This window comes from Diplotaxodon limnothrissa, linkage group LG14 (assembly GCF_057381915.1).
Source record: "Diplotaxodon limnothrissa isolate DT_005_m linkage group LG14, D_limnothrissa_male_GT1.1, whole genome shotgun sequence".
NCBI lineage: Eukaryota > Metazoa > Chordata > Actinopteri > Cichliformes > Cichlidae > Diplotaxodon > Diplotaxodon limnothrissa.
The window spans coordinates 40,443,802-40,501,747 of record NC_140609.1 but is presented as its reverse complement, the minus strand read 5'-3'; the positions used below and the strand labels follow the sequence as shown (position 1 = coordinate 40,501,747).

The following is a 57,946-nucleotide window of genomic DNA, read 5'->3' as shown; positions in this document are numbered from 1 at the left end:
TTCAACTGTGTCCCTCTGAGTGTTCTGTGGGAGGTTCTTCGAGAGTATTCGGGTGTCTGGCACACTGATGGGGGCCATTTGATCCTTATACAACTTTTGCAAGAGCTTGTAATAGGTCATACTCATTTCCAGTGGGGTTTGGACTCTGCCAAATCTGTTCTTTGTCACTGATTCAGATTATTTGTACAGAATTTCAAGGAATAGCCAGGTGGTGGGAGGTTTCCACTGGGACTGCCTGAGAATTTCATCTCTGCTTTTCGCAGATAATATGGTTCTGTTGGCTTTATCAGGTGGTGGCCTCCAGTTCACACTGGAGCAATTCTCACGCCAGTGTAAAGCAGCGGGAATGACAATCAGCACCTCCAAATCTGAGGCCATGGTCTTCAGCAGAAAAAAGGGTGAAGTGCCCACTCCAGGTCAGGGACCTGGAATCTCCTCCCCAAGTGGAGGAGTTTAAGTATCTCTGGGTTTTCTTCACAAGTAAGGGAAGAAGATGGATTGGTGCAGCGTCTGCAGTGATACGGACGCTGTACAGGTCTGTCTATAAACTGTTGTCGAACAGATCCTGACTCAAGAGTCTGGATCACTGTATCACAGGACAGAATCTTGTTTTGATTTCTTTTGAAGGAATAGCTGGACTATAAGAAATTTCAGAGTCATTATTTTGAATATGAATCTGTCATGATGGAGCAGGATAGACTCACGCACAGACTGCGAATCACAATAAACAGTTCCTTATTAACACAACTCCAAGTGCACCATATACAAGTGGGGAAAAGGGGGTCCAGGGATCCCAGGGGTCCACTGCCGGTCCGCTCACTCCACATGGAAATCCTCCTCCTTCTACATGCCACACTTAAACTGCCACACTCACGTACAGGTTCTGAAACAGGGTCTCAAGACGGGGGCAAGGAGAATCTATATACAGGGTCAAGGTATTTAATACTAAGAAAACATGAATAGAACTCGAAATGTTGGAAAGCCCAGAATTACACTAAGGAGTGTTACACAATAGTCCAGCGACGAAGGTCTCATAGCAAAATAACAGAAACAAAAGAGTTGTGTTGTCATGGTCCTCCTGGATGTCCCCTGTCCCCTCTCCCTCTGGTTTTTCTTTCTTTTTCTATCTGTCTGTGCTGTGTGGGTGCACTAACCACACCCTGTGTTTTAGAGGTGGATCTTCTGCCTACTTCAGCCAGACTGGGCACACCTGTTTCTGAACTTGTGATCTGCCGCTCCCTACTGAGGCTTGAGGAAGACGTCCATTTGATGCCAGACTGTTAATGAGATTGGTGTCTCAGTATGGAAATGTCTTGATACACGCTCAATCATCCAGGTAAGGAAATCCCAAAAAGTTGATTCTGTTCATCTGGAGTATGGAAATGTTTGTCTGCTTACCTTCTGCTTCTTTCTGTGCCGATATCTAGACCTGGGGTGTGAGTAAAAAGGAGGATTAAGGATCTGTTGAACTGGCGGAGTGTCGTAACTGAGGAGTTATGGATCAGACGGCTTGAAGGTTCCGCTATCGCTGGCAACTTGATGTTCTAATTGTAAAAAGACAAAAACGCACTGAACTTGGATTCTGAGTCTGTGTTTTCAGTCAGAAAACCTCAAACATGACAGGTATAGTACATGTACATGTTAAAACAGGAGTTTGCAGTGTAACTAATCAACTAAGTGTTTTATAAAACATGTTAGTGAACTTGTAGTCAAGTTCCTAAACTTAAAAAAAAAAGGTTTTGTTTTTTTTAATTGTGATAAACTTCTTCAAATTTAAAATTGTATTCAATTTTGGTTATTGTTATTGTGTCCACTTGTAAATAACATTTACGTTGTGCAAGTCTTACTTATTTTTCACTTTTTCTTTGTTATGCCACCTTTGTGTTGAACTGAATTTGGGTTTTAGCCCTTGTTGTTTATTTTTCTTGTCCTGGAGCTTCTAAATTATTCATTTTTGTCTTGAGACTTCTTTAAAGCTCTTATAATTATGCACCCTGCAAGCTTCTCCTTTTACTACATTTCCGTTAACATTTGACACTACTCAACAATTCTGTTTCTACTTGCTCTTGCTGGACTGGTTTGACAAGGTGTTAGAACTCGAGGGGCATAAGTAGCGTTTCTAATGCTGTTTGAATCTAACGTACTACTTTTGCAACTATCCCACTCAGATAAGTTTCCTTAGAAGTGCAGTATGCAGATGATCTGATGGATCCAAAAATGAATAACTCCAGTAAGTCCTATTATTTTCTTTTTCATATTTATTGTTTGTTTTTTTGTTTTGTTTTTTGAGGGCTTTTAATAATAAAATGAATAATTAAAATAATCTTCAACCTGAGTGCTAATTTAGTTTTTTCTTTTCACTCTTAGGTGCATCCTCTAGCAAGAAAAGGTAATCCCATGTTTACATCGTGCTTTCATTCCCTTAAACACATTTCTCATGTACTGATGAAGCTCATGATCTGAGTTGTTATGAAATTGAACACATTAAACTCCAGAAAAAAAAAAAGAGAATTTATGGTTTTAATTTAAGTGGTGTACAAAGAGTCATCCTAAGGATGGTCAAAAGTAGATGAAAATTAAGGACTTGGATTAAAGAATTGAAAGTGGTTCTTTTGAGGCTACATTAGTCAAGTCTGGTTTTACTGGTTTCCCATATGCTAGCTCAATCCAAACAAGTGATGACTTGTTAAACTGAACCTACATGTTCCTAAAAAATATATATCTATAATGCTTTGTATGTATATTTATCATATAAGGGTTTCAGTCTTCATGCTCCAAGCTTGTGTCCTCTACCAGAGGCCTGGGAGCTTGAGGGTCCTGTTCCTTCTTCCTGATGTTGCTGTCATTCGGTATCACTACAGCTATCATTACAGCCGTCTGCTTCTGGTTGTCTACCACCACTATGTCCATTTGGTTAGCCGCCACCGTTTTGCCCATCTGTATCTTGAAGTCCCAAAAGATCTTTGGTCAGTTATTCTGCACCACCCTAGTAGGAGTCTCCCATGTTGATCTCAGGACTTCCAGTCCATACTCGGCCCAGATGTTCCTGTATTCTACGCCAGCCACTGGTTTGTTGGGGGTTTTGTTTGTTTTTTTATATATATGTAAATATTCATCATGAACTCATGGGGATGTGGTGAACAACACTAAAGGTCAACTTCAAGCCAATAGCGTCAGTCAGCATCAAGTGCGGGATCTACCAAGGAGATGCTCTGTCCCCCCTGATGTTCTGCAGGGGCCTGAAGAACAATATGGGCCTCGACAAAGGCATCATTTGGACACACCCCATTTGCTTGATACAGGCCTGGGGGTTTCAATGTCAGGTGTAACATCACTAGCAATCAATAAACCTTTTCAAATTACATCTGCCTGCCTCTGAATGTGTACATGTGGGTCGTGCTCACGACTACAATGTGTTTCTCTGGCAGACATTAGCATTCTGATGCTTTTTTGTCTCTCGGCAGTCAGTCTTTCTGTTAGCATGATTAACCTACATTGAAGTGAGACATGTCATTGTGTTCTCTTCCTTTGATTTATTTACGCTGTAAATTTGTCCATTTTTAGATGTGAATGTGTTGTGCTCAGTCTGTTTTGTGACAGCTGCTCACAACTGCAGGTGGTCATGAGATCACAACTGTGTTAGTTAAACTACTGTACAAATCTTTCTGCTATAGATAAGCATTATTTACTGTTAACTACCTGTAGGTACTGCATGTAAACTATGACACATTACGCATAGTTTTATTTCTCTGCAGAGATCATCGGGACGGAACCGAGTCTGCCAGTTTTCCATCTATCCATAACAATCCTCAAGACTTGGACTCCATATTTGCAGTATGTGATTGTAGAACATTTTTCACCATCGTTAAAATCATTGAAAATTTATCTGTTTTGATGATCCTTGCAGTGCTATTAAGACTAGTGTTGTCAACTCCTACAACATTGCCTGATTGTGGTTCTGTCTGTTCTGTTACAGTTACTTCAGGAGGACATTATAGCATTTGTGAAGAATGAACTGCAGATGATTCAGAGTGTTTTGAGTCAAGGAAACTCTGACTATTTAGAGACTCAGAAGAAGCACGAGGTGGGAGATGTTGGTGAAGAAAAGCAGATCCGGATCAGGAGAACAGCTTTTCTTAAGATCACACTGCAGTTCCTGAGGAGAATGAATCACAACGAACTAGCTAAGTCCATCCAGAGCAGTAAGACATATTAACAATACTGAGAAACAAATGATGATAATTACAATGACAAAAGCTATGACATCTAATGATGCCACAGTGATCCCTAATACTGTCATGAATTGCTGTGTGGTGGGCAGGAAGTGAACCTCAATGCAGGACTCATGAAAAAAGGAAATAAACTCAAAACAGGTTTAATACTGAAGTCTTTCGAAATATACATGCAAAAAACAGAAGATGGGCCTGGACCACTAAATTAGACTCTAAGGAAACACCGAACTAGGGACCACAGAACACTGAGGACAATGGGCAAATACACATGGTAATGTGACTAGTGGGGAGAATTCACTGGGAAAAAAATCAGGAATAAGACAAGGGAGAGAAAACACAATACAAAGCACACAACATGAGAGGTTATCAAAGTAAAACAGGAAGTAACTGACAGAGTAAAAGCTAATGCCAAGATGTAGACTTGAACCTATGAACTGGACACAATCGGGGAAAAACTCAAAATGAACAGGAGAATAAACCTGAAGTGAGATGCTACCAGCATCAACATAACAAAACAAAAACTAAGGCTCAGCATATCCGTGTGATTATAAGTATACTGAATTTATTTGCTCACTTAAAACTTCTGTAAAAATCATGGAGAGAAAGAATGTAATACACAATCAAAAATCCAGAAAAAACAAACAAAGTTATACATACTAACTTTGTGGACTGCGCTGACTTTGCATTTTAACAGAGAGCCAGAATGTCAACCAAAAATCCAGAAAAAAAAAAGCAAACAACTACTGAGACTGTTTGTGGCAGGGTGTGGTCTATGGCGCCACTGCAGGGAGGAGTATTGGCTTGCTGAATTAAGCAATGAAAAAGACATGGGTTAGATAGTGGCATTCATATAAATCTTTATGGTGCATCCCCAGATGTAAAGGTTTTACATGCCATGTGCACAAATCATGGAACAAATATAAATAATGGATGTAATACAGGTCTAAAAACTGAAGCCATTACAACTCCATTACACATGTGTACCGTATTTTTCAGACCATATAAGGCGCATTAAGCGAAACAAAACAGTCAGATAAGTCAAACTTTACTCAACTCATTCTTCTTGCTTCCTCCACTTCTGTACCATTGATTCATTAATGTTGAATTCTCAGGCAGCTGCTCTATTCCCATGTTGTTGCAGTATATTAATGACTAACCTCGTATTGTGGATGGATTATTTTCAGTTGTTCTCCTGACTGAAGTTTGGTCCGTTTAAAGCATCCTGTCTCTAACCATCGGGAACCCTCACATTAACTTTTATTGAGTGGAAAAAAGTTAGCGTTCATCCTGCAGCTTCACCGTTTATGTTATGCTAACATAGCTGTGTCGCTAGCGATCACGTAGCGCATCATTATATACCAGCTAATCACACTTGAGCAACCCTACAAACGTCACTGCTGTTTAGTTTTCTGTCTTCATTTATGTTGGAAGTGATAGCAGAGCTGTACGTTTGAATTTTTCAGAAATCTCTCAGTCAGAACATGCTATATCATGCTTAGGTGGAAGCTAGCGAGCTAACTCGGTTAAATTTAATTAATTCTGTTTTCATGGACGCCTGGATGTTAAACTTAATTGTTACACCTGGTAAAGCCCCAACACTGATCATTTTATTAAAGATGAAAGAATTTAGACAGTTTTTAACTCTCAGTGATGCTGCTGTTTTCGTTTAACTTTGGGACCTGAAGCAGAAGGAATTTAGGAGCCAGATTACTCCGCGAGGTTCCTGACTACAGCAGTCGTAATGCTCTGACAATCCATCAAGCGGTGCGGCTTTGTAGCTTAGCAAAGTCATACTAAAACATTTTTGACAGATTTTTGAGCGCCGTGTACCACATTAAATTGGTTCGAGGTCAGTAAGTACAACCAGAATTCATCATAAGTCGCACCAGATTATAAGGCGTACTGTCGATTTTTGAGAAAATTAAAGCATATTAAGTGCGCCTGAAAAATACAGTACTCCAATATGTATTTAAAATCACTGGATTCTGTTTTTATTTGGATTTTACACACTGTCTAAACTCTTTTGAAAATGAGGTTGTATCACTTTTGCCATTGTTACTGCAAACTCCACTTGGTGTTATTACTGGTTTGTTTTATGTTTTGTTTTTGTTTGTTTGTTTTTTAATTCAGAAACTAACACAATGAACTGCCAGCGGAAAGTCAAATGTAATCTGAAGAAGAAATTCCAGGTTTTGTTTGAGGGAGTTGCTAAAGCTGGAAATCCAACGCTCCTCAATGAGATCTACACAGAGCTCTACATCACAGAGGGGGGAACTGGAAAAGTCAATGATGAACATGAAATCAGACAAATTGAAGCAGTATTTAAGAAAACAGACACAACAGAAACGACAATCAAATGTGAAGATATCTTTAAAACTTCATCTGAAAGAGATGGGCCAATCAGAACAGTGCTGACAAACGGAGTGGCTGGCATTGGGAAAACAGTCTTAACACAGAAATACACTCTTGACTGGGCTGAAGACAAAGCCAATCAGGACATTCAGTTTATATTTCCATTTACTTTCAGAGAGCTGAATGTGCTGAAAGAGAAAAAGTTCAGCTTGAAGAAACTTCTTCGTCACTTCTTTTCTGAAACAAAAGGAGAAACCTACAACTATGACAAGCCCCAAGTTGTGTTCATCTTTGACGGTCTGGATGAGTGCCGCCTTCCTCTGGACTTCAAAAAAAATAAAACCTTGACTAATGTCAGAAAGTCGACTTCACTGGATGTGCTGCTGACAAACCTCATCAGTGGTAAACTCCTTCCCTCCGCTCGCCTCTGGATAACCACACGACCTGCAGCAGCCAATCAGATCCCTCCTGAGTATGTGCACATGGTGACGGAGGTCAGGGGGTTTTCTGATCCACAGAAGGAGGAGTATTTCAGGAAGAGATTCAGAGATGAGCGACAGGCTAGCATTGTCCTCAGCAATATCCAGACATCGCGAAGCCTCCACATCATGTGCCACATCCCAGTCTTCTGTTGGATCACTGCTACGGTTCTGGAAGATGTGCTGAAAACCAGAGGGGGAGGACAGCTGCCCAAGACCCTGACTGAGATGTACATCCACTTCCTGGTGGTTCAGGCCAAAGTGAAGAAGGTCAAGTGTGATGGAGGAGCTGAGACATATCAATACTGGAGGAAGATGACAGAGTCTCTGGGAAAACTGGCGTTTGATCAGCTGCAGAAAGGAAACCTGATCTTCTATGAATCAGACCTGACAGAGAGTGGCATCGATATCAGAGCAGCCTCAGTGTACTCAGGAGTGTTCACACAGATCTTTAAAGAGGAGAGAGGACTGTATCAGGAAAAGTTGTTCTGCTTCGTCCATCTGAGCGTTCAGGAGTTTCTGGCTGCTCTTCATGTCCATCTGACCTTCATCAACTCTGGAGTCAATCTGCTTTCTGATGCACAATCTAAATCCAAGTTGTCCGAACTGTTATTTAAGGACAACGCAGCTACAAAGTTTTACCAGACTGCTGTGGACAAAGCCTTGCAGAGCCCAAATGGACACCTAGATCTCTTCCTCCGTTTCCTCTTGGGTCTTTCACTGGAAACCAACCAGAGTCTCCTGCAAGGTTTGCCAAGGCAGCAAGACAGTTGCTCAAAACCTAAACAGAAAACAATCCAATACATCAAAAAGATGATAACAAAAGTCTCTTCACGGAGAAGCATCAATCTGTTTTACTGTCTGAGTGAACTGAATGACAGTTCTCTAGTGGAGGAAATTCAAAAATCACTGAGATCAGGAAGACTCTCCACAAATGAACTATCACCTGCTCACTGGTCAGCACTGGTCTTCATCCTACTGTCATCTGAAGAAAATTTGGATGTGTTTGACCTAAAGAAATACTCTGCTTCAGAGGAGGCTCTTCTGAGGCTGCTGCCAGTGGTCAAAACCTCCAGCACAGCTCTGTAGGTTGATTTTTATAAATAACAATATATAGAAGCATGAAAGAAAAAAACACCATAAATTACTTCCATTTGTAATATTTGTAACTTTCTGTTTTTTCTCCCCAGACTAAGTGACTGTAAACTGACAGACAGAAGCTGCTTATTTCTGGCAAACGTTTTTAACTCCCCATTGTGTAATTTGGTTGAACTAGACCTTAGTAACAACAACCTCCAAGATTCAGGAGTGATCTCACTCTGTGCTGGACTGCAGAATCCAAACTGTCAACTGAAAACTCTCAGGTGTTTATTTTATTGTAAGGAAGACTTTTATTTCAATTTCAGTTTCTTAAATAAAACCAAATTTGTTTCTTTTAACATCTAGGTTGGACAAAAACAGCCTCACAAGCGCATGCTGTCAGGATCTCTCATCAGTCCTCAGCACCCAGTCCAGTCTGAGAACTCTGTCCCTGAATTATAACAAGCTGCAGAATTCAGCAGTGAAGCTGCTTTCTGATGGCTTGTCCAGTCCACAGTGTAAACTCCAAGTTCTCGGGTTAGATAAATTTTACATTGCTCAGTGTGTGTGTGTGTGTGTGTGTGTGTGTGTGTGTGTGTGTGTGTGTGTGTGTGTGTGTGTGTGTGTACACATATATAGCTCTGTACGCCGTCTCGTCTTCCCCAAAGATGAGCCCCACCATGGTGGTATCATCTGCAAACTTAATCACTGCGTTGTTGCGTTGTCTGAGTGGGTACTGACACAGTCATGTGTGTACAGAGTGTACAGTAGGGGACTTAGTACACAGTCTTGTGGAGAGTTGCTGTTAAGGCTGGGGAAAGATGAGGCCCCACTCTAACTCTCTGTACACGGTCTGACAGGAAGTCTCTGATCCAGCAGCAGGTAGTTGAAGGAAGTTCAATATCCAGCAGTTTTATTATTGGTCTGTCCGGGAGTATTAATATTAATAATAATAATGGATTGGATTTATATAGCGCTTTTCAAGGCACCCAAAGCGCTTTACAATACCACTATTCATTCACTCTCACATTCATACACTGGTGGAGGCAGCTACAGTTGTAGCCACAGCTGCCCTGGGGCAGACTGACAGAAGCCAGGCTGCCATATCGCGCCATCGGCCCCTCTGGCCAACACCAGTAGGCAAGTAGGGTAAAGTGTCTTGCCCACAGACACAACGACCAGGACAGAGAGCCCAGGGATCGAACCAGCGACCTTCCGGTTACAGAATTGTATTGTATTGAAAGCACAGCTAAAGTCAACAAGGAGCAGCCTGTTGAGAGATGGTGGTGTGGAGCGTTGTAACAATGGCATCTTCAGTTGATCTGTTAGCTCTGTATGGAAACTGGAGCGGGTCAAGTGTGGGTGGCAGGCACAGGGTGGATCACACTGATGCAGTTTCTCCTGTACCGTGCCATTGGTGGCGGGAGTCTTTTAAATCACTGGCTAACGCAGGGGAGCATCAGTAGTGAGTCACGGATGGGAGTGGGCTTTCAAAGCTAGCAGGGACACCACTATGAATACAATACATAAACATTTTAGAACCGAGAAACAGCATGCCATGAAACCCAGCGCCATCTTTCCTGTGTTTCCTGAGTTCTTATTATGTCCTCCGGAAAGCCGTAGAAGTGGTGATAGTCCAACGTAATGTTCCTTGCACAGCGTAATCCCAAACTCAGAATATCACTTGTTGTTCCTAGAGTATTTAAAAGTAGAATGGGAGGCAGAGCCTTCAGTTTTCAGGCCCCTCTTCTGTGGAACCAGCTTCCAGTTTGGATTCAGGAGACAGACACTATCTCTACTTTCAAGATTAGGCTTCAAACTTTCCTTTTTGCTAAAGCATATAGTTAGGGCTGGACCAGGTGACCCTGAATCCTCCCTTAGTTATGCTGCAATAGACGTAGGCTGCCGGGGATTCCCATGATGCATTGAGTGTTTCTTCTTCACTCACTATGTGTTTATACACCTCTACATTTAATCATTAGTTATTTTCAGTCTCCGGCTCTCTTCCACAGCATGTCTTTGTCCTATCTTCCTACCCACACCTCAGCCAATCACAGCAGATGGCCCCGCCCCTCCCTGAACCTTGTTGTACTGGAAGTTTCTTCCTGTTAAAAGGGAGTTTTTTCCTTTTCACAGATGCCAAAACGTTTGCACAGTGGGGGTCATATATAATTGGGTGGATGGGTTTTCTTGTTTGTTTGGGTTTTTTTTTAGTATTATTGTAGGATCTTTGCCTTACAATATAAAGTGGCTTAAGGCAACTGTTGTTGTGATTTGATGCTATATAAATCAAACTAAATTGAGAATTGATGGTAAGTGTTGTAACTCGTCCACACAGGGATAAGAAGTTTATGAACTGTACAGCCTATGCTTTGGATGTGTAATGGATGTACTGTTGATGCAGTTTATGGAATACTAGGAGATTTTATAAGTTTTTTTTGACAAGCTTGAATGTTTTATGAAGTGATGAATATGAACAGCAAAATGCCGTCTGGATATAAACAGGTTTTGTGATCAGTGGTTGTTATGCCCTTGAGTCAAAAGTCAGCGGTTGGTGTGTGTGCTGATTGAGCCACATAAGCAGAGTGATAAATAAGCTCAGAGTGAGACATCATTGCCACAAGAGATCTTTGTATCCTATGTGCGGAAATGGAGCGAGGGAGCGCTCTGTTCACTAACCTATCTTTGATGTACCCTTTCGCTTATGATGTCGTGAAAAAGTGCTCCGGCAGTTATTAAATAGGGACTAGTTCATGTTCACGCTAAGAGTGCTCTACACGTTCGCACCTCGGAAAACGTTCGTCTTTGTGAGTATTGACATGTGTAGAGACAGTCGTTATGTGTGTTTACATGGAGCGAACTGTATGCTGATGTAATGTACATGTTAAGCTAGGCTAATCGGCAAGTTGTTATTAAGATGTGTGTTAACCAGCGATTCATTTTCATTTTTTCTCATGTTCTAGTTACATAAAAACAAGAAAGTCAAGCCTTGTGTGGAAGACCTCTTCTATTTGTTCGCTAGCTGTCTAACCTCACAGGGTCACGTGTCGTGAGGGCAGCATAGTAAAAAGACGAAGGAAAAGACGCCTACTCAGCGGGTTCAAACATACAGAGCTACTTTAAGCAACATGAGTCTACGCTCAGGAAGAAATTACCTAAAAGACTACGCTGCTGAAGAGCTAGACGAAGCAGCCGGTGGTGAACAGCAACCAGACGTCGCCACTCAACCAGCTACAACGCAGCAACGGTCTCAGCCATTCGACACCAAGTCGCAGCAATCCAGAACATCGACAAGGCGTTCTCAACGGACATCCTCATCAACAGCTTCTGCAGCTGCAAGGGCCTACGCCAAAGCTCAAGCAGCACGAGCTCAACTGGCCTTCGCTGAAAAGGAAGCTAATGCAATGAAACAGAGAGCTGAACTGGATGCTCATCTACATGTCCTCCAGTGCCAAAAAGCAATAGCCGCAGCTGAAGCAGAGGCCTCAGCCTATGAAGAAGCAGAGATTCAGAGCGGGGAGCTCTACGGAGAACTTTGTGAGGAAGCTGAGCCCATCAGTACAGTGCACCGCACTAACGAATATGTTCAACAACAATGTGAGTTACTCTACCCAGACACTCAGCACGACCCAGCACAGCCTCCTAAAGGAAATTGCAATGAAGTAGATGCACAAGACAGTACACAAATAACTAATCCTTTTATAACCAACACTCAGACGAAAACACCACCTGTAAATAGAGAAAGGAAACAGGAGCAAACAGTGAACACTGGTGTAGTCGACACGTACTGGTCCAACTCCACAAAGCACACCCCCAACCTTAACAACTGCGTACCTGAATCAAGTGAAATGCAACAGTTTGCAAAATACCTAATTCGCAAAGAACTAGTTAGCACAGGTCTTTTGCAATTTGATGACAAACCTGAAAACTATTGGGCATGGAAAACCTCATTCATCAGCGCAACCAAAGACCTAAATTTGTCTCCAAGAGAGGAATTAGACTTGCTAACAAAATGGTTGGGTCCAACATCATCCGAACAGGCTAAGCGCATTCGTGCTGTACACACCCTCAATCCTGCTGCAGGTGCGAAGATGGTCTGGCAACGCCTTGAAGAGTGCTACGGCTCACCTGAGGCTATTGAGGACGCACTCTTAAAAAAGGTAGAGGACTTTCCCAAACTCACAAACAAAGACAATGTTAAGCTGCAGGAACTTAGTGACATCTTATTGGAGCTTCAGTGTGCTAAACAAGATGGCGCGCTCCCAGGACTTGCTTACCTGGACACAGCTAGAGGAGTCAGGCAAATAGTGGAAAAACTTCCCTTCAACCTACAGGAAAAGTGGACAACTGTAGGAACACAGTACAAGGAGACTCATAGTGTGTCATTTCCTCCTTTCTCAGTTTTCACACAATTTGTCCAGCGGCAAGCGAAAATGAGGAATGACCCAAGCTTTGCTATGTCCAAGGCCAACACCCATGTCCCTTCTCCCACAGAAAAACTGAGGTCATATAGTCGCAAACCTACTGTGTCAGCACACAAAATGGACATTACGGCAGAGCCGGACCAGAATAATCTCAGTCCAAAGAAAATGGAGGAACCGGATCGCCAGTGCCCAATCCACAAAAAACCACATCCACTCAAAAAGTGTAAGCTCTTTAGAGACAAAACTATTGAAGAAAGACAAGCCTATCTCAAAGAGCACCACATATGCTACAGATGCTGTGGGTCTGTCCAACACATTGCAAAAAACTGTAAAGCAATGGTTAAGTGTATTGAATGTGACAGCCTCAAACACTTATCTGCAATGCATCCTGGTCCTACTCTTGCCCCTAAGAGTACTACACCAGGAAACAACGACAATGAAGAGCAAATCGAGAGCTCACCTTCAGTCGAGTCGAAGTGCACAGAGGTATGTGGCCAAGGTGATAGCCCACGTTCATGTTCTAAGATCAGTTTGGTCAAAGTGTATCCCGCAGGCCAAAAAGAGAGAGCTATAAAAATGTATGCAGTAATAGATGATCAGTCCAACAGGTCACTGGTTAAGTCAGAGTTTTTCAGCCTTTTCAAAATCAATGCCAAACCCACTCCATACACCTTAAAGACTTGCTCTGGCAGAGAACAAACCTCAGGTAGGAGAGCTGTAAACTTCTTCCTCGAGTCTTTGGATGGAGAAGTCAACATCCAGCTACCCCCTTTAATTGAATGTGACTCTGTGCCGGACAATAGATCTGAAATACCCTCTCCAGAGATTGCCCAGCATCACCCACATCTTCTTCCAGTGACAGATAACATCCCACCTGTCGACCACCACGCCCCAATCCTTTTACTCCTTGGAAGGGACGTCATCAGGGTCCATAAGGTACGTGAGCAAATCAACGGACCCAATGATGCACCATACGCCCAAAGGCTAGACCTGGGTTGGGTTATTGTGGGGGAGGTGTGTCTAGGAAAAGTGCACAGTCAGTCAGAGGTCAATGTCTATAAAACACACACCTTAGATAATGGACGTGCATCCTATTTTGAGCCTTGCCCAAACACAATTCACGTTAAAGAGAATTATGGGGTCACTATGAATGCAACCTGCATCACAGACGATTTGGGACACTCTGTGTTTGTTAGATCTGAGGGTGATAACAAACAAGCCATGTCTATCGACGACAGAGCATTCCTGACAATAATGGACAGTGAAGTTTATCAAAACCAAGAGAACAGCTGGGTTGCACCTTTACCCTTTCGCTCACAGAGAAGGAGGCTCCCTGACAACAGAGAACAAGCCCTAAAACGCCTCTGCTCTCTCCGAAAGACTTTGGAAAAGAGACCAGAAATGAAAGATCACTACATCCAATTCATGCAGAAAATGTTGGATAACGACCAAGCCGAGCCTGCCCCTCCTCTGCCACTAAGTAAAGAACATTGGTATCTGCCCACGTTTGGGGTATACCACCCACAGAAGCCACAACAAATACGAGTCGTGTTTGATTCAAGTGCAGAATGTGATGGAATTTCGCTCAATCAAGTGCTTCTTGGCGGACCTGATTTGAACAACTCCCTATTGGGAGTGCTGTTGCGCTTCCGCAAAGAGCCCATAGCCCTGACAGCCGATGTGCAGCAAATGTTTTACTGCTTCGTTGTGCGCGAAGACCACAGAGATTATCTGCGTTATCTGTGGTATGAGGACAATGACATTACAAAGAGCATAGTTGAGTTTAGAATGAAGGTCCACGTGTTTGGAAACAGCCCGTCACCCGCTGTTGCCATCTACTGCATGAGACAGGCAGCACAGCAGGGAGAACGAGAACACGGATCTGATGCAAGACAGTTTGTTGAGCGTCAGTTTTATGTTGACGATGGTCTCACATCAGTCGCCACGCCAGAGGAAGCAATCAACCTGCTCACAAGAACGCAAAACATGTTGGCAGAGTCTAACTTGCGCCTCCACAAGGTGGCATCAAACTGCAGTCAAGTCATGGAAGCTTTCCCCGTTGAGGATCGTGCAAAGGACCTGAAAGATTTAGACCTAGGAGTAGACCCTCTTCCAGTTCAGAGAAGCTTGGGACTCTGTTGGAACCTACAATCTGACAGCTTCACTTACCAGGTGTCAAATGAGAGCAAACCATTCACACGGAGGGGAGTATTGTCGACAGTTAATAGCCTCTATGACCCTTTGGGATTTGCTGCTCCCATAATAATGCAGGGCAAAGCATTACTCAGGGAACTGTCATCTGATGGAAAAGACTGGGACACACTCTTACCCCCTGAGAAACAGGAGAGGTGGGACTTATGGAAAGACTCTTTGCAAGCCCTTGAGAACCTCCAAATACCAAGGTGCTACAGCCCAGGTACGTTAAGCACAACGAAAGTGAAAGAACTTTGCATTTTCTGTGATGCCTCCACTGTCGCTATAGGTGCAGTAGTCTATCTGCGTACAGTTGACAGTGAAGGACAGTGTCATACTGGGTTTGTGATGGGGAAGTCTAAACTCGCACCCCGCCCCGCACACACTGTACCACGCCTGGAACTATGTGCTGCTGTGCTCGCGGTGGAAATGTTTGAGCTCATCAGAGACGAGTTAGACATTAAAGTAGACAATGTGACTTTTTACACAGACAGTAGGATTGTGTTGGGGTACATACACAACACCTCCAGACGATTCTACATGTATGTTGCCAACAGGGTTACGCGCATTAGAGCATCCACCCATCCGAGTCAATGGCATTATGTACCAAGTGAGTTAAATCCAGCTGACCAGGCCACTCGGTTCATTCCAGCAGCAGACCTGCAGAACAGTACCTGGTTCTCAGGTCCACCCTTTCTGTACTCTGACCCACACACAGAACCACACACTGGTCCTTTCACGCTCATCGAACCTGAAAAAGACAGAGAGATACATCCGGAAATAAAAGTAATGAAAACTACTGTAGCAGAGCCACAGTTGGGTTCTGACCGTTTCAAAAAGTACTCAAACTGGATCACTCTTTGCAGAGTCATAGCCAGACTCATTCATGTAGTTACATCCTTTGCACAAAAGACAAGTGGACAAAGGGGATGGAAAGGTTTCAGTGAGACACCGAGCGTCCAAGAACTCACCCGAGCCCAAGCAGTCATTATTCGAGCCGTCCAACAAGAAGCTTACAAAGGGACGCTTGAAAACATTAAAGAAGGAAGGAAGGTCAGTGGCATATTTGATGCACTCAAAAAGCTCAATCCTGTAGTGGACAAAGACAGTCTCTTACGAGTCGGTGGACGTCTTTCCGCTGCCGATCTCACAGAGAATGAAAAGCACCCTCTGATTATCCCATCTACCAGCCACATCGCCATGCTAATTGTAACTCACTATCATGAACGAGTGGCTCATCAAGGAAGACACATAACTGAAGGAGCTATCCGTGGTGCTGGGTACTGGATAATTGGAGGGAAGCGGCTTGTGTCATCTGTCATTCATCGGTGTGTCACATGTCGCAAGTTGCGAGGCAAAATGCAGATCCAGAAAATGGCAGACTTGCCTGCAGACCGAGTCACCCCTGAACCACCCTTTACCACTGTAGGCCTAGATGTATTTGGGCCATGGACTATTGTGACGCGTCGTACAAGAGGTGGTTGTTCCCAGAACAAACGTTGGGCTGTGTTATTCACATGCATGTCAACTAGGGCTGTGCATATCGAACTGATAGAGACTATGTCTGCTGATAGTTTTATCAATGCATTAAGAAGGCTCTTCTCTATTCGGGGCCCGGCCAAGTTTCTGCGCTCGGACAGAGGCACGAATTTTGTGGGCGCTTGTAAGGAATTAGACCTAAACTCAGGAAACAAAGCAGTAGGAAAGTACCTGCAAGAGAGAGGGTGCGTTTGGACTTTCAATCCCCCTCATGCGTCTCATATGGGAGGCTCGTGGGAGCGCCTTATAGGCGTTGCCAGGCGCATTCTGGATGCAATGTTGTTACGAACTGAACAAACACGTCTTACTCATGAAGTGTTGTGCACCTTCATGGCCGAGGTGATGGCAATTATTAATGCAAGGCCTCTTGTTCCCATATCCACCGACCCTGACAGTCCTGCAGTACTCACTCCAGCAGTGCTACTAACGCAGAAGATGAGTGCTGTGTCCGCCCCACTTGGGAACTTCTCATCAGGGCAGCTGTTTGGGAAACAATGGAAACATGTTCAACTCCTCGCTGATACCTTTTGGAAAAGGTGGAAGGGAGAGTATTTATCCACCTTACAAGGTCGTGCAAAATGGACAGAGACTAGACCTAATGTCAAAATAGGAGATGTGGTCCTGCTAAAGGACCTCCAAGCCAGCAGGAACGAATGGCCCATGGGACTAATAGTAAAAACATTCCCCAGCAGCGACAAGAAGGTCCGAAAAGTGGAAGTGCGGACTGTAAAAGATGGGACTGTTAAAATGTTTCTCAGACCAGTTTCAGAGATTGTTGTTTTGCTTGCAGAGACTGAATGAATATTCTTCAATGCTAGATGATGTTTGAATATGTTGTATTGATGTTTATTGTGATATAATGTGTGTATATCAAGCGGGGAGTGTTATGCCCTTGAGTCAAAAGTCAGCGGTTGGTGTGTGTGCTGATTGAGCCACATAAGCAGAGTGATAAATAAGCTCAGAGTGAGACATCATTGCCACAAGAGATCTTTGTATCCTATGTGCGGAAATGGAGCGAGGGAGCGCTCTGTTCACTAACCTATCTTTGATGTACCCTTTCGCTTATGATGTCGTGAAAAAGTGCTCCGGCAGTTATTAAATAGGGACTAGTTCATGTTCACGCTAAGAGTGCTCTACACGTTCGCACCTCGGAAAACGTTCGTCTTTGTGAGTATTGACATGTGTAGAGACAGTCGTTATGTGTGTTTACATGGAGCGAACTGTATGCTGATGTAATGTACATGTTAAGCTAGGCTAATCGGCAAGTTGTTATTAAGATGTGTGTTAACCAGCGATTCATTTTCATTTTTTCTCATGTTCTAGTTACATAAAAACAAGAAAGTCAAGCCTTGTGTGGAAGACCTCTTCTATTTGTTCGCTAGCTGTCTAACCTCACAGGGTCACGTGTCGTGAGGGCAGCATAGTGGTATATCTTAGAATTCCATTGTTTTGTTTTTGGGGTTAAACATCTGAATCAAAACAAAAGTGTTTCTTTTAACATCTAGGTTGGAAAGAAACTGCCTCACAAATGCATCCTGCCAGATACTCTCATCAGTCCTCAGCACCCAGTCCTCCAGTCTGAGAACTCTGTCCCTGAATTACAATCTGCTGCAGGATTCAGGGGTGAAGCTGCTTTCTGTTGGCTTGTCCAGTCCACAGTGTAAACTCCAGAATCTCAGGTATGATGTATTTTACATAGAGGGAGTTTCAGTGCTCATCAAGACTCTTGAATATGCTCTCTCTCTCTCAGACATTACATACAAAGAACATTACAGACAATGGTAATATTTAAATATTGAAGTGAGTGTGTATGTTATATAATGCCTGTAATTCTATTAAATCCAACAGTGAGTATTTGTGAGAGAGCAAATAGTAAGTGCAAAGAAAAGGAACAAACAAAAAAATAAATAAAGGTAACATAAAATAACATGAAAAAAATTTAATTAAATTTATTTTTATAGTGTCAAATTACAACAATTGCGTCAAGGCACTTTATATTGTAGAGACAAGATACTACAATAATAAATTGAAAAACTCAACAATTTGGGTTAGTTTTAGCCTCCTAACCCTCTCAGCCTCTGAGTCACTATAAGAAGAAACGAAATTACAATCATCTGCAGTGGTTCTGTAGATCCCCGAGAGCTTGACAGAAAAGGCTGGTGTTAGTGCTCCACATAATATGAACCTAGAAAGCAGATGTGAGAATAGTATATGGTTCAGACTGTGACTACATTGTGATGAGATGGGAACACACCTTTTGCTTAACAAAAAAGCAAAAACTTTCATCAAAATTACATAATCTGAGTAAAAAATACTGAAGTAACTATGATTTATCACGGGCAGTGCCAACTGCAATGTCATCAGAGAGAAGCAGTAATAATGTCACTTTCAATTTATTGTTATTTTTATCAAAATATATTTTAAAAACATTATTTATAATATTATTTTGTACATCAATCTAATACAGCAAGAGAAGCGTGAGGGGCACTGGTGTTGTAAACATTATTTGATATTATTAATATTATTTGTGGTATGCCATTTTAAAAAGTGTAACATTACTTTAAAAACACATAGCTCTGTTAAAGTGACTCATTAAATGACTCGTTTTCTATTATAATTGAATACCATCTAATGTGCGTGGGGTTGTTATAGCAAGGCAGCTGAGCGTCCTGTGATGTAATTAGTATTTCACACGAACACCACAAGAAAGGTGGACATCGAGGCTGCAGGTGGATCCTCTCTCATGCCCTGGATTGTTGATTACCTGACAGGAAGACCACAGTATGTGCATCTTCAACATTTTGTGTATGACTAGAGGACCAGCAACACAGGGGCACCACAAGGGGCCGTCCTCGCCCCCTTCCTCTTCATTCTACACCACAGATTTCAGCCACTGCACAGAGACCTCCGTCTTCAGAGGTTTTCTGCCGACTCTGCGGTGGTTGGATGCATCAGTGACGGTGATGAGACAGAGTACCAGGCTGTGGTCGACTGTGTGTGAGCAGAATCATCTGCAGCTCAACGTGGCAAAGACCAAAGAATCAACTGTTGGCTGAAAACTGAGGTCATTGTGACCATTATGACCTCAGCCTCTTAGAAAACAACAGAAAATCATTTGCAAGAAATTTATGAGTGATCTTTGATAGCAATTTAATCTTTGATAAACAGATGAACAATGTAATCAAAACTAGCTTCTTTCATCTTCGCCTCCTTGCAAAAGTTAAGCCTTTTCTCTACTTCAGAGATTTTGAGAAAGCGATCCATGCCTTCATCTCACCTCGACTTCTGTAGCCTCTATTCTGGTGTTACCTCGTCATCTACTGGCTGACTGCAGCTGGTCCAAAACACTGCAGCAGGGCTCCTAACTGGCACACGCAAGCGAGATCACATATCTCCCATACTTGCATCATTACACTGGCTGCCAGTCAGTTTTCAAATTGATTTTAAGATTTTAACACTTGTTTTTAAGACGCTGCATGGACTAGCTCCTGCATATCTTTCTGATCTTCTAACCTGGTATACTCCTGCAAGATCTTTGAGGTCTGCGGACCAAATGCTACTAGTTGTCCCAAGGTCCAGATTAAAACTCTGAGGAGACCGGGCATTTGTGGCGGCTGCTCCTAAATTGTGGAACACTTTGCCTCTGCACATCAGGACCTCCTGGAGACTTTCAAAACCCATCTAAATTTTTATTGTCTTGCTTTTAAATCAGTATGAGTCTGTAACTATTGTTTTTATTATCATTCTATGATTCTCTTCCCCTCTAACTTTATCCTATTTTATGTCTTTTGCTTTAACTATTTTTATTGTACCGCAATCTACAGGAAGTGCCAGAGTCGTCTCTGTTGTCTTTCAACATCTGAGTCGGTTTGTTTTAGCAATGTAAACATAGTTGTTATTCAGACCTAATTTTCCACCTAAAATCATCCCTGTACTCCAACAATACAGCCACAATCTTTAATGAGCACAGTCCAATCAGTACTTGCCAAAAGAAAAGAGGCTATGAAGAAATACAGCATTATGTATTGGAGGTGCTGTAAGTGATCGGTCCTAGAAAACTAAGATTGCACTGCTTAATTGATCATTTCTTCATTTTTACACTTTCAGGTTGTCTTTCTGTTTTCTGTCATCGGGAAGTTGTGGTTTTCTGGCTTCAGTTTTCAGCAATCAGCCTTCCAGCCTGAGAGAACTGGATATGAGCCGCAATAGACTGTTGGATTCAGGAGTCAAGCAGCTCTGTGTTGGTCTACAGAGTCGATTCTGTAGACTGGAAACTCTCAGGTCAGAGTTCTAACTGTAATATTGCACGCTGATTTTTTTCTATCATCCCCACTTTCTTTTTGTGTGGCTTAATCAGTAATTAACATCCCCCCCCCCCAGCCTGGGGTTCTGTGGGCTGACAGAGAAAAGCTGTGAATTTCTGGGTTCACTTCTCAGCTCCAAGGCCTGTCATCTGAAAGTGGTTAATTTAAGTGCCAATAAATTGCTGGATTCAGGAGTGATGAGGCTTTCAGCTGAACTACAAAGTCCTGATTGTCAAATAAAATCTCTCAGGCAAGGAATCCTTAAATCAGACAAATTAGCCGTGTTCCATGCACTGGCATACTTATACACATTGAGTTGCTTGGGTCTTCACAACCTGATTAGCAGACAGCAAGCTGTCATTTCTTGATGACATTTACAAAAATGGATTTCACAGCAGTGGGGAATACGTTTCATTACAGTAGATGTCTTTCTGAAAACGCTATAAGTATTTTTTTTTTTAAACATTTATTTATTGGTTTTAACCGGTTTTACATGGTGCACTGTGAGCATTAAAAAAAATAAAGTAAAAAATAAATACATAAATAAAAACAAAACCACAACAACAACAGAAACAACATAGTAATAGAAACAAAAACAAAGCAAACCATAACAGAAGGGAAGGGCAGATATACAAATCGAGTCAGAGTTTCAGGCTGTTAAGTCCACAGTGTGCACGCTGCAGTTCTCCAGAAAGTTGTAGAATTTTGACCATAAAGCCCAAAACTTGTCCAGTTTATTTCTTAATGCATAAGTTATTTTCTCCATAGATAGTATAGATGTCAGTCCATTAAGCCACTGAGTTAGTCCACATATTTTTTGATTTTTCCAACACATAGCAACACAGCGCTTGGCTTCCAAAAGTCCAGTCGTTAACAGAGCTCTGTTGTTTGCAGCAGGTACAAAATTATTTGGGTATATATTTAAAATACATATTTTAGGATGAAGTGGAATCACATCACCAATAATTTGACTCAACAGATTTATTACCTTTTCCCAAAAGATTTTCACATGTGGACACTCCCATATACAGTGAAATAAAGTGCCCCTGTCCACTCCACACTTAATACAGGTGTCTGGGATGTTTGAGTTAAAATGATGCATTTTTGATGGAGTAAGATATTGTCTTGTTAAACATTTATATAGAAGTAGTCGAGATTGCACATTGTTAAGTTGAAATATTAATTGTCTGACTCTGGGCCAAGGAGCATGATTTATAGCACTCATCATCAGATATTTCCATTTGCAAATCCTTCCTCCAAGCCTCTAAAATAGACTGTGTTGATTCTTTGGAATTTTCTGTAAATAATTTATACAATGCAGAAACTCGGCCTCTCCCATTTAGATGCTTTATAACTGTGTTCTCTAGAGAGGAGGAGGTGGGATTTCTAAGCTGTCACCTTGTGTGGTTGAGATAAAATTTCTTAATTGAAGAAATTTAAAAAAATATTTGACAGGAATAGAAAAAGTACTTCTAAGTTGTTCAAAAGACATAAGAGTATTATTCCTAAACATATCAGACACTTTTCTTATACCTTGATCGAACCAAAATCTAAAACCTGCATCCGCCCTACCAGGAAGAAACCGAGACAGTTGGATCATTTCTCCGAAGTAGTTATGTGTTTCAAACCAGATCATTATAGTGTTTTTTAGAAAGGGGTTCTTAGTTTGCTTATTTAGTGTCTTCCTGTCGGCCGAGTAAAGATATAAGTTAGCGGAAATTTTGATTTCTGTAGACTCCATAGAAACCCACACTGGAATTTGCTCATTAACAAAATAAAACATTGCTGCTCTGATTTGAGCAGCCCAGAAGTACCACTTTAAATTTGGAAGTTGTAAACCCCCTCTTTCATAAGGAAGGTATAATAATGAGATTCTGAGTCTTGGTCTTCTGTTGTTCCAAATAAAGTTTCGGAATAGTTTTTGCAAATCTAAGAAGAAAGAGTTTGGTGGTATTGATTGAAAAAGGTAAAGATATTTTGGCAAAATTGACATTTTTAGTATATTAATACGACCAATTAAAGATATAGGTAGTTTCATCCATCTGTGTAGAAGTGCAGTAACTGACGTCGTTAAGGAATTATAATTGGATGCCAGAATATTTTCAATTGAGGGGGTTAATTTCACACCCAGATAAGTAAACCCATGTTCAGATAGCAGAAAGGGAGTATTGATTGGAGGATTTTGTCGTTTCATTTTTATTCAAAAATAATATTTCGGATTTATCAAAATTTATTTTGTAACCCGAAAATGTACTAAATGTATTAATGAGACTTAATATGTGTCACGGCTGCCGAGGCGAGCCGTGTGGAGTTAGAAGAAGGACCCAAGATGCAGGCAGTGGATGAGATGCCGGTGAGTTTATTTACACAGTGGTGAGAAGGCAAAACAGGCAAGAGGGAAGACAAAACTAAAGACCTGAACTGGGAAAGCTAAATGACAAACCTGAGATGAAACAAAAAAGGGAAGAGAGGCAGAGAGACGAGCAGGACACCGAGGAACACAGACTGACGCGGAGTTACACAGACGAACCGGCAACAGGCAGGAGAACACACAGGGCTTAAATATACACACCAGTAATCAGGGGATGAGAGACAGGAGGGCAACACAGCTGGGAGGAATCTGGGCTGACGGGACAGGGGAAACGTAAACTGATCACACTCACATACGACACGGACCTTCACAATAAAACAGGAAACTCAGATACATGGAACCAGACAAGACATTGAACTAAACAGACAGATTCACAAACAGATGGGGAGACACCATAGACAGACAGATACAGACGCAGACTCAGAGGCAGATCGAAAATAACACAGAACTTAAACAATCATCATCTAGAAAATGATAACAAACTAAAAGCGCTGGGTCACCGACCCAGGACCATGACAGTACCCCCCCCCCCTCAAGGGCTGGCACCAGACAGCCCAGCAGAAACGAAAAAACGGACCAAAACAAAACAGAAAACAACCCGACCAGGGCGGGCGGAGGGGGCCCAGGACGGAGGGACAGAGTCCAAAAAGGCCCAGATGGTCAAGTTCAGGAGGCCGACCATGCGAATGGCAACGGGGCAGGTCCGGATGCCGGCCACGCAGTAGGCAGTGGCGTGGAAACAGTTCTGGGGGCCGACCGTGCGGACGGCAACGGCGGCGTGGAAACAGTTCTGGGGGCCGACCGTGCGGACGGCAACGGCGGCGTGGAAACAGTTCTGGGGGCCGACCGTGCGGACGGCAACGGCGGCGTGGAAACAGTTCTGGGGGCCGACCGTGCGGACGGCAACGGCGGCGTGGAAACAGTTCTGGGGGCCGACCGTGCGGACGGCAACGGCGGCGTGGAAACAAGTCCGGAGGCCGGCCACGCGGAAGGCAGTGGCGGCGTTCAGGAGGGCGTTCAGGAGGGCGTCCACGGTGGCGGAGATGCCCAACAAGCGGCCTGGCAGATGACCGAAGATGTGGAAGTGGTAGTAGGGGACCTGAAGGCTGCGTGGCCCCTGCAGCCCCAGGCGAGGCGCAAGCTGAGGCTGGACCAGACAAGGCGGAAGCTGAGGCTGGACCAGACAAGGCTGATGAGGATGACGAGGAAGCTGAGGCCGGACCAGACGAGGCTGATGAGGATGATGAGGAAGCTGAGGCCGGACCAGGCGAGGCTGATGAGGATGCGGAGGCCGGACCAGGCGAGGCTGAAGCAGAAGCGGAGGCCGGACCAGGCGAGGCTGAAGCAGAAGCGGAGGCCGGACCAGGCGAGGCTGAAGCAGAAGCAGAGGCCGGACCAGGCGAGGCAGCAGCTGATGAGGATGCTGAAGCTGGACCAGGCAAAGCAGCTGATGAGGATGCTGAAGCTGGACCAGGCAAAGCAGCTGATGAGGATGCTGAAGCTGGACCAGGCAAAGCAGCTGATACTGAAGCTGAAGAGGAGGCCACTGCAGGTGATGCGGAGGCCGGACCAGGCGAGGCTGAAGCAGAAGCGGAGGCCGGACCAGGCGAGGCTGAAGCAGAAGCGGAGGCCGGACCAGGCGAGGCAGCAGCTGATGAGGATGCTGAAGCTGGACCAGGCAAAGCAGCTGATGAGGATGCTGAAGCTGGACCAGGCAAAGCAGCTGATGAGGATGCTGAAGCTGGACCAGGCAAAGCAGCTGATACTGAAGCTGAAGAGGAGGCCACTGCAGGTGATGCGGGAGCTGGACCAGGCGAGGATGAAGACACGGAGGCTGGACCAGGCGAGGATGAAGACACGGAGGCTGGACCAGGTGAAGTGGATGAAGCCGAAGCATGCGCTGGACCAGGCGACGCTGAGGAGGCTGAATCCGGACCAGGCGACGGCGTGGAGGATGCAGACGGAGGCGCTGAAGCAGGTGGCGGCATGGATGAAACTGCTGCTGCAAGCGTGGATGAGGCTGCTGGTGGAGCAGCTGGTGGCTGGATGGGCTCCTCGGGCCCCCCAGCTGACGAGGAAGGAGGCTGGACGGGCTCCTCGGGCCCCCCAGCTGACGAGGAAGGAGGCTGGATGGGCTCCTCGGGCCCCCCAGCTGATGATGCAAAAGGCTGGACGGGCTCCTCGGGCCCTCCAGTGAGAACAGTCTCAGGACCAGTGGGCACAGGGGCCCCTGGAACACACAGGACAGAACCAGCAGGCACACGGGCCTCTGGCAGGCACAGAACAGGACCAGCAGGCGCACGGGCCTCTGGCAGGCACAGAACAGGACCAGCAGGCGCACGGGCCTCTGGCAGGCACAGAACAGGACCAGCAGGCGCATGGGCCTCTGGCAGGCACAGGACAGGACCAGCAGGCGCACGGGCCTCTGGCAGGGACAGGACAGGACCAGCAGGCACGGTGGCCTCTGGCAAACACATAGCAGGCTGCAGCTGCATAGAGCATCGACGCTGCTCAGGCAGCGACAGCCGGGTGCGGCCCTCAGCTGGCTTCTTAACCTCCAGGGGTCCGGAGTCTGCTGGGGGCTGAAACCCAGCCTCTGGGGAGGCCCTGGAGTGCACCTCAGTTTCAGAACTGGCCAGCCTTTGAGGAGTGTTGACATTATTACTAGGTGTGTCCCTCTGCTTGGAATGGACGGGCGAGGAATGGTGTTTTTCGGGTTGAATTGACTTGTATTGTTTTACAGGTGGAGCAATTGGTACAGGATGCCGGGCTAGCGGCTGCTGAACAGGAGGCTGGACTAAGGGTGACTGACATAATGGTTGTGATGACAACGGTGGTGGAGGTGGCGACTGAGCTTCTGGCCGGGCGGCTAACTGAGCTTCTGGCCGGGCGGCTAACTGAGCTTCTGGCCGGGCGGCTAACTGAGCTTCTGGCCGGGCGGCTAACTGAGCTTCTGGCCGGGCGGCTAACTGAGCTTCTGGCCGGGCGGCTAACTGAGCTTCTGGTAGATAGTCTTTCTTATTTCCAGATTTTGGTTTGAAAGTCCGGGTTGGCATAACAGAGGACTCGGAAGAGGCAGAATGAAAGCAGTCCTCTAGATCCTCAGAGCGAGTGTTAACGGACCTTGGAGTATCAGACAAAGAATTAACAGTTTCCGAATTACTCTTTTCAAATTTGAATAACCCTGAGTTGACTGGTATTGAATTACTAGATTCAGGAAAAACTGACAGAGTGTTCATGAATGCACGCTCAGATGGAGCAGAAAAAACACTGCGCTCCTGACTCACGGAATCCGCCGGTAACTGACGGCCGTGCGGACGTCGCTTCCGCCTGGGAGAAGGGGCGAGAGCGGCCGGGGAAGCGGACGGTGATGCGAGGCAGCTCTGAAGTGGCTGCTCCTGCTGTGAGGTGGATGGGCTGGGTGGAATGAGGATGATTCCCAGTGCTTTGTAAAAAGCCTGGGCTGGTGTGAGCTGGCCACTGGGGGGCTGCATGTACATGAAACCGTCACTCTCACTGACCCCGAGAGCTGGTTTGGCAAGCGAAGGATGACGGCGGCGTGACCGCCGTTTTGCCCGGAAGGAGGGGGAAGCCGACTGATCGGGCGGCATTGCGTCCAGCAGAGAGTCCTCTGGTGGACTGGGGAGAGAATCTTCCGGTAAGCCAGGCAGGTCAGCTGTCACAGTTGGAGGGTGAAGATGAAGCGTGTTGAGGATGAAGTCCTGTAGGAGTGGGTGAAGTGAATCCAGCAACCAGGGGTGATTGGAAACTAGCCGCTGTATTCGGGCCTCCAGAGCATGACGAAATTCCTCCCCCTCATGCTCTAGCCACAGATTAGTCCATCTGGAAACTGAATCGGTTAATTCCTCCCGAAGCTCCTTGGAAGGTGCGAATGCCGCTGGGTCCATATTTGGCCGGTTCGTACTGTCACGGCTGCCGAGGCGAGCCGTGTGGAGTTAGAAGAAGGACCCAAGATGCAGGCAGTGGATGAGATGCCGGTGAGTTTATTTACACAGTGGTGAGAAGGCAAAACAGGCAAGAGGGAAGACAAAACTAAAGACCTGAACTGGGAAAGCTAAATGACAAACCTGAGATGAAACAAAAAAGGGAAGAGAGGCAGAGAGACGAGCAGGACACCGAGGAACACAGACTGACGCGGAGTTACACAGACGAACCGGCAACAGGCAGGAGAACACACAGGGCTTAAATACACACACCAGTAATCAGGGGATGAGAGACAGGAGGGCAACACAGCTGGGAGGAATCTGGGCTGACGGGACAGGGGAAACGTAAACTGATCACACTCACATACGACACGGACCTTCACAATAAAACAGGAAACTCAGATACATGGAACCAGACAAGACATTGAACTAAACAGACAGATTCACAAACAGATGGGGAGACACCATAGACAGACAGATACAGACGCAGACTCAGAGGCAGATCGAAAATAACACAGAACTTAAACAATCATCATCTAGAAAATGATAACAAACTAAAAGCGCTGGGTCACCGACCCAGGACCATGACAATATGGATGGTATTGATTTGTTTGAATTAGTGCAGAACAGGATCACATCATCTGCTATAAGTATTGTTATTGCCAATGTCATGTGCAAACAGTGCAGAGTAGCTACATAAATTCTACTCACACCGAAGTTGATTATTTGTTAATAGTTTTACATCCTTGCTACATATATTTATTACTTCTAGATTGAACTAATTCATTATTATCAGGATTTCCTAAAAACTCCCTGAAAAAGCCTTCAGCTGATCCAAAATGCTGCTTTCAGACTCCTGGCTTACACGGTTCCTACGGTATTTAAAAGTAGGCTTTGAGGTGCTGCAGTATTCCTGAACAATAAGAATCAGCTCTCAGACAATATTGGTGGTGGTCAGAGGGCCCGGTGGCGCCAGTGTCCGGCAGCCTCGCCTCTGTCAGTGCGCCCCAGGGTGGCTGTGGCTACAATGTAGCTGCCATCACCAGTGTGTGAATGTGTGTGTGAATGGGTGGATGACTGAATGTAGTGTAAAGCGCTTTGGGGTCCTTAGGGACTAGAAAAGCGCTATACAAATGCAGACAATATTGCCACATAAGCAATGATGTAGGAGAAGACGTCAAAACTGCATATACAACTACTGTCTATAAACAGCATGTCTCTGAGCTTGCTTGCTCATAAGGGTCCATCTGACATACAATTTATTCTCTGCCTACTGTTTTTTGCTTTTGTAGTCTGTCAGCCTGCTGGATAGGTGAGAAAGGATGCATTTCTCTGGCTTCAGCCCTCACATCCAACCCCTTCAGCCTGAAGGAGCTGGACCTGAGCTACAATTGTCCTGGTGACTTGGGAGCAAAACTGCTTTCTGCTAAACTGAAGGATCCCCAATGCAGCCTTGAGACTCTCAGGTATAAAGAGCCTTTTTGTCATGCACAGATGTCTAAGCATCATGTTTGTGAACTAACCCATTATAATATAATGGGTGTATCAGTATAATCTCATTATTATACACCCATTATATTATATATCACCCATTAACCAGATCAAAGTTGATACTGATCATCTTCAGTGCAGAATTCAAGGTTGTGACATTCATGTGATTCTTACATGACTGAAAACAAGAACACTGTATTTTTTCAAATACAAAATATTTGTCGATGTGTCTCATTATGCTTTATTCATAAAAATGTGGCCCCTTTATGCATTTTCTCAGATTATGTTTACTTCATCCATCCATGATCGGCTTCATGAGTAGTTGTGGGAATAGCAGTCTTAGTGTCATGAATCGGCTGTGGCACGCAGGATGTAGGACCCAAAACACAGGACACTCAGACGGAGGAGTAAACTCAAAGAGGCTGCTTTTATTGCAGTAGCAGAAAAAACTCCATAAACAATAAACTTGCAAAAACTAAACTAAACTAGAAACTAATACTAAACACTAAGAAACCTAGGGACGAGGCGCACAAAGGGAAACCACACAGCATGAGGGGACGACGCGACACTGACACAGGGCTAAAATACACTGAGGGATAACGAGGGGATGGGACACAGGAGGAGAGCACAGCTGGGAGTAATCAAACACAACAAGATCAGAGGAAGCCAAACTAGAGACTAACAAAGTAAAACAGGAAACACAACACATAGACGCGGATTTGACAAGGGGAGACTGGGTCTGTCTCTCAGTGGGACAAAACCACCAGGAGGCATCCTAACTGGAGTAGCAGCTGTTCCTCTTTTAAATGATGGATGAAAATAGCAGAAAGACAACTAAGACAGTCCCACAACATCCAGAATGTTACGGAACCTGAGACAAATCTCATTCACCCCACGGAGCAGACCACTGAGACTTATATGGGCGACCGTGACTCAGGCGGTTGGGAAGCGTATCTGTAACCGGAAGGTCGCCGGTTCGATCCCTGGGCTCTCTGTCCTGGTTGTTGTGTCCTTGGGCAAGACACTTTACCCTACTTGCCTACTGGTGTTGGCCAGAGGGGCCGATGGTGCGATATGGCAGCCTCGCTTCTGTCAGTCTGCCCCAGGGCAGCTGTGGCTACAACTGTAGCTGCCTCCACCAGTGTGTGACTGAATAGTGGCATTGTAAAGCGCTTTGGGTGCCTTGAAAAGCGCTATATAAATCCAATCCATTATTATATGCCTCATTCTTACTTAATCCTTATAATTACATGTTGTATCAGGAAAAATGTAAAAAAACACTTTTCACTAACAAATCGAACTATGGAAAGCATAAGCTGCATGAGACATGCGTAAAATACATATAAAACTGACTATTAGATTGCTTTTTTTTTAAATTAATTTTCATTTTGGAAATAATAAATGTAATTATTATACAGCACGGTGGTTAGCACTGTTGCCGCACAGCAACAAGGTCCTGAGTTCAATTCCACCATCATCCTCGGGTCTTTCTGTGTGGAGTTTGCATGTTCCCGTGTTTGTGTGGGTTCCTTACGGGTACTCTGGCTTCCTCCCACAGCCCAAAGACATGCAGCTTGTAGGGATAGGTTCATCGATTAGTCTAAATTTCCCATAGGTGAGAATACGGGAGTGAATGTGAGCGCGAATGATTTTTTACTCTTCGTTTCAGGCTGGACTACTCAGGAGCAGAGGGTGCGAAGAAGGGTAAGTAATTCATGAAGTCTTTTTTTTTTAACTGGGAAGCTCAATACTATGTTTAATTCCTGAAAATGTGTCAATAACAGTGTGCGCTAGTTTGCATTAATGTAACCTACATGAACGTGTTATTAATGGCACCTGTGGTTAGTTAACTGAATCGTCAGCATCCTGCTGCACACAAAGGTTTTGATATTCATGTTCAAACACTGCTGTAGATTTCAATGTGCAAATAAAAGAGGCCTGAAAGTGTGTAGACTGAAGATTTTTCAAAGCAAAAAACAAAATAACTTCAAGTGTTTTATTCATAAAGCGAAACTTTCAAAGCGCTCTTTAATATTCAAACATGTGTATAACCCCAAAAGTTGATTCTGTTGATCTGGACGCAGCGTTTTCAGTGTTAGAAACGTTACATCATCATCAGCTGACTGCAGGTTTCAACCTTATGAACAACATTTGCATAATGACTGAAACTAGCACTGAATGAACTGTGAGGTCAGCTCTTTGACATTTCTCCAGATGAACATGATTTACTTACCCTGACGACTGAGCATGCATCAGGACAAATGTGTAAAACCTGTAAGAAACACTGCAGTGATGAAACATCTCAGTGTTGTATATTTTTCTTCCAACAGTTGCCTGCAGTCTCACACTGGACCCCGATACAGCTCACAGGAACCTTGCTCTCTCTGCAGACAGAAAGGCAGTACTTGGGTCAAAACGACCAATTTTACATTCACGGTGGGAATTATTTCCTAGCAGTCCAGAGGTTTATTATAAGTGGGAGCAGGTGCTATGTACACAGGGTCTCACTGGTTTACGTTACTGGGAGGTAGAGTGGAAGGGAACTGTTTCCATAGGTGTAACTTACAAAGCTGGACCTGACAAAGGTCCAGATGAATCGTGGCATGGAGGAAATGACAGATCCTGGATGCTGCTCTGCAAAGATAATCATTACTCAGCGTGGCACGATTACAAAGTGACAGAAATACGACTTTCTCAGCACCCCGCTGGTTTTCAAAAAGTCGGAGTTTTTTTGAACTGGCCAGCTGGCATTCTGTCCTTCTTTGATATCTCCTCTGACACTCGGCTCCACCTCCACACCTTTTTCTGCAGGTTCACTGAGCCCCTCTACCCTGCACTGTGGTTCTGGTTTACACTTGAAATGTACAAGTGCTCAGCAGCTTTGTGTGACCCGCAGGGATAGCAGTCACCAAATGTAAACAACTACTTAAGTGCCACACAGAACAACCTTTGCACACACTGTGATCACCTGATCACATATTTTGAGACACGTCAGACTCTGATGCAGAAATATTTTATTATGTTTTTCTCTGAAAAAAGTGTTTGATCACCAAGTCTCTGACCCTAATGGTTAAGACTGGAATTTAGAGTAATTGGAAGCAGCCATAGTCAGTCTCTGCATGAATAATGATTCCATCATAAATACCTGCTCATTATTAAGTTAGCCCAGGGATTAAAGAGCTGTTCTGCTCATGTTCACTTCTAAAGTGTTTTTCTTGGACTCCAGCGTAGCTTTGTTCAGTTTATTTATCTTACATGAGGACTTATGTACTTGCCTTGTTTATGAATACTTCAGGACCTCATAGAGCACATTGTTATATTAATTAACATTACATAGTTATATTTGCAATGATACAATAATGTGTTCTGTTAGATATATTTCATGTATCTGCTGATCATTTGTAATCTTTTGTTCTGGTCATGATTAAATAAATGCTTTTTAACAGAAGAACTGTGTGTACCATATGCTCTGCAATTCCCACAACGCTGTGCAGGACTCAGTGACTGAAGCACATCTTTAGTCTTCATACTACATCCTGGGGCATACGTCACAAATCTGTGGTTCTGAATCTTTATCTGGATCATGTGACTCTTTCATCCAACTACAGTGGCTCTCTGTGGCTTTGACAAAAAACAAATTACTACTGTTGCTTGTTAAAAAGTCCTCCTGCCACCCTGCAGTACCTCAGATCCTAATATGCCTACACTGCACGTAAGGAGGCGGTGCTTCCTCTGCTCCGCAGAGCAGAGGTTGTTGAAGTCATCAGAGCAGGTCCTCACCTACACAGCAGAGATTCAGAGAGTAAAAAGGGACGTCCATGTTGTCAAACTTGAGCTTGGGGCTGTGTCCACAGATTGTCCACCCTGAATCAGAGATATAGGCTGTGTCTCAATTCAGGGGCTGCATCCTTTGAAGGCCGATTACGTCACAGCAACGAGACGAAGGCTGCTTCAAATGCATCCTTCATTTCCCCGAATTTGAAGGATGGCTCGGGTGTGTCCTTCACTTTTGGAAGCGTTTCATGTAAATATTTTCTTCCGAGCCTGCAGAGCAGACAAAAGTGGAACTTCAAGACTCCTGACATTCTTGGGGGCAAAGCAGTTATGATTGTAGATCCACGGCTTCCCTGTGCACTGTGGCTGGTGGGATGAATCACAGAAACTTTCCCAGGATCAGATGGACTGGTCAGAACTTGGTGGAAGTAAGTGGGGGTGGATACACCCGCCTTCTTACCCTGCTTATTTATCTTCCTGCGTTACCAGACTAATGGAGGAAATTCACCCATGTAGACACTTTGTTACTGCAGTGTGAGAGTAGCCACGTTAATAGTGAAGCATGTAGTAGCCTGGCTTCACAGGCTATATTTCCATTTATACGTTCATTGTTGTTGTTATTGTGTAGAGCTAATGTTTACCAGACGGTGTTATCTGTTGTAATTACTGTATTAATATACAAACCTGTGTTTGCTGACAGCTCCGTGTCATCATAGCGACATTATGTGAATATCTGTGTCCACTAGAGGGCGGCGTTGATCCACGAATGACAGATTTAATCCAGTTCAGCTGTGATTCTGTGTCTGTCATCTTGATATTATATTATTATAAACTTATTATATCATCTGCGCTTAATATTATATTGTGTTATTGACGTTAATACTTAGTGTGAAAGACGCTGAATCATGGGAGGAGATGTTTTTATTATTTCTTCTCACACCGGTTCACCAATGTCACGTTCATTACGAGGAAGAAAAAATGCTAAAACTAAATTGCCCTTAACCTTTTTATTGAAAAGGAAAAAGAAACTCAGATTCTAGGGCATTTCAGTCGGAGCATGTTCAGTTTCTAATTTTGCAAGTTTACATTAGAGACATGACCCTGTGGTTCTTGGGCCCAGAAACAAAAGTCATTGGTTGTTTTCAGGTTTGGAGCATTAAAAAAAAGGAAAAGTCAGTCTTTTTTTTATTTTCTCTTATCGTTTGATTTACTGTAAAAGTCTTTTTACTTGTTTCAACAAATAAGCTTTGGATCCCTTTCAGACTATACAGAATGCTGTGGTAAGACTTGTCTATGTGTGTGCTGTGGCCGGCAGGATGAAGGATCCAAACGCAGCACTCGTGCACGAAGGAATAAACTCAAAACAGCAGCTTCATTGCTGGAGAAAACTCGAACCTGTAATACAAGAAAACAAAACTAGAAACTCAAAACATGAAGCTCAAAACAGAGAACCAGAACATCATCAGGAGCACAGAAGAAAAACAGCACTGTAAGGGGAAATCACAGCACTTAAATACACGAGGGACTAACAAGGAAATGGGAGACAGGAGGCAAACACAGCTGGGACTAATCTGACATAATGAGATGAAGGGGAAAACTCAAAACTCAATGCACTGAACACAGGACAAGAAACAGAAGACAGACAAGGAGACGTGACTGACTGGGGAGGAACACAGGGAAGACGCAGTGACAGAGAACTGAGACAAGCATACAACACATGGAGACAAATAAGGAGAACAAGAATACAGAAGGAAACCTTCAGTGGAGACACGACACCAGGAACTATAAATATAATACAAGCAGGAAGCAATCATTCAAATAAAATAACTTAAACCAAACACAGAAACAGTGGGTCACCAGACCTGTACGTGACATAACTATAGCACTAACAGGAAATCACATATTACTCCAGTTTTGGCTTCTGTTCGCTACATACTGTAGATCTTAAGTTAATCTCAGAGAGGATGGTTGGAGGACTTCGATGGACAGTGCACAGGCTTTAAACCATCTAAGCCACATGCAAGAGTGAGAGAAGAAGCACTGATCTGCATGTCTTAAAGTAGTCATTGCTTGTATGGAGCTCAGAGGAGTTACATAAAAAAATAATGCTGTTGGTAATTTTAAGATCAGACAAATGATCAAATTTGAGAACTTTAAACTGAAAGCTGGAAAGTGTAAGAGGAATAGTAACTATTAGACTAGAGGGAAGAAGCTCAAATGTAAGAATCTGGAGCCTCAGTAAACATGTAGGTGAAGGGAACAGAGGGGATTTAGATGTGTTGGGCAGGTGTGGTGTTAATGAGATAAATGCTGAAGAACAAATAGTAGCAAATTTTGCAAAAAGAAGAATAAGAATGGAAATGACTGTGGCGAACCCATGGTTCAAGAAAGGGCAGGAACGTAACGTAAAATAGAAGTGGAGGAAGGTGCACAGGTTGAATATGATGGAGGTGCAATCTGAAAGAAATAGGAGACGGTTCTTCAGGAAATGCAGAAGATTTGTAAGGAGGAAGTGAGGGCAGCTACAGCAGGGTCCAGTTGGTCCAGATGAACTACCTGCTGATGAACTTTTTAACCAGCTTGTTTAACACAATCCAGGAGAGTGAGAGGATACCGGAGGAACTGAGAAGTGCAATGGTACCGAGTTTCAAGAACAAAGGTGATGTGCAGTGCTGCAGTAAAACTGATGAGAGAACTGTTGGAACTAGGTTAACCCACGAGGTCTTTTAGGTCAAACTAACCTACTTCTTCAACCGTTCACGCAATCGCAAAATTCAAATGACTCCTGAAAGCCGCAACTGTGCGTTTCAGTGGGCACTGAGCTACCAGAACTTTTCCTGTAATTTTGCACAGAAAAACATAATGTACTATTGAAATTACACTTCTTTATCTTATATTAAGATATCTCAGGGATTAAAGGTGTAGTAAAATTTCTTTATACTCAAAATTCACTTGGTGGACCCACTTAATATCAAAGTGTTCTATATGTAAGATGACTTTGAATGACTTTGACATTCCTGATTTATAGAGTTGAAGCAGAGTGTCTGTGTGGAACAGAAACACAGACTATAGATAACTAAAGTCAAAATCAACGTTCAACATAAGATGTGTGTGTTTGTGCGTACACGTCAGGGCTGTTGCTAGGAACTTGAAACATTGGGAAATTAGCCCAGCCCTGAAATCTTTTGGATTTTTGCTCAGTAACAGCACCTTTTAAAAGTTATTTACTACATTTGATTTAAGTATTTAAGTAGAAGATTTTAAGTATTAAAATCACATTGCTGATGAAGCAGTCATGTGAGATTTTATGTTGACATTGTTCAGGTTTTTTTTGCAGCTCTGGTCTCATAGATTCTGCTTCTGTTGTGCAATTATGACTCCTTTTAAAATGCATTACCTCTGTCTGGTGTTTTGGATGCTCACGTGTTCTTCACTTTTCCTGCTCTTTTAGTGTCCAATTAATCTACTGTACCTTCCATCTCATTTCCTCTCTCTGCTTCTTCCCTCTCCTGTCCTGGTTGTAAAAAGAATACAGTTCTAATCAAAGAATCCAAATATGTATTTTTTGATGTAAAGATTAGACATTTAACACATTATTTAGCCATTTATTTTAAACACTGGGTCAACTAAATTTGCATTTGAACACATTAACAAATATAAGATTGCATTATGATTGTCAGTTGATCAGACAGAGACAGTAGTGTTACTTACCTAGTGAAAAACTGATGCCTGAATACGGTTGCCCTTTACTAAACAATTCTTTTACCACTTCTGGGTCTATTCAAAACAGAGCTAAAGACATGCCTGCACATCACTTTAGTTCCACTCTGCTGCCATCAGAGGGCAGCTTAGACTTGTAGTGATGTAGCCATGTCTGCAGCTTGTTACCACTGGAGGTTAATTAGAACAGATCACATCATTTATAAAACTAGGCTGTAAAGAAATATAATTTTCTCAAAGGACTAGAAAAGAAAACAATATGTGTGCACTATTGTTAAGCTTCTTCTTGTATTTAAAACAATCTTATTCCTATAAAGCCAAAATTACCAATTCAAGACCATCCAGTCATTTCGATAGTTTGTAATTTATTAATGATTATTACTTTGAGTAATTCTTTTTCTCTGGTATCTGAAGATTATGAACAACATAGCCAAACACCTACTCTATACCTTGCTAGTTTTTTCTTTCTTTTGCTACATTCGAGTCAACCTCTGAATGCCACAGTTCTTTGCCCCAACTTGCACTTGCTGAACTGGTTTCATGATGTTACAGTTTGATAGCAGCTTGGAGGAAAGAGAGCTGTCTGAGAAGTGTCTCTCCTGCTTTATGTTTTTGGCAATTATGGATCTAACTTTTTATTATCTGTGTTAATAAACTTTTAATAATTCAGTCAGATCATCGTAAAAGTCACTTTTGAAGCAGCTGTGTGTAGGATACAATGATCTGCTGGTGTGATGGATCCTGAAAGGAATAACCCAAGTAAGTCCTAATTATTAAATGTTTATTTTTCTTTTATAATTTGTTGTCATTTTAAAAACAATCTTCAGCTTCAGTGTTGATTTTGCAGCAACTCACTCTCTCACTTCTTTTTTTTTTTTTATGTTAGGTGCATGCTCCAACAGGAAAAGGTAGTTTAAATCACAGTAACATCTGTTTTCATCGTTTCTCATCATATGAAATTGAAAACAACTACAAAAAATATATATATTCTTGCTCTCCTTAAAGTTTGCAGCAGCAGAGACCTGAGGTTGGTGAATTTCGCTGCACAGAAAAGAGTCATCCTAAAGATGGACAAAACTCTGCAGATGAAAAGTAAAGACTGAAAAGTTATGCTTTCTGTTGTTGAGGCGGCACCAAGGCTTATTGTTGTTTCACTGACTGTTTCCCAAGTCTGCTCATCCGTGAAATTCAGAGGTTTTTACAGAACTCCTTATGCCTGAACAGCTATGCAAGTGTATTTGGCAGTACACCCTTTAGGAGAAATTCTTGGGAGTCAGTTTAGCTCAGTCGGTGCGCAGGCCATAACATCTCACATAGTCCTTTGCTGCATGTCCTCCCCTTCTCTCTGTTGTCACTTTTCTGTCTGTCTGCTCTTATATCAAATAAAGGCTAAAATGCTTCCCCAAAAAATAATTTAATAAAAATAAATAAATAAAAACATACCATAGGATGATTTTCTGTTCTGTTACCCTAATTCAATTAATTCAATTTTGGTCTATTCCTTGGAAACATACTGGACCACTTTCACAGATAAGTCTACTCAGACTAACAACTGACATCCTATCCTTTTAATTCATTCTCTTTTATTATTTCAGGGTCTATCAGGAGAGTCCAAAGTCTCCTCAACCTCAACCCAGTTGTGTTTCCATGAAGAGCAACTGGTCAAAGTCTGAACCTCTTAGATTCAAAGATGGACAATCTTCTTCAGGAAAGACGTGAGATGTTGTTGAGATATAAGTGTTAAAGTTTGCACTGTTAGATTTTTATTTTTTTGAGTTTCTGATGCTCTTTCTTTTGATCTCAGTAGTCATCAGGAGAAAGCAAAGTGCTCTGATCCCAGCTCTGTGTCCATGAAGAGCAACTGGTCAAAGTCTGAACCTCTTAGATTCAAAGATGGACAGTCTGGTTCAGAAAACATGTAAGACTTGACTAACTGAAAAAAAAGATTAGATTTGGTTGGTTTAATAGTTATTAGAGAAGCCATGGGAACATTGAAAAGTGTTTGTCATAGATGTCATCCTGATTTTATTTCCTGTCACTTCCATCTTTATTTTTTAAATTCCTCTTCTCTCTTCACACTTTTGGCAGTTTCACTAGCTTTGTTAGCCTTCTTAGAATTGTCTCTATGCATGCAGGTGATAGTTAAGATGATGAGATCTGTGATGAGGTCTTTGAAATATAATCAGTGCAAGCATGACTTAATGCTTTATTTCTATAGGCAGTGTGTGCATAATCTATAACAACACATTATGAATAATATTTTTCTTTGCAGAGATCTTGGGGACAAGTGTGAATCTGACAGTTTCTCATGTGGTCATAAAACTCCAAAGGACATGGATTCCATATTTATAGTATGTGATTGTTGAAAACCTTTTACCACTTTTAAAATCAATTAAAATATCTTGCATTTTCATGATCCATGCAGTGCTATTCAGACTAGTGTTCACAAGTCATACAACTGATTGTGGTTCTATTCTTATCTGTTCATTCCGATACAGTTACTTGAGGAGAATATAGCAGGATTTGTGAAGACTGAACTGAAGAGGATCCAGAGGATTTTGAGCCAAGATGACTCTGAATATTTAGAGACTGGGAGTGAGGTTGAGGAGATGGGAGACATTAAGAAAAAAAAACAGTTGAGAAGCAGCAGAACAGCTTTTCTTGAAATCACGCTGCATTTTCTGAGAAGAATGAATCAGGAGGAACTAGCTGAGTCACTTCAGAGCAGTAAGACAATGCCGAGAAACAGTTGTTGAGAAAAAATATCAAAAGGTTATACTAATGATACCATCCAGACTAGTATTCTGACAAGCACATATTTTTTGTTAAAATAGAATAGAATAGAATTCAACTTTATTGTCATGGCACATGTCACAAGTACAAGGCAACGAAATGCAGTTTGCATCCATCCAGAAGTCCTTTAGCCATGATATAGATATATTACAAAATATATATGAGCAATAATATAGGTATATAGATATATTACAGAAATGGGTCTGTTATAGGTATGAGGGTACAAAAATGGGTCTATTATGGGTATGTTACAATGTACACGGTATGAAGGTCTGTTATGAATATGCTATAAGTATGTACAGGCTGTAGTGGGTATACAAGCTTTGTACAGGCTATGAACAGGATATAAATATGAAACTATACAGAAATATGCAAGTTATAAACAGTTGTGAACAGTTGTAGAATTATAATTATCATATTGTACAGAATGATTGTTTGTACAGAATTATACAGTAGTGCCGTTAAGATAAGTGAAATATGTGGCTACTTTTTACAGAGGCTATATAAAGTGCTAGTAGTTGTGTGTATGTTCAGTCCATGTGTTAACATGGGTCAGATGTCAGGAGGCAGAGTTCAGGAGTCTGACAGCTGTGGGGAAGAAGCTGTTCCAGTGCCTGGTGGTCTTAGTCCGGAGGCTCCTGTAGCGCCTCCCAGAGGGCAGGAGGGTGAAGAGTTCATTTGATGGGTGACTGGGGTCTCTGATGATTTTCCCAGCCCTTTTCAGACACCGCTTCCTGTAGATGTCATTTATGGCAGGAAGTGGTGCTCCGGCGATGCGCTGGGCAGTTTTCACGACCCTCTGCAACGCCTTCCGGTCCGAGGCAGAGCAGTTCCCGTACCAGACTGTTATACAGTTGGTCAGGATGCTCTCAATGGTGCAGCGATAGAAGTTCACCAGGATGTCTGAGGACAGGTGGTTCTTCCTCAGAGTCCTCAAGAAGAAGAGGCGCTGGTGAGCCTTCTTGACCAGCTTGGAGCAGTTGGTCGTCCAGATGAGATCCTCGGAGATGTGGACTCCCAGGAACTTGAAGCTGCTCACACGCTCCACAGCCGTCCCCTTAATGTGGATGGGTGGATGTGGGTCAGCATTCCTCCTGTAGTCCACGATGAGCTCCTTGGTCTTCTCGGTGTTAAGCAGCAGGTTGTTTCTGTCGCACCACTCAGCCAGACGATCCACCTCCTCCCTGTAGACGGCCTCATTGTTGTCATTGATGAGGCCAATCACCGTGGTGTCATCTGCAAACTTAATGATGGTGTTGGAACCATCAGCAGGTCTGCAGTCGTGGGTGAAGAGGGAGTAGAGGAAAGGGCTCATCACACAGCCTTGTGGTACACCGGTGTTCATCGTGATTGTAGATGAACAGTGGTTATCCAGCCGGACATGTTGGGGGCGGTTGGTCAGGAAGTCCAGTAACCATTTGCAGATGAGGGAACTGATGCCCAGGTCTGTCAGTTTCCTGATGAGTTGTCAGGGGTGGATTGTATTGAATGCTGAACTGAAGTCTATAAACAGCATTCTGGTGTAGGTGTTGTTGTTGTCCAGGTGTGAGAGGACAGAGTGCAGTGCGATGGAGACTGCATCCTCTGTGCTCCTGTTCTGGCGGTATGCAAATTGGTGGGGGTCCAGGGTGGGGGGGGAGAAAGGATTTGAAGTGTGCTAGGACCAGCTGCTCTAAGCACTTTGTGATGATGGGGGTGAGTGCTACTGGGCGGTAGTCATTGAGGCAAGATGGGTTGGAGTTTTTGGGTATCGGGACGATGGAGGTGGATTTGAAGCAGACCGGTACCACAGCGTGGGCCAAGGACAGATTGAATATGTGTGTCAGCACTCCTGCAAGCTCCCCAGAACACGCTCTGAGAACACGCCCGGGGATGCCATCAGGACCTGCAGCCTTTTGGACATTAATCCTGCTCAGCACCGCTCCTAGATCGGTGGGGGAAAGAGTCAGTGGGTGGTGGTCCGGCGTCACGTCTGCTTTGGTCGTAGTTGTGGGGTTCCCTCTTCTAGGCTTTTAATAACTTGCATAATGAAATGTCAAGCATAAACACTGACTTGAATATTGTTTACATGTTTATATGAAGTATTTTAGTGTCTTTTACTATGGATCCATGCAGTTGGAATAAATGCAAAATGTCATTATCTTGCTTAAATAACCACGATTTACGGAAAAGTCTGGATAGCAGTAGAATTATTATAAATCTGTAAGTATTTATGGTGTTAGTTATCCATGCCTTGTGCACAAATATATAATGAATATAAATGATGGCTGTAATGCAGATCAGAGAATTTAAGCAATTCAAAATCATATTAACAAATAAAAGCCCAGACCCATTTTTACAGTCAGGAAAACTATGGGGGATTCAATTCTGAAACTTTAACAGAAACTTACCTCATTTTCCCATAAGAACCCCCAGTGACACCTCTGTCCCCGTTTGTCCTTATGGGTTAAACATGTGTTGTTGTATTTAAATGACTTGCTAATTCACCTTTACATTTACATTCTGTTCTTATTTACATTTTACTTGACATTCAATTTTTTTTAAAAATGGGTTTATACAAATTTTGGCAAAAACACTCATTATTATTTCTGTTGATTGTTGATTCAGAAACCTACACCATCAACTGCCAGCGGAAACTCAAATGTAATCTCAAGAAGAAGTTCCAGGTTGTGTTTGAGGGAGTTGCTAAAGCTGGAAATCCAACGCTCCTCAATGAGATCTACACAGAGCTCTACATCACAGAGGGAGAGACTGGAAAGATTAATAATGAACATGAGATCAGACAAATTGAAGCAGTATTTAGGAAAAGAGACAAAATAGAAACAACAATCAGATGTGAAGACATCTTTAAACTCTCACCTACAAGAGATGAACCAATCAGAATCGTGCTGACGAAGGGAGTGGCAGGCATTGGGAAAACAGTCTTAACACAGAAATACACTCTTGACTGGGCTGAAGACAAAGCCAATCAGGACATTCAGTTTATATTTCCATTTACTTTCAGAGAGCTGAATGTGCTGAAAGAGAAAAAGTTCAGCTTGAAGAAACTTCTTCGTCACTTCTTTTCTGAAACAAAAGGAGAAACCTACAACTATGACAAGCCCCAAGTTGTGTTCATCTTTGATGGTCTGGATGAGTGCCGCCTTCCTCTGGACTTCAAGCACAATAAAACATTGAGTGATGTAACAAAGTCAACTTCACTGGATGTGCTGCTGACTAACCTTATCAGTGGTAAACTCCTTCCCTCCGCTCGCCTCTGGATAACCACACGACCTGCAGCAGCCAATCAGATACCTGCTGAATGTGTCCACATGCTGACAGAGGTCAGAGGATTTACTAATTCACAGAAGGAAGCATACTTTCAAAAGAGATTTAAAGATAAAATGCAGGGCAGTATTGTCCTCCAAAACATCAAGAGATCACGAAGCCTCCACATCATGTGCCACATCCCAGTCTTCTGTTGGATCACTGCTACGGTTCTGGAAGATGTGCTGATAACCAGAGAGGGAGGACAGCTGCCCAAGACCCTGACTGAGATGTACATCCACTTCTTGGTAGTTCAGGCAAAACTAAAGAACATAAAGTATGACGGAGGAGCTGAGACAGATCCACACTGGAGTCCAGAAACCATAAAGATGACAGAGTCTCTGGGAAAACTGGCTTTTGACCAGCTTCAGAAAGGAAACCTGATCTTCTATGAATCAGACCTGACAGAGTGTGGCATCGATATCAGAGCAGCCTCGGTGTACTCAGGAGTTTTCACACAGATCTTCAAAGAGGAGAGAGGACTGTACCAGGAAAAGGTGTTCTGCTTTGTCCATCTGAGCGTTCAGGAGTTTCTGGCTGCTCTTCACGTCCATCTGACCTTCATCAATTCTGGGGTCAATCTGCTGTCTGATGTACAGTCTAAATCCAAATGGTCTGGACTATTAAACAAGGACAACACATATGCAAAGTTTTACCAGAGTGCTGTGGACAAAGCCTTGCAGAGTCCGAATGGACATCTAGATCTCTTCCTCCGCTTCCTCTTGGGTCTCTCGCTGGAAACCAACCAGGCACTCCTAGCAGGCTCTGCTATGCCAGCACAGCAAGGAAGTTGCTCAAAAGTGAACCAGAAAACAAATCAGTACATCAAGAAAATAATCAGAAAAAAAATCTCTCCAGAGAGAAGCATCAATCTGTTCCACTGTCTGAATGAACTGCATGACAGTTCTCTAGTGGAAGAAATTCAGCAATCACTGAGGTCAAGAAGTCTCTCCTCAAACCAACTATCACGTGCTCATTGGTCAGCACTGATCTTCATCTTACTGTCATCAGAAGAAGATTTGGATGTGTTTGACCTAAAGAAATACTCTGCATCAGAGGAAGCTCTTCAAAGGCTGCTGCCAGTGGTCAAAACCTCCAGCACAGCTCTGTAGGTTGATGTTATATATAACAAAAAATTCCCCTCTCACCCCTGCGGAGCAGTCTTTGTCCTTCAAGCTTGGGTCCTCTGCCAGAGGCCTGGGAGCTTGAGGGTCCTGCGCAGTATCTTAGCTGTTCTTAGGACTGCTCTCTTCTGGACAGAGATCTGGAATGTTGTTCCTGGGATCTGCTGGAGCCACTCGGCTATCTTGGGGGTCATTGCACCATTGGCATACATAGAACGCCATCACCATTAGTTATGGCGTGCATGCCCTGCCTGCTAGCATCTTGCGCCCTGCTGTTATGTGCTGGATTGTCTCAGGGGCATCTTTACACAGCCTGCACCCGGGGTCTTGCCTGGTGTGGTAGACTCCAGTCTCTATGGATCTTGTACTTAGAGCTTGTTACTGTGCTGCCATGATTAGTGCCTCTGTGCTGTCTTTTAGTCTAGCTCTGTCCAGCCATTGGTAGGATTTCTGGATGCCAGCCACTTGGTGCAATGACCCCCAAGCAAGGCGAGTGGTTCCAGCAGATCCCAGAAACAACATCTGAGATCTCTGTCCAGAAGAACGTAGTCCTAGGAACAACTAAGATACTGCGCAGGACCCTCAAGCTTCCGGGCCTCTGGTAGAGGGCCTGAGTTTGAAGGATAAAGACCGCCACCGCAGGGAAAGAGGCGAGTTTTGTTTTTTGTTTTTTTTAATGAATGACAAAATAAAACTTGAATCTACTTATATGACTTCTGTCTTTTCCCCACTGGTACTTATTTCAGGCTGAGCGGCTGTAAGCTGACAGAGAAAATCTGTTCATTTTTGGCAACAGTTTTTAACTCCCAGTCATGTAATTTGACTAAGCTAAACCTGAGTAACAACAACCTGCAAGATCCAGGGGTGATTTCACTCTGTGCTGGACTGCGGAGTCCATACTGTCAAGTGAAAACTCTGAGGTTTGATAAAGTTTGCGTGTGCTTATGTGTTTCTTGTAAGATTTTGTGTTATGTGAAGACATACATTTGTTATGAATTTGCACTCTATGCAGTTCTAATTTTGGTGTTTTAAAACTGTTTACAACCTACATGTAGTTTATTAAGGCACTAAAGATCTCGGATAAACTTATGAAATGTCTGAAATAAAAACAAATGTGTTTCTTTTAACATTTAGGTTGGAACAAACCAGTCTCACAGAGGCATGCTGCGAGGATCTCTCATCAGTCCTCAGCACCCAGTCCTCCAGTCTGATAAACCTGTCCCTGAATTATAACAAGCTGGAGGATTCTGGAGTGAAGCTGCTTTCTGTTGGCTTGGGCAGTCTACAGTGTAAACTCGAAGTTCTCAGGTTTGATTAATGAAGAAAGTTTTAGTCATATTACTGTCTAGGTTATAAAGAAAGTTTATCATGAATATGGTAGTTCATGCCACAGCCATATATACAAAAATATGTTAAAAGGCATATGCCATCATTGGGAAATACATACATATATTCCTGCAGCTTGACAGTGGGCATTACTTGAGAAAATTAAATTATGAACATGTAACTCTGCCCATTGTTTCAGCATAATGAAAAAATATCCATGCATCTGTCATAGACACAACAGAATAAGCAGAGATACCCAGAGCTCACCTCCTCCAGCTCAAGCCAGCCAAGAAACATAATCTCCCTAGTGTGTTCTGGGTCTGCACCAGGGTTTCCTTCCATGCTCCCCCTCAAATGTCTTCTTTAAGTTTAGAAGACTCTAGGCTGTCCTCTGAACTCAACCTGAATGACCTAAAAGAATGAGGTCTGTGATCAACCAAAGCTCTTAGCCATATCCCCAAGATATGGTATAGTGGTTTGTTGCACTGTGGATTGGGTGGTGGTCAGGGCCATCTGCCAAGACTGTTTAGACTAGTAGATACTTAAGAAAACATTATTAAGAAAATACCAGCATGATAAATGTTTAATGGTTGTGTTAGGCAAAGCACATATAAAAGATATGATTCTTTCAAACAGCCAGCAGGGAGCAACTTCTCTGATATAAAAAAAAGAGAAGTCTGAGAAAGTAAGTTTAAAAAAAGCAAGTAAAACTTTATTTATACGGCACCTTTAAAGATAAAAGATCACAAAGTGCTTCACACAGGGATAACAAAGTATAAAACAAAACAGACAACATGTGTTTTTAGTTATTTAGAAGCTACTGAGTCCAGAGATTTTAAGCTCAGTGGGAGAGAGTGACAAGAGATGAATGACAAGTAGACCATGATTACATGACCTAAGAGACCTGCTAGGAACATGAGGCTGTAGAAGTTCAATGATGTAGGCAGGTGCTTGACCATGAAGAGCTCTATAAGTCAGTACCAGAATCTTGAAGTGGACTCTAAATTCAATGGGGAGCCAGTGCAGCTGTATTAGCAATGGTGTCAGATGTAAATACTTAGATGTTTTGGTCACAAGTCTTGCTGCGGCATTTTGAACAATCTGTAGATGCTCCAAGGAGTTTTTGTTTAAACATGTAAACAGTGAATTACAGTAGTCCCGTCTTGATAAAATGAAAGCATGAATGATAATCTCCAGTTCAGTGTGAGATACAATAGGGCTTAGTTTAGAAATGTTTCTTAAGTGATAAAAGCAGGACCGAACCAAAGATTTGACATGAACATCCAAGTGAGGTCAAAGATTACCCCTAGGTTCCTGTTAGACAATTTCAGAAATGTTGCAAGGGGACCAAGAGCATTCATTATCTTAGGTACGTGTCTATCAGGGGCATGCAAGGACTTCAGTCTTTCCTGGAATCTAAGCACTCATTAAAAATCTGTAGCTTAGAAACATCTTGAGACTTAAAAGAAATGAATAACTGGATATCATCTGCGTAGCAGTGGTAGCAAATGTCCTCAAAGGGGCTCAAAACATGCTGGAGGGGAAGTAGACATATTAAGAACTATAGAAAATAGAAAATGCTCCCACTGCTCACTTTCTCGCTTCAGCGAACACTTTGTGAAGAGTTTATGGTCTCAATTCCTGGAAGCTAAGACCAAGTACAAAACCATAAGTGAACCACTTATTTTGGCTGAAAAAAAAAAAGAAATTAAACAATGTCCAAGATACCAGAGACCGGTGGCTGTGGCTCAGGTGGTAGAGCAGATCAGCTACTGATTAGAAGGTTGGTGGTTTGATTCTTGGCTTCCCTAGTCTGCATGCCAAATATCCTTGGGCACGATACTAACCCCAAGTTGCTCTCTGATGTGTTCATTGGAGTGTGAATGTTTATTAGTTTGCACTTGAGTTTAGAAGTGCTGGGTTGAATGAGGCATGTTGTATACAGTGCTTTGAGTAGAAAAGCGCTATATAAGAATCAGTTCATTTACCAGTCCAAGATACAAAATAAAAATCTCCAGGCAAAGCAACACACATGGGGAAACAGGAAGGCAAGGACAACAGCATTAAAGGATAAATGGAAAACACAGAAAATCTATACTAGGGGACACTTAGGGAAACAGGTTGGGAACAAGGAACACCTGAAACTAATTAAGGGTAACAAGACTGGGGAATAGGGGAACTAGCAACATGACATGGACAAACCGCTACCAAAATAAAATAGGCACTCACAACCTAAACATAGAGATAAGACTATAACAGACTACTCTGATTAATGGGGAGGCTTGTGCCAGGAAGGGCATCCGGCATAATTTATTATGTGTGCAGGAGACCATTTGGAAGGGAAGCAAGGCCAGGAGTTGTTGTGCCATGGTGTAGATGGGAGGAGAAATGGAGTAGGAGTAAGTATTGCTTGCTTTGCTTGTCCTGTCAGAACACTAATGAAAATGAATATATCACAGTGACACCTGAGCTGGGAGCCATGAGAGAGATGGTTTGGACATGTACAGAGGAGGGATAGTGGATATAGTGGGGGGGAAAAGAGGAAGGAAAGAGGAAAAGATGAAGACCACAGTAAAATTCATGGTTGTAGTAAAGGAGAACATGCAGAGGGATGATATGACAGGGGATCATGTTGGGATGAGGTGAGGTAGATGGAGCTCATCTGCTGTGGTGACCTTTGAATGGAGCAGCTGAAAGGAAAATGATTTTATATTAACATATATAATATTGGGGGGTTTTCTTCCTTCTCTTTTAAACATTCAGGTTGGTTGCCTGTGATCTATCAACAGTAAGCTGTGGCATTTTGACTTCAGTGCTCAACTTTCAGTCCTCCAGGCTGACAGAGCTGGACATGAGTTTCAACTGTCTGCAAGATTCAGGAGTCAAGCAACTCTGTGTTGGCTTACAGAGTCCATACTGTAGACTAAAAACTCTCAGGTCAGTGGGGTAACTGCAATATTGCATAGGCCTGTTGATTGCTCTCTCATTTGTAATGTCTCCAGTTTTCATTTGTTCAATATTATCTGTTAGAATTCTCAGTTCAGTTGAATTCAGTTTATATAGTGCCTAATCACAACAGCAGTACCTTAAAACACTTTGTATTTTAAGGCAAAGACTCACAATAATATATCAAATGTGCTTTTTTTCAGCCTTAGCTACTGTGGTCTGTCAGAGAAAAGCTGTGGATATCTGGCTTCAGCTGTCAGAGTCTGTCATCTGACAGTTCTTGATTTAAGTAGCAATGACCTGCTGGATTCAGGAGTGGTGATGCTCTCTGCTGGACTACGAAATCCTTACTGTAAACTGAAGGCACTCAGGTCAGATCTCTTAAACTGAACACCTTGGCTGTGTTCTTAGTATTAGACTTTTTTTTGTTTTGTTTTGTTTTTAGCTGGCTGAAACTGGTGGATTGCCTGAACTAGGTCTTCAAAATCTGTCTTCATCAGTATTGACGTGGTACTCATCCACCTCATTCTATAGTAGTCTGTCAGTCTTACTCTTAAATCTATAAACTTGAATAACTTGAAAGTATTCACTTAGGTACTTGACTTACTCCCAAACCAACAGAGTACCAGATCTGACCTTTATTTCCACTGACACCCGACTGAAAGTAAAGCCTGGCTGAATACAGTACCATGACACTTTCCTCATTAATGGTGGTGGCCATAACATTCTGTAACAAGAAAACAATTTACTGTCTGGGATCTACTAAAGTTTATAGTACTTCAATCAAAGCATAAATTATAATTTTTTTCAGTGTTTAATCTGACAAATTTAGAACTTTGCATTTACAAATACTGACTTTATATAAAAATGTACATAGCTGTTTTCAACTCAGTATTTTGAAGGCCCCATGTTAATGTTTTGACCATAACTAACTGTATTTTATTTATTTATTTTGGCAGGTGGCAGGTAATTTAGCCACACCCCTAACATGAACCCTTATCAGTATTCCAAGTGAAAAAAATGTACTCCTTGTACAGTATTTTTTGTTTGCTTGTTTGTTTTTGTACCAGGGTTTCAACATGTTCATTTTTACTGTCAAGTTGGATAATTTAGTTTGGTGATTGCTGTAACACGCACCAACCACCATACAGCCTCTTATGGCAAGGTCTCTCTGCAGAGGAGATATCGAACATAGTTCATTTGAGCTCAGCATCCCCAGGCTCCACTGGAATGCTGTCAAAGTTCTACCTGAGGTAGAAATTAAAGATCTCCATAACCATGTCCTCTGCCAAGTGCCAAGCCTACTGAGCATCTTCCCCTGCCACCCGATCCCTATCAAATGATTACCACCAGCTGGTGAATGCTAAAATTCAAATCTTCCCTTCACCTGAGTGTCCAAGGCAAACAGCCATAGATCTGATGGCATAATTGCAAAACTGATCATTTTGGAATAAGTTGGACCTGAGACCTAGGCCCCTGTCACAGTAACACTATCCTGGGCAGGGTATCATGGTCTAGAGTTGTAAAAATCTTTTCTATTCACGCCAGGCAACAACTCGATGAGAAGTAGTTTTTATTCCAGATGTGTTCAGGGTTCAGCTGTGTTGTTAAAAACTATATCAGCAGCTTATGAAATGAAAAAGTGGTTACAATTAACATGCACACTTTGCACCACTTTGTTTATTATCTTGATTTTTTTCATAAATGGTTGGATGGTCAGCTCTTTTCATAAAGGCTGGTCCCAGTATATACTATGCTGAAGGAAGCAATGAAGCTCCTTTAATTAGTATTTGGAACATCTGCCATCCAGATACTTCTGGGTGACGTCTATCAGTTAGGAACCTTGCTAACCAAAACAGACAATTGGAATGCACCGTAAAAGTAAGGCATAGGAGATAAAGAAAATCAGGAATTCAGACATCTAAACAGTAGGCAATTATGGGAAATCAGTGCAACATGTTGGGGCCTTTTTTGTGTCCTTTTTGCCAAATACAGTATAACATAACATTTTCCCTTTGTGTGTGCGTTTACAGTCTGTCGGGCTGTCAGATAACAGAAAAAGGATGTCCTTCTTTGGCCTCAGCCCTGACATCCAACCCCATCCATCTGCAAGAACTGGACCTGAACTACAATCATCTTGGTGACTTTGGCGCAATGCTTCTTACTGCTAAACTGGAGGATCCCCAATGCAGACTGGAAACACTCAGGTATGGAGAGCCTTGCTTTAATCCAGAGATATATAAAGAAGCACCAGGAAAGAATTTTTGATAACTGTGAAACCAGACAAATTCATGGTTCATCCCATAGAAGAAAAATTGAAAAACACTGAGGCTGCCATTCCCACCAGTCGAAAATAGTTATGTCTTTATGGTTCATTGTGCTTATTAATGAAATGAAATGAAAATTTGCATTTTTCACATGTTGAAGCAGTGGTGCATCCATGATAACCAGTTTTATCTGTTAGTTGTTTTGATGATCAACCTGATGCTAATTTATATTCCTGTAGATTTAACGCTGTTGATTAATCAATACTGCATTTATTTGCTAACAGCTTGTTTCTGTAGTTGCTTGTGGTTTAGAAAAGCACTGTTGCCTCACAGCAAGAAGGTCCTGGGTTTGTACTCCACCATTGGCTGGTCCCTTTCTGTGTTTGCATGTTCTCTCCGTGTCTGTGTGGGTTCTGTTTGGGTACTCTTTGGATTGTGTGACTCTCTCCCACAGTCCAAAGACATGCAATTAGTGGGGTTTGATTAATTGGTAACTCTAAATCGCCCATAGATGCGAATGTGAGCGCGAATGGTTGTCTGTCTGCGTCAGATTCCTTTTCCATATGGGACAGACTAAAACCCCCACATGACCCTGATAAGGATAAGTGGAAGAGAATGGATGGATGGAAGCATGTTGGTCTGATATTGTTTGCTTTTTTTTTTTATCTCAGGCTGGACCACAATGGAGCACAGAGGTTAAAAACAGATCTTAGAAAGTGTAAGTAATTAATTAGTGAAAACCTTTTTTTTAATTGGAAAGTTTCCTGCTCAGAAAGTGTCATTATTTTGTCAAACCTTATCTTTGTAATATATTGTTACAAGCATGTTGTTGGTAATGACTGAGAGAATAGGCATATTGTACAAATGTGCATACTTTATACCTGAGTATCAGTGTCATGAAAACAAAGCTGCCTTGATTTGATGAAGCTAAGCTTGTAAGTTACAGCGGTTTAACTGCTTACATGTTAGCTTTTACTGTAGAAAGTAACCCAGACAGCACCCTCATTCGCCATGATGATGGGATTACAGAGGAACGTAGTCAGTAAATCATGTTCTATCTAAGGGTGCCTTTAAAAAAATCGATGTCCTGATTTAAATTAATTTTAGTTAGAATAACGTGATATCGATTCATTAAATCCAGAAATCGATTTTTAAATATAAATGTATTTTGCCAGAAACACCAGAATCTCAGCTCAAAGTTCACAAAATGATTTCAACAACCACCAAACAGCTAGAACGGTAACAATGAAAGAGCAGGTAAAAGGAAAACGATGTAAACACAAAGCATGACTTGTTCACCTGATGGCACGTATGCAGCCACACCGTTGGTGCTGAAAGCCAACAATCTCACAGATTCTGAAGCTGCAGGTTTCGTCACTCTCCGACCAAAATGTTGTGCTGTGCCTCTCATTTTATAGCTTTAGAGCACATACAGTAATGTAATGCAAAAAAGTAATCATTTAGAATATCAAGTCAAACTTTCAATGGTCAACAAAAGGGCTAAATAAATAACATAAAGTAATGTATCACTAAAAAAAATCACCAAAAACCCAACTGAGAAAAATAATAAATAAAAAGTTAAGCAGTAAAACAAAACAAAAAATTGACAACCCGGATTGAAGGTTTTGGTGCTTTAAAATATAACAAATGTAACAAAAATTCACAATTCAACCCTTAATCTCAAATTCACTAAAATCATATTAGCAAGTGCTAATTTAACAGCACACAAGCAAATAACAAAACTCACATTTCCAGAACACAAAAATATCTCCATACCTGCAAAATACAGAGAAACATGAGCTGTGCATGTTGTGCATCAGCTTTTCTTTTTAAACCTGCTGCTAGTAATCAGGTTAATTTGGCTTGCTAGCGCTACAGTTGTTATCCTCAAGATAAAAATCATTGAAAACTTAAGTTAGTGAACTCAGCCCTCTGCAAGACTCACAACAAACAAGTTGGATATTAAACAGAACAAAATGCAGCAGTTGGGTCATTCTAATTACAACTAATGGCTTTAAAAGACTGTTATTAGCCCACATTTGGGAAAGGAGAGAAATGTTTCTTGTATAAAATAGGCTGATTCTATATCATCAGCCACAGTGTCTATGTTGTTGGCTGCTCGCTGTGCTCAAAATCACTGCAGTTAGAAAAATAGCTTTTTGTAGCAAGTGTGATTAACTAAATTTTGTTAAAGCTCCTTGTTTTATCAGTTTGTAATCTTTTCTTCAATCAGATGCCTGCTGTCTCACACTGGACAATAATACAGTCCACAAGAACCTTGCTCTGAAGCCAGACAAGAAGACTGTGTTGGGGTCAAAACAGCCAGTTTTACAGTCACGATGGGAATTCCTGCCTTTCACTCCAGATATATTTTATAACTGGGAACAGGCACTATGTACAGAAGGTCTCACTGGACGTTGTTACTGGGAGGTAAAGTGGAGAGGGATTGTTTCCATAGGTGTGACTTACAAGGGCATCCAGAGGAAAGGTGAGGATAAATCCTACTGGCTTGGGGGAAATGAGAGGTCCTGGATACTACTCTGCCATAGGGATAATTACTCCGTGTGGCACAATTATAGTCAAAAAGAGATACCATTTCGCCCCAGCAATAAAGGCTCTTGCTTTAGAATTGGAGTGTACATGGACTGGCCAGCTGGCATTCTGTCCTTCTTTGATGTCTCCACTGACACTCGGATCCACCTCCACACCTTTCACTGCAAGTTCACTGAGCCCCTCTACCCTGCACTTTGGTTCTGGTTTACAGTTGAAATGCACAAGTGCTCAGCAGCTTTGTGTGACCTGCAGGAATGGGAGTAACCAACTGTTTATGACAACTGTAGTTTAATCTATCTATTGATTGAACTTTGTACATATGTTAAGGTAAAAGGGAGCAGAATTTCCAGTAAATTATGCCATGTAAACACTACCAGCCATGCAAGAGTCTTGGCTAAGTAAAAGCAACAAAATAAGATTGTTGGCACATTTTTAGGTTTAAAGGAGGATCTAGTCTGCTCATATCCAGTTCCATATTTTTATACTTGGACTCCACTATACTAGCTTTGCATGAGTATTTTCGGACCATAAGGTGCACCGGATTATAAGGCGCATTAAGTGAAACAAAACGGTCAGATAAGTCAAACTTTACTCTTTATTTATAAATTTACTTGGGACAGTGCATGTTAATGAAAAAAAAAAGAAATTACATGAATGCAAACATACCAGATTATAGCCAAAGGCTAATTTCCATCTGTTGTCCAAAAAAAGTCAAATCATTCTTCTTGCTTCCTCCACTTCTGTACCATTGATTCATTAATGTTGAATTCTCAGGCAGCTGTTCTATTCCCATCTTGTTGCAGTATATGAATGACTAACCTCGTATTGTGGATGGATTATCTCAGTTGTTCTCCTGACTGAAGTTTGGTCCGTTTACAGCATCCTGCCATGCGATTGCATTTGTCTCTAACCATCGGGAACCCTCACGTTAACTTTTATCGAGTGGAAAAAAGTTAGCGTTCATCCTCCAGCTTCACTGTGTTTATTATGCTAACATAGCTGTGTAGCTAGCGATCACGTAGCACATCATTATATAGCAGCTAGCCCAACTTCAGTAACCCTACAAACGTCACTGCTGTTTAGTTTTCTGTCTTTATGTTGGAAGTGATAGCAGAGCTGTATGTTTGAATTTGTTTCCGTAATCTCTCAGTCAGAACATGCTATATCATATTTAGGTGGAAACTAGCGAGCTAACTTCCTGCTAACTTCCTGCTAACTTCTAACTCTGTTAAATGTAATAAATCCTGTTTTCATGGATGCCTGGATGTTAAACTTAATTGTTACACCTGGTAAAGCAGCAATATTAGCACCACATCCTCATTTGGTGCCATTTACATTTTTAATTAATGAAAAAAAGGAAACATTGAGACAAACGTTTGTCATTTTGAAAATTACAATTGTTTTTTGTGTTTTGTTTTTTAATTAAAAACATTTGTGGATAATTTGGAAAAGTATTGGATTTTCTTTCCTTTAAATAGGATTTCATTTTAAAAAGGTGAACATCTGTGAGGGCATTAAGTAAAACTTTGGATTGTGCAGTCATTTTTGGAGTATTGGTGCATTTAGTAAAGCGTGGACATGTTTTAACCCTTTAAGTCATTTATGAGACCCCTCATTTATTTCTAGGTGCCACTATATTTAATCATAGACATGGATTTGTCAGTTTGCTTCTCCCACAACTTTTATATTTTTTTCCTTTTTTTTGTTTTACACAGTTAGGACTATTAATGTGTGGGTGGTGCAAAGTTGTGTAAAATATATGTATGCTTTTAATGTACAGTACATAATAATTCTGATTGTGATTGTAGGCTTTGATTCAATGTAATTTTCCACTTCTAATCACTGCAGTGGCATGTTTTGCATTAAACCATGGATAACAGACCCACAGTAGCAAGATTTGCTGTTTGAGGCAGAAATGTAAAGCTCAAGATGATAATGAAAACAATCGAATGGATGGGGGGGAGCGAAAGTCATAATGGCTTAAGAACACTTTGAATATCTGTCATATACAAAGGAAACTGTACATGAATGATAAACACCAATAGATCTATCCATCCATCCATTCTCTTCTGCTTTCCTCATCAGGGTCTAACAGATTCATTAAAAAAATATCCCTGTACACTCACCAGTCACTTTATTACAGGGGTAGGCAACTTCAGGCCTCGAGGACCGGGATCCTGCAGGTTTTAGATGTGTCTGTGATCCATCACAGCTGATTTAAATGGCTAAATGACCTCCTCAACATGTCTTGAAGTTCTCCAGAGGCCTGGGAATGAACTAATCATGTGATTCTTGGTGATATCTAAAACCTGCAGGACACAGGCCCTTGAGGCCTGGAGTTCCCCACCCCTGCTTTATTAGGTACATCTTTTTAGTACTGGGTTGGACTCACTTTTTCCTTCATAGCTGCATTAGCTCTTCACAGCCCACATTCAACATTGCTCTGAGATTTTGGTCCATGCTGATGTGATAGCATCACACAACTGCTTCAGATTTGGCAGTGGCACAAATGTGCACAATGTGATTCTCCCATTCCATCATTCCAAAGGTGCTCTATTGAACTCTATTCTACCAGCTCGATAGTGTAGTGGTAAGACTACACACCTTTGGAGCGAAAGTTTGATTCCCCAGCCAATATCCAGTAAGGGTCCTGGCTAGACCCCCCATGTGAAAAACCAAGCCCTGGAATGGCGCAGCTATGTCCGCAGCCTGGACAGAAAACATTTCACTGTATGTTGTACTCTGTATGATTGTGTATCCTGCAGCCATCTGAATATGGTACACTGGTCATGAAGGGATGGACATGGTCAGCAACAACACTCAGTTAGGCTGTTGAGTCTGAATGATGCTCAGTTGGTGCTGAGAGGCCAAAACCAACAGCATGTACATAAGATGCAATGTAGGATGCATCCAAGTTTTCATGACGTTTAAGGCAAATTCTGACCCACCGTCCAACATCCAATGTTGGTTCAGTTGTAGTGTTGGTTTTCTTAGTTGACACCTGCTGTGGATCATATGGATGCTCTTCTGCATACCTCAGTTGTAACAAGTAGTTATTTAAGTTACTGGTGGCTTAATTATAAGCTTGAAGCAATTCTCCCTTTCTCCTAGAGAACTGCTGCTCGCGGGATATTAGCTCCTTTTCAGACCATTTTCTGTAAAATAGATTTTCTGTGGCTGTGTGGAAAATCCCAGCCGATCAATAGCAGTTTTTGAAACACTCACATGAACGTCTGGGGGCAAAGAAGTCTTAAATCTTCGTCATTCCAATGTTCACTTTGAACTTCAGCGAGTTGTCCTCAGTGGCGTGTCTAGAAAATTTTTGTTGGGGGGGCCAGGTAGGGGCACAGATTTGGAGAAGGGTGGCAGATTTAATTGGCAGATAATGTTTAAAAAAAAAATTCTACCAACCCTTAACCATAATTCAATAACCCTATAAACCTAATAACCAAATGCACTTTTAACTCTTATTAGAATGAGATTTTAACCACTACGGTGCAAAGTTTTTAGATACTGCGTTGATAAAGTACAAGAGATACAATCAGTGCTTTGTCAGTGTTTACTCAGCATTCAAGGACATCAATATTTGCATAGTATTTTTACTGACATATAGTGCACATATGTTTTGGGCAAAAACATTTTTGAAAATTAAAATACGAACATTTGTAACAAACAATTGGCAAATTAGCCAATGCCAATGCAAAACTTTATCTGCCTGTTAAAAAAAGAAGATAATCTTCTCACAAACTGGTGTTTGATTGTGAAACAGGAAAAAAGTGGAGAAACAAATGAAAAGACTAACATTTGAATAAAACCTGAAAGCAAGTAAATACTTTCTATGCTGCCTTATGGTAAACTTTGGTAATATTGATAAAGAACAGCACTGGCTGATGATAAAATACAGTCAGCTGGCATGGTGACACTGCCAGTATTAAGCTGCAGGGCTGGACTGGGACAAAAAAATTGGGCATTTTTACTACAGACCGACCCACCAGGTATTAAAGCCATAAAGACTTTGAATGAAAACAAATGCTGTTGTGACAGTGATGTACAGTCTTGTTGGTATATGTATGATTTCTATACATTTTACGTCAGATAAAAACTTTGGTTGTAAGATTTAGATAATTATTTAATAAAAACTAGACATTTTAAATGAGAATAAGAAAGAAAAGTATTTCTTTGTGCCCACCTTTCCCTGTTAATGCCCTACCTGCCCCCCTGGCAAAACTTTGCTAGACCCGCCCCTGCACAGTTACCAGCTGTCAGCTACATAAAAAAGGATCCTGGTGTTATTTGTCTCTCAGAAACAGTTCATAACTTCAACTCATTCATGTCACCTAAAAGGTAAACCTGTTTCTCCATCACAGCTCTGATGATTCAGTAAGGACATCTCCTGGTTTCATCTTCATGTTTCCCTCTCACCACATATCTAAACAGACATCATGACCAGCAGCTTTACAGCTGTGGCTCCAGCAAACATCAGCTGATACTAGAAATTAATATTAAATAAATTCTAACAACAGCTGATCAAGCTTAAACGTGCTGCTGTTGTTTAGCGCGACATCTGCTGGTTTCCTGTTTCTGGCGCAAAGTGGGCAATAAACAAACAAGAGAGAAAAGCCGATCAGCTGATCATTGATCAGTTTCATGATTGAAGTAGCAACAGGAGAGGGAGGGGAGAGGATGAGAGAAGAGGCAGCTGTGCAGCGTAACGACAGAATAAATCCAGCTTTGTGTCTTTTTTCCATTCTAGCTAAAGTCCGGGACAAACTGCGTCTCTTCTCAGCTCAATACGAAACGCGTAATATTTTCTCTGAATGAGGGACCATTCCATTTTTTTAAGGAGCCGTTGGCAACTCTACTAACTGACCTTATGAATAAAATAAAGTTCACTATCAGTAACATCATAGCACCCACCCAGCTGTATAGAAACTCTGTCAAACTGGCTAGAACGCAGTATGAGTTATTGCAACTGACAGTAAAAAGTCAGCACAACGAAAATAAACTCCACCTAAACTTGGTTTATATCTGACCCAGATAGACTGCAGGTCATAACTTCTTACCTGAAGTTCAGTTCACCTGACACTCGGACTGGCGGCTGCCTCGGGGCTCTCCTCCTGCCTCCCCTTCCCTCATCCACCTGTTGCCTCTGTGGAAGCCCCGCCATAGCCACCACCAAACAACGGAGTTATTTCTACACATCGACCTGCATCTGGCCAATCCACCACCTCTCATTGTTCATGCCATTACAAAAAAAATAAAAAATAAGTCACTGGGGATATGCCCGGTATGCCCGATGGCCAGTCCAGCTATGTTAACCTGCAACCAAATCTGCAGCTCCATACAGCAATGTTACGACTTAGATTATATCTTATAACTCATAACTCTTATGTTAGCTGCCCTCTGTAGCAAACTGTCAGAAATATTCCACAGCTGCAATAATTCTTTAAGTGTTATTTTTTCCTTGGTATTCTAATTTCACCGAAGTTTACTAAACTCAACAAACTTGATATTACTTACCGGGACATTTATTCTGTCCTCATTTTCTTTCACCGAAAAATTGTTTCCTGCAGTGACGTCTTTCGCGCTTGGCTCTCCTACCTTTGCTAACGTGATGCGCATAGCGCAGAAGCGATGCTGCATTCACTTACACTCGGATATCTGAGCGTCACCGTGAAAACATAATCGGACATTTGATATTTGATTGAATTTTATTGTTTTGCCTTTG

General features: G+C 42.4%; 2 protein-coding genes across 2 annotated transcripts; both read left to right on the top strand.

Moving 5' to 3' along the window:
- The first annotated feature begins 3,762 nt into the window (after positions 1–3,762).
- Positions 3,763–31,311, top strand: LOC146619513 (protein NLRC3-like). Its single transcript, XM_085371330.1, has 10 exons — positions 3,763–3,834; positions 3,977–4,202; positions 6,363–8,148; positions 8,254–8,427; positions 8,510–8,680; positions 17,805–17,978; positions 20,407–20,580; positions 28,211–28,384; positions 30,079–30,113; positions 30,740–31,311. Exons 2-10 carry the CDS (start codon positions 4,022–4,024, stop codon positions 31,309–31,311), a joined length of 3,441 nt encoding a protein of 1,146 aa, XP_085227456.1. The 5' UTR covers positions 3,763–3,834; positions 3,977–4,021.
- Positions 31,312–37,511: 6,200 nt separating this feature from the next.
- Positions 37,512–52,482, top strand: LOC146619512 (NACHT, LRR and PYD domains-containing protein 3-like). Its single transcript, XM_085370232.1, is given in 13 exon segments — positions 37,512–37,618; positions 37,708–37,821; positions 38,176–38,254; positions 38,402–38,630; positions 41,304–43,110; positions 43,873–44,046; positions 44,261–44,452; positions 45,479–45,492; positions 47,242–47,389; positions 47,602–47,769; positions 49,432–49,605; positions 50,337–50,383; positions 51,899–52,482. Coding segments are annotated over 13 exon segments (3,798 nt in total). The 5' UTR covers positions 37,512–37,550.
- Positions 52,483–57,946: the final 5,464 nt, after the last annotated feature.

Bases quoted from the DNA above. Each gene is read 5' to 3' on its own strand.
- LOC146619513 (XM_085371330.1), top strand. From the start codon at position 4,022: ATGATTCAGAGTGTTTTGAGTCAAGGAAACTCTGACTATTTAGAGACT. The intron at 28,385-30,078 runs GTATAAAGAGCC...TCTTCGTTTCAG, and splicing joins TGCAGCCTTGAGACTCTCAG to GCTGGACTACTCAGGAGCAG. The intron at 30,114-30,739 runs GTAAGTAATTCA...TTCTTCCAACAG, and splicing joins AGCAGAGGGTGCGAAGAAGG to TTGCCTGCAGTCTCACACTG.